Here is a 72,089-nt window from a genome sequence, read left to right as displayed (position 1 = left end):
TTTAAATTAAACCGATTCTTTATTCGGATTTTGGGTAACAAATTGTAAATTGCGATATTACACTAATATGGGAACAACTAGTTTGTTTGTACAATTATGTTCGTCTAGATTTAAAAAAAAATGTTAAACATTTTTTTGTTGAAAAGAATTTCTTGACTAACTGTATACATATTCAAATAATTTTCCCAGGAAGACGTGATTTTGTATAGGCAGGGCATATATTATTCCTTTTCCAGCTTTATTACATGCAAAGGGTGCATAAACTAAACCTGTGTGTAAATTGAAAAAAAAAGCTAAACCCAGAGACCAAAATATTCTTTTCTAAAGTATTGAGCTCAGCTGAATGCGAATCTGCCTCCATCACATTAGGTTTTGAGATATTGTTCCATTAAGTTTGAAAAAATCATAATGAACAGATTATGACCAATTCAAAGAAAATCGATATTTTTTGGAGCACCTCTAATATATGTATGTATGTATGTATGTATGTATGTATGTATGTATGTATGTATGTATGTATGTATGTATGTATGTATGTATGTATGTATGTATGTATGTATGTATGTATGTATGTATGTATGTATGTATGTATGTATGTATGTATGTATGTATGTATGTATGTATGTATGTATGTATGTATGTATGTATGTATGTATGTATGTATGTATGTATGTATGTATGTATATACATTAGACCGACTCAAAAAATTGTGCATAAGTTACCTTTCTGAGAAAGGCTTTCTCAAAATATTCGATTTTATGTTTCTCCCCAACGGTCATCTCACGAAAATAATTTGGGAATCATCATAAAACAATGCAAAGTAAATTTTGAGAGAGATAACAAATACACGAGTATCCTTTTCATACAGAATGATTCCATCTAATATACATGCATATGTATATGTACTTCCATTTTAAGATACATAGTTACATATGTATGCATCGATCATATTGACAAATGACTAACCTTATAAGCTAATATTACCAAAATACATATAATAAAAGTGTTTATACATTTATATATTCCTATCTTTACTTTTGGGTACTACTACCATGATTATTATTATTATTGAATATATTTCTATATAATCGATTAAAGTAGAAATTTCTACTCATTATTGTAGTCCTTGCTAATGAAGGATTTTTCAGTAATTCTCACAAAGATCCACCACTGACATTACTACTATTGTCATCATCGCAGTTATCATTAATAATGGCGACAGTAGGGCTATCGCATTTATGATCTGATGTTGAGGCATCTCCTGCTAGTTTATGACAGCCACAATGTAGGTCGTTTGTAAGTGTTGCTGTTGTACTTGGCGAAAAATGCGTTAGATTTGTATCAATAACACCATTTAAACTAATCGGTGGCGTAGTTGTAGATAAAGGTGTGGCCTCACAAGAAAAACGACTTGTATTGCTATTGCTGCTAGTACTTAACTGATCGTCGAATATGTCGATATTAACAATAGTTGATGTTCCATCATTGCCAAAACAGCTATCTGTAGCATTGTTGGTTATGTTGTGTAATTGTTGTTGCTGCTGTTGTTGACATTTCTGTTGCTTTAGATTCTTAGATGTGGAATTGTATGCATCCGTTGAATCCTGTTGTGATGATGAAGTCGAAGTCACCATGTTTGTGTTTTGAGACTTGTTATTTGTATTTTGGTTTAACTCACTAAATGTTTGATACTTTAACGATTTCGTAGTTGTCATATTACTATTGCCTGCATCTAAGGTTAGTTTACTACGATTCATTCTTATGATCCCATCCACATTGTCAACGTTATGAAATAGCAAATCTGTAAGTAATAAACAAAGTTTTTTGTTATATGTATGTACATAAATTAAAAGTTTTTCATTCAAATGCAAATAAACATGTATGACACCGTGCAACAGCCATTTATACACATAAAAAATGTATTTATACTTTGACGTAAAAAGCACAATTCGGGAGGTCCTGTTCAACAGGCTGCATCCCTGTACCGAAAAACAAGTTTGGTCCAAATTTTACCAAAATATCTTGAAAACTGCGGCCTGTACCTTGCGCAAAAGGTTTACATGGACAGCCAGCCAGTCAGACGGACGTTTTTGTCTTAATCGACTCAGTGATTCTGAGTAGATCGGTATATTTTAAGAAGGTCTCATTTTAGGTGAATAGGTGAAAAGTTACGCTCATTAAGAAAAAAACCCCCTCTAACTCCGATAGAGCTAAAAATTTGCCCATATACAGTGAAGCAGAATGGAAATTTTTTGGAAATAAATTTCTAACCGGCTAGTCTGGCCGGGTTAAAATTTGACAAGGGCGTAGCCAAGGTGTATTCGAATTTAAGTTATGAAAATGGGGCTCAAAGTAAATTTTTAATCGCGTGCCATTTTTTGGTTTCCTATCCGATATCAAAAATGTTAATATTTTTTAGAATGCGCTCAGCTAGGTCTTAACTACTTACTTCTTATAATTTCTGAGTTATAAGCATTTAAAAATTTTGCCATACCTTGGTCCACACTTTTACAAATATAGAACGTAATTTTGAACCGAATGGATTTAAATTTTTTTGTGTTAGACAACTAAATTACCAAAAACATACCAAAATTTCAGGGCAATATCATTTATTTCAATTCAAATTTTTGAATAATAGATTTTTGCCATGTTTTGGGGCGAAAAGTACCTAGACTTTTTTTTATTAACAACAAACTTTCTTTAAAAACATATAAAAAAACGTATAAAAAATATGCCCTATTTTTTAGTATCTCACTTCTACGCCCTTCCGAATTTGACCTATTTTTTTATCAAAATTTAAATTTTGGGCCACATGTTCTAAAATCACAAACTTAGGATCAGAAAACTGAAAGCAGTTTTGGAAGTCTTACAAATGTATTAACATTTTTATAAAAATTTTAGTTTTAGGATCTCAAGGAATGTGTTATATTTAATAAAATCATTATTTATTAACGAGGCTTAATGAAACACTAAATATTGGTCATTTGACATTTTTTAAAAAAGTTTTTTTTGAGCCCATACATCTTAAATTCACATTAAATAGTTCAATAACGTTCTAATTATTCATTCATTTTTAAATGTTTTGATTTTATTCAAAACCATATTTTTTTTCATTAAAATGTGTGAATAAAAAATTGTGTTTGAAAATACAATAATTCAAATTGTTTTTTCCTCGTTTTGATTTTTTATACAAATGTGTTGATTTGAAATATTTGATTTGGATTTTATTCAATATTGAATTTTTTTGAATGAACAAAACTGAGCAAAAATCTATTTTTTCCCCGATTTAATCATACAAATCGGGAAAAAATTGATTTTTGTAGTAGACATAAGATAATGGTGTATATAGATAGGAAATGTTGCATCTATCGCATTCACAAAGTCCATGGCAATTCAAATACTATTAAATATTATGTCCAAAACTATCCATATAAGGTTTTTCAAAGTCATATTGAAGTAAAAACTCCTTTTATTTTGCCTAAAACTCAAACTGGCTGGAATTGTTTTGACAGAAGGGCACTTCGACAGAAATTTTATACAATGAACATTTGTCTTATGAATCGAAGTTACAATCTAGGGCAGTAGTGTAATTATAGGTATACTATAGTAAAAATAAAACTCGGCGGGGGTAATATTGTGGTTTTGGGGTGTTTTCCACGTAATGAGATCGGAAAATTTTATAAATATAAAGTGAATAAATGGAATAAAGGATCGTTTTATGTATGAAAATGTCTCGCAAAATGTAAAATTGTACTATACAGAGATAATGTCTCAAAAATGAAGAGATCAACAGGAAAACGATTATGAACAGCTTATAACTTGCGATATTATTGACTAATGGATTTCTTTAGGGAATTTGTCTCGCTGATTCACATTTATTATAATCATCCATAACTTTTTTCTTTTAATCGCAACAAAATCTTTTTAAGAGCCATTTTGTATATTAAATCGCACAAAAGTCTACCAAGGAGAATTATCAAAAAATACTTATAAAATCGTAAAAAATTACTTTCTATTATGTTAATTTACTCTTAAAATGTCTTCAAGTGAAAGTATTTACTTATTCAATAGTAATTTTTGTTCACAGCTTCTTAAAATTCACAAAAATGTTATACATTCAAAGTTATGTGCATTAGTTTTGTCGCTGCCATTTTAGACTAATTTATATTATTTGATCTAAAACAATGTATTTTAATTTTTTAAATATTATGTTTCATTATATTCTATCTAAAGTAATAATTTTAATTACAAAATAACCTATTTTTTTCAATTTTACCGAGCTTTTCTCTAACAGGTAAAAGTTCGTGCTTTAGTTTTGTCCGATACTGTATATGTAAAAGAAAATTGTACAGTTAACTCATAGCTGCTCCTTTAATTATGCACTAGAAGCTAACTCATCATGAGGTAACTTCTGGTTAACTGAAACTGATGTATAGTGAGTGAGTACTGACATTGAAAAACTGAATAGTATTTTATAAGCAAAATGGTTAGCTTTTAAGTCACCTCCGACTCATTTCTGGTTAACTATAACTTAGTTTTAAATTAACTCAAAATCCTACGGGGTATGTTTATGTATTGGTCGAAACATACACAAATGTCCATACTAAAATTTACTGAATTCGACAAACCCTGCTGTAAGACAAACTAGTTCGACAACGGCGATATCAACAGCCACTAAGAACTACCACTAGTGAATTTTCAACCCACTAGCAATGTTATTTACATGGGAATGTCATTGAGAGTGGTCGATTGACACCTTATGCATAACATGTTTATTTTAATATCACTAGTTCAAATTACAGTATACGCACAATTGGGACGAACGGCGAATTTTTCGGAACGAATATTCGTCGTCAGAAATAGAACACACTTATACAATAATTTGCGTATGACGAAATTCGTCGTACGTAACAAACTATGCGATAGGTTTATTTCTATTTCTTACGCAGACGAACGACGAATTAATTGGGGAAAATTGTTTTAAAACCAATTCCGGTAGCCCGAATTTGCTGAAATTTGGCGGTTGTGAGTACAGCTAATGACAATACAATATTATGTTCGAATATCCGAAATTATATTCGAAAATTCGAAGTTATGTTCGAAAAATTTTTTATGCTCTTAAAATAATCTCTGGGTCATAAAAACTAAAAATAAAATTTTCGAAAATTCGAACTTAAGTTCGAAAAATTTTTAAAGCCATTAAAACCAGTTCTCGTGGCCCGAATTGTCTGAAATTTGGCAGTCTGGAGTACACTTGATGACACTACAATGCTATGTTGGAATATTTAAAATAAAGTTCGAAAATTCGAAGTAATGTTCGAAAAATTTTTGATGCTGTTAAAATAATCTCAAAATTGGGGATATTCACAAAAATATAATTTTAGTTCTTTTCGAGGCCAATTTCTTACATTTTCTAATTTCGAAATAATGTTCGAAAAATTTTTCAAGCTGTTTTCAAGCTTTTAAAGTTCGAAAATTCGAAGTAATGTTCGAAAAATTATTGATGCTGTTAAAATTATCTCAAAATCGTGGAGATTCTCAAAAATATAATTTTTGTTTCATTTTCTTACTTTTTCCAATTTCGAACAAACAAATTTTGAAACGAATTCGCAGTACGAATAATTTGATTGTGTTCCATTCAACGAATTTACGCAACGAATTTTTGTCGACTAGTTCGTCGTGCTATACGAAATTCGTCGTTCGTCCCAATTGTGCGTATACCATTATACAACAAAAAGAAAAAAATGAATTCTGCAACTGAGCTACTTAATTTACCAGTTTTGCTATAACTTTTGAAACATGGCAGTTAATTTTTTATATATTGAACTATGGCAGATAATTTCTTATATCCCGTTTTGAAAACCGAATAACCAGGGCAAGGATTTCTATGCAAATGAATGTTAGTAGTCAGTAACTCAAAATAACTTTTATTTGTTTTCCTTATCCAATCAAAGAATTTGCTACAAAATGGCATAGATTTGTTGTTGCATATTTTAGCATATTTTATTAAAAATGCATAAATTACATATTTTGCTTTAAATTGCATATATTTTGCATTTTTCTAACATTTCTATATCATATTTTGCATCGTTTTTAATTGTGTTTTGTTTTCTTTGTATTACATATTTTTACAAAAAAATTTATATTTATATTCATATTTCGAACTTTTTGAAATAAATATAAAAAAATTCTACTGAGTCTGTCCATATAAAATATCATTCAAAAATGGCTTTAACGTCCATAATTCACTTAATAACATTACCACTCGATAAATTTCAGAATAAATATAATTTATAATAATATTTTACTACATTTTTTGGGTTTTAATTCCATAATTTATTATTATTATTTCAATGTCTCTTATTTTTTAACTTAATTATTATTTACATTTCGAAATTTAACAAAAAAGAAATGTTATCAAATACCACAACTTTAGTTAAATTATTTTATTTTTTTACTTTAGTCATAATCTGAAAAAATTTATTATTTGGTATATCTTTATTTAAACAAACTTTATCTTTATTTAAACAATACTGTATAATTAACACAAACAAATAAATAAAAACACAATACATTTAACTACCAAAATAATTTACTAAAACTTTAATCGACAAATAAAATATATCAATATCTTAATGTAGAAAAAACTAATTTACATTCTTTTTACATTATTTCAACGGTATATATGTATATGTTTGTACATACTTACATATGTGTGTATGTGTTAAGCCATAAAAATAAATCCATAAAGCATAATATAAATAATATGAATTGTGCCAATTTCGAATTACATTTACTTAAATTCTAATGATATTATTCTAATGCTTTTATAATAATAGGTTTATAGAATAAATTTTGTATTAAAATTTATAAACCTCTAAAAAATATTATTATCCCACGAAAATAAGGGTTCTGCTGCGGAATTTCAGATAGCTAATTGAAAGTTAACACATAGCTTCTCCTTAACATTATTAATAAAGGATACGCAATAATATAAACGCGTAGAAAGCATAACAAGAGATATATGTACGTACCTATCCTATACGCAAACAACTGATTTTTATGGCACTTTTCATACAGAATTAACTGACAAAAGGCCTGCGTTGATTTATGTATTTAGATATTTTACTGCGAGCATTAAATATTAACAAAAGTTATAAAAACAAGTAAGAATGTATAGTCGGGCATGGCCGACCATACGATACCCTACACCAGTGAGTATGTGATTATGGATTATTTTATACCCATAATTGGGATCTCAGGACAAAGCTCTGAACAAACTTTTATTTACCTATTTAAAATTCCCCAGTGTGCTAGTTTTCGACTAATTTTAATTTTTTAAGGCCGTAAGTAAACAATATATTTTTTTTTTATATATTTGAACTTTGATAAAATCAAGAATGATAAACTAAAGATTACGTCGTCATGAGAACATAATTAAAACTTTCTGCGCATATAGGAGCACTGACGTCACACAATCTGTGTTCCTATTGGTTAATAATTTTCAGCTATAAATATAACAGTGGGACAATTTATTATTTTTATCTAAAAATTAATGGATAGTGACCATTCTTTTCATACATTTATTTATTAATTGCAATTTCTTTTATAAACAAGTAGGAAAGTATAGTCGGGCATGGCCGACCATATAATACCCTACACCATGAGTATATTTAAAAAATTTTTATTTTTATAAAGAAACTTTTATGTTGAATTTTTACCTTAATTCCAAAGTATTTAAGCAATTTATTGATAAAAAAAAAACAAATTTTTTAAATGAGGCTTTATATAAGAGTATAGGTCAAACATGGGCCGATACTCATTAAATTTGGGAAAAGAATATATTTTTAAATCACAGTTAGTTTTGTTGAGTTTCATTGCGATACAAATGGTTACAAGTCAATTTTAGACGTTTAAGACATTTTTGAAGGGGGGTTTGTATTGTGGCTAGGGTCAAATAAGGGCCGATCATTACGAAAATCTGCAGTGTCATTTATACTTATATAAAACTTATTTGTGCCAATTTTTGGAGAGATAATAGTATATTTGACATAATTATGGCGTAAAAAGCACAAATCGGGGCTTTTTTTGTGTGTTACAAACATCAGCACAAACGTATAATACCCTCCCCACTATAGTAGTGTAGGGTATAAAAATATTTAATAATATTTTAAATACTAACCCCCGTTAACACCAACTCCGGTTATCGTTTAACCGGTAGATATTCTGCCGGTTAAAATAATTTTTATATGAAAACTGTCAATTTAACCTTACGATAAAATATAACCAGACATTGAGACACATATAAAAAAGGGCACAATGTAAAACTTTTCCCACAATTTTTCACTCTTTTTTTGAATATTAATTTTGATTACTTTTGTCCACTGTTTACTCCAAGTTTATGATTTTTCCTCTAAATTTTGTTTTCGTTTTTCTACGTTCTGGGTCTTTTTTGCCGTACTTCACTACACTTATTTATCATTTTATTATTTTTAATGTTATATTTGAATAAATTTAAGACGAAAGGCAAAGTAAATTAAATTACAGGGTTACCAACTATTATAATATACATTAGTTTTTCAAGAAATTGTAATTTCTACACATGAAACATATTTGGAAACCTTCAAAAGGGAACAACTACGTCATCTAACGGTAAATCGTGCGCAAGGCGTAATCTTTAGTTTATTATTCTTGGATAAAATTACAAATGTTAACGTAAAACTGAAGATCGTATATTATATTAGATTCTGATTCAGTTTCCATCTGTAAGATGTTCTGATGGATGCATCTTATTAAAATTATTTTAAAATATTGCATTAAATATGTATGTGTATTAGACCGACTCACAAAAAATGGTGCTTGAGTTACCCCCTCAAAATATTCGCTGTTATGTAATATGATGATAGTCTGGATCGGTTACAAAAAAGTCACTTTTTGGTTATTTTTTTAAATTTTACAGTTTTTTCTTAAACAAAATATACAATATGTGGTATCATTTGAAAGGTTTTTTGAAGCCACGTCCAGTGGTGTGCAAATTGTTTATTTATATTAATGAAAAACCTAACAATTTTTAATTTGTTGGAAAATAACAATTATGAGCAGACGGTTATTTATTGTTTAATACATCATTGGACGCGACTATAAAACTCCTTTCAAACGATACCCCATATTGGAGATATTGTTTCAAAACAAAACTAAAATTAAAAAAAAAAAAATAATTCAAAAATACATTTTTTAAATTTGGTGCAGCTCACGAACGGTCATCGCTAGACTTAAAATATTTTGGGAATCATTTGTTCAATTCACAATCAAGTTGTATATTGTACCTACTAAAGTGTAGTAACAGTGATTGTGAACAGATCTTTGCAGCAAGTCATAAGTTTATGTTTTCAATGAAAAAAAAAACAATCAAAACAAATATACATAACAATGTCAAAAGATAAAAAAATCAAAAAAATATTAAATTAATTAAACATGCGAAATAAACCAAATTAATTTCTTTGAATTTTCAATGCTTTTATATTCTTTATTCCACATTTTAAACTAATAAATAAACAGTTTTTAATAAAATTTTAGTTTTTTTGTTTTGGTAAACAGCTGTTTGTTTTTGATTTCAGTGTTACCACTTTATCGTTTTTTATGCTAAAATCGTTTGAATTTTTTGTTTATATGTCGAAATAAACAATTGGCAACACTAAACTTTCTTACAACATTCGAAAAACATATGAAAAATTGTAGTAGGAGTTGTATAGTGCTTTTGCATAGAAAATACCAACAACATTGTTATGACTATTGTAGCAGCTGCTGACATACAACGCATACAACGCTACAACATCGATTGTGAATTGAACAATTATAAAACAAAGCAAGGTAAATTTTGAGAGGGGTAACAAAGTGAGTTGGTCTAATGTATATACATATACCGATATAGTAAATACATATACTCACTGAAAATTTTAGTTTTTTAGAGGAATACTATTTTAATATTAAAATATTTTTCCCATAGTCACCGATTTCAACAAAATTTTATAAACACATAAAGGAAGGTGCACGAGAGTGAGAACTGACATATTTTCACTTAAATTTTTAAAATTATGGGAAAACTATAGCTTTAAAAGTGCTTAAAAATTTTGTAAAAAGTGCCATAACGTGTTAAAGATAATTAAAATTTTATTTTTGAGTAAAATTCTCCAAAGCAACCATGAAGTTATATAAAAATTTTATTTAAAATTTATTTTACATATTTTTCTAAAAACAATGTTCAGAATCATAATAAAGGAAAAAGTCTATCTTTAATTTTTTTAAATTTGTATATTATGTGGCCTACTAACAAAAAATAGCTCAAAATATTTAAAATCTTTTTTATTTCATATTTTTTTTCATTTTTCAACTCAACAAAATTTATAAAAATTTAAATTTTAAATTAAATTATATAAATTTTCTACATTTTTGTAAAGTTACATTGACATTTTTGCATATATCTAGGAATCCCAATCTAAAATTTTAAGGATGCCTAGAAAACCAATAATATAAAAATTATGATTCTGATTATGATTTTTTCTTTAAATATATGTAAAAAAAATTAAATATAATGTTTATATAATTTGACAAAATAATTGTTTTGTAGAATTTTATGCAAAAATAAAATTTTAATTATCTTTAACACGTAAAAAGTTATGTCACTTTATACCAAATTTTTAGCAGTTTTAAAGCTATAGGTTTGCCCATTTTTAAAATTTAAGTGAAAAATGTCAGTTCTTATTCTCTTCCTTTACGTGTTTACAAAATTTTGTCCAAATCGGTGACTATGGGAATTCAAATTTTAATAAATTTTTTTATTCTTTTAAATATATAGATATCAAAGGATAAAAACGTAGTTTTTTGAGATTTTCAAGATTTTTTTAATATATCTTCCGAAGGAAAGATAAGAATATTTTGGTATTATAAGATAGCTCCTTGAGAGACGCTTTCAATTGCATATTAGACAAAACGACAAACGTAATCGAAATTTTATAATTTTTCGGAAACTTTTCAGATAAATTTAATATAATTCGTTGAAATTAATACATTGTAATACTCATTAAAATTTATATTGCAATGTAAAGCAAATGAAATTGCGTGTATACCAATGTACATACATATTTTATTTGTCCATTACAATACAATTTCAAATTATATTCTAACCTAATTTACCGAGCAGGGTGACGATGACCATACGCCCGTTGCAGTGTAGCAGACAAGAGTCTCTGGTGGGAATCAAACCGACAATCCCCAGACTGGCAGGCTAGCACACTACCAACTAGCCGAGGCACCCTCCGATGTACATATTTTGTACGTTAGATAAATATATATATGTAGCTAATGCAATATCGGTCAGCCGCTGTTAAATAATTATTAATCGATTGATTGATTGAAAGAAATTATTCAGTTTATTCGTTATTTGAAATTTTGTAATTTTTATTTATTCGAGCTCGAATAAATGAATATGCACATATTATATGCATACTATATATTGTTTTTTTAATTAACAATGTAAATTTAAGTATTTTATATTATATATTAGTCTGTTTATTTGTTTGTTTTTGTATTTTTTGTTCAAGTCTCCCTGTCGGATTTTATGAGTTAACTTAAAATCCAGTTCACCTTTTTGCTAACTTGTGTATAACTACCTTCAAAGCTAATAGACCAGGAAAATAAGTGTTTTGGCTTACTAAATAATTGGTTCATAGCTTCTCCTTACCATTGTTAAAAAGTATTAAAAGTCACCCCAAGTGTCGTGTGCGCTAAAGGTCACAAAAATCTATTTTTACACATATCTTACATTTTACAAGTCGTGTGCGTTTCGATGCTATTATAATTTCTATAAAGACTGATAAGTCCAGTTGTATTTAAAAAAAAGAAATCAAAAATAAAAATATACTGTATTCCTTAAAACAACATTAAAAAATTACAATTTATACGTAAAAAAACTAATGATTATAATAACTATTAAAAAGAGCATCATAATACAAAATTATAATAATAAAAAATAATAATGTTAGAAAAAAAAAATGCGTTGTTATCTTTACTGGTGTTAAAAATATTAAGATTTGAAAATGTCATTGCAATGAAAAAACAATGCACTATAGCTCGAAAACAACTAGTGTTATGCGAAAATATTCCTCAACCTAAATGTAGGAAATTCAATTCTCTATAGAAATTATAATAACATTAAAATATTAAACGTACGACGCATAATAAGCGAGATATTATCTAAAAACAAATTTATACCTTTACCTTTGACCTCCAATATCTCGCTTAGCGTACACGATATTTTCGGCGACTTTTAATACCTTATTTATTACGCTAAGGAAAAGATATGTGCCTATTTTCAATTATCTACATATCTAAAATTCCGCAGCAAGCCCCTTATTTTCCTGGGCTATTTCTCTAGTTTCAGACTTTTATCATCTGGTTCTTGTCTAATTTTGAGTGTCGAACGGTGCTATACTAGTTTGCAAATTAATACTTTTTTTGCTCATGGAATAAAACATATATTTTTAAAAAATATATTTTTTGCTTTTCCTATAAAAATCTAAATTTTGAAATAAATTTGCATCGTCCTTCAGGAATGCTGTCAAAATATTTGAAAATAAATAATGATTTTGTGGTGCTTTCGCCTTTTTTATTATATCTTTTTGGCTATTATATCTAAGGGCTATGTTCTTTTTCTTTACGTCAAAATTTTGTGATAATGATGTTCTAATTTTGCATCATCCCTCAGAAGTGCTGGTAAAATATTTGAAAATTAGTATGTAATTTAAAAATTTTACGTCATAGATACTTTCCAATAATTTTTCTGGACTTAGACGGCCTAAATAAAGAAAAATACATATTTATGTATGTTTTATACTTAAGATTAACATCTTCAGCATTAAATAAAATTTTCAGGAATATAAAATATAAGATAATGGTGTGTATAGATAGGAAATGTTGCTGCATATTGATTGTATATATAACAACGTGCAACAGCCATTTTCAATCATGAAAAAATCTATATGTGCAAGAACCTGGACCGTTTGTATTAACACCGTGTATTAAATTTTTAATAATCAGATAAGAAAGGACCTTAATTAATTGTTGCCCTTATAAGATAACGCAAACTTGTTCTCAGCTATCGTCAAAAAAGTTTGATTTTTTCGACGGCCGTTTCAAATCTCCAATTTGAGTTTTTTGGAACTTTGTTAAACAAATTTCAAAATTTTTAGGAGATCTCATGGGGATTTATGGACAATAGATAAGGACATTAAACGGTAAAAAATTAGATAAATATTTCTTGCAGTTTAACTGTACCTACGATTTCGGGAAAATCACATTTTTTTGTAATTTTTTATAGAATACGTATTAATTTTTTACTAATGTACATTTTAATGAAAGTATTTTCAGAGTATTATAGTCCAGATTATATAAAATATATATCTGAAGTTTTATTAAAATCGGACATTCTTAACCCATAAACTGTGGAGCTCAATGGTCAAATTTTGCAATATTTGGGAATTCTTAGTGTATCATATCGAAATAATATTTATTTGTCGGCCATATTTACCAAAAATGACTGGAATTTATCGTATATAGTCCGATATTTAAAATAGAGTGACAAAAGGTAGATTAACCCTTTAAGGCACTTGGGAACAATTTAACACCAAAGTTAAAAAATTCGAAAAAACTCTATTTGAATAATTCTCTATATAATTAGAGGAAAAACGGAAATAAAACAAAAAATTCGTTTAACAAAGTTTCAAAAAAAACTAAAATTGGATATTTGAAACCGTCCTTAAAAAAATCAAACTTTTTTGAGAACAAGTTTGCTAGAAGCGTGGTACCTCCCATATAAAAAAAAAATATTACAACAATACATCTGAGAATTATAGTCTTAACGGAACCACTTTAGTATCATTATGATTGTTTAAGACAAAATGGGCGGACTAAAAATAGGGGAGCTTCATTAATTAAATAAAAAAAAATAGTATATCAAAATTTCCACGGTCAACATTAAAATCCATATGAATAATTTGGGGGATAATTGCCGGACTAGAAATAGGGGCATGGCACCTCCCATATGAATTAAAGACAAAACTCCTTATATCTGGGAACCTGTTGGAGCTATAATTCCCAAATTTTGCACGAAGAACTTTGACATCCATGTTAACATTTGCTTGCTAAATTTGCGGACTAGCAATAGGGGGCGTGGTACCACCCATATAATTTAAATACAAACATTTGCATGTCTGGTTGCAGAATTGCTGCAAATGGACTTTAGTTTCACATACAGTAGTGGAAAATATAATAGAAACGACTTTATATAGTGGTGAAAACTAAATTTTCTCAAAAAGTACCCGTTACAATTTGATGATTTGTATCTTAAATAAAAGGTATTTAGGTCAACTTTTCTATAATAAATGGAGTTTGTAAGTTTTTTTGCTCCATCGTATTTTATTGGTATTTAAAAAATTTCGCATTGGAAAAAATAATAGAAACCATTCACAGTATTACACTGGGGACATAAGCTGAGATTTTTTTAAACTGCGTTTTGTATTTATTTTTAAAAATTTGAATTGTAAATGATATTCCCAATATCAAAATATACTGTTTCCTCGGTTCTTTATGTTAACGTGTGTTTTTTCAACGCCTGGTTGACCATATGAGCTCTGACTGCTGAATTGGAGCCACGACTTTCAAATTTTCTTAAATAAAAAGTTAAAACAGTGAAGGAAATTGCTTAACATTTTTAAATTACTTAAAAAATTATTTCTTGAAAAGATTTCGAGCCGAAGAAGTCTTGAATCCGCTTATAGATAACGATAATCCACCGATTTTTGGATAATCCACCGAAAATATGTTTTTTTTTTCATTACCTTTTCTAAAATCTAATACGTTTATTTTATGGAAAAAAATACAAAGAATATTCTTTCTGATGTTTTAATATGATAAGGTGCATTTTATCTGAACTTACGTTAAAGTAGACTACCTACAATTCAAACTGAATTTTAAAAATTTTTAGGTTTTGTGAACTTTTTGTGTTAAATTTAACTTAATTTAACTTAATTTAGCATTATTTCACAAGTCCAACAATATACTTTGACATTTAAGCCCTTTTTAACCACCAAGAACAGTTCGAATTGCAAAATAGCGAAATATTGCTCGAAATTTGGCCCAAAAATCGGTGGATTGTCCTTATCTATAAGTGGGTTAAAAACTTTTTCTTCTCGAAATCTTCTCAAAAACTAATTTTTAGATAATTTAACCATTAGAAGACATTTCTTTCACCATCTGAAATTCTTATTTAAGAAAACTTGAAAGTCGGGCCTCTGATTCAGCTTTCAGGATCCATATGGTCAATCAAGCTTCGAAAAATCAAATGTTAACATAAAAATTAAAGTAAAAAGTATACTTTTATATTAAGAATTTCATTTATAATTAAAATTTTTAAAAATAAGTACTAAACGTAGTTTAAGAAATCTCAGCTTATGTCCCCAGTGTAATACTGTGAATCGTTTCTATTATTTTTTCCAATGCCAAATTTTTTAAATAGCAATAAAAAACGATGGAGCAAAAAAACTTACAAACTCCATTTATCATAGGAAAGTATACCTGAATACCTTTTATTTAAGATACAAATCATCAAATTCTAACGGGTACCTTTTGAGAAAATTTAGTTTTCACCCCAAAATAAAGTCGTTTCTATTATTTTTCCACCACTGTACATATCAACTGTTCTATGTGTAAAATCTTTCTATTATTTTTTCCACCACTGTACATATCAACTGTTCTATGTGTAAAATCTTTTTTTTAATATTAATTTGGCTGCTGTTCTTTTATTTATGCAGCAGAAGCTAACTTTTAATGAGGTGACTTCTAATTAGCTGAAACTGGTGTAAATGAATAGGATTTTACAAGCCAAATGTTTAGCATTTCAGTTATTTCTGATTCATTTATTGTTAACCATAAGTTGTTTTTAAGTTAAGTGAAAATCCAACTGGATGAAAAGCAAAATAATATTTATGTTACCCCTCTTTATATTAATCTTGCTTTTTTTATGATCATTCTCAAAATATTTTAGGTCTAGCGATGACCGCTCGTAAGCAGGACAAAACTCAAAAAGGGCGTTTTTTCAAACATTTTGTAAATTTTTTAAAACAATCGAAAAACATAAACATTTTATGTTTTTTTTTTTCATAAAAATAAAACTAAATTGCAGCAAGTTCTGTCACCGTTAGACGCAGTTCCAAAACTCCTTTCAAATAACACCATTTATTTTGTTAAAAAAAAAAAAAAACAGTAGAATCTATCGATACACAGCGACTATCGACAGACTCAAAATATTTCAATATATGTAACAGAATTTTTATGAAAAGAAAGGGAGTTTTTAATGCAGTAACTATTAAATAGCCAAAAAGATTTTTTTGTTTGTAAATTTTTCATCACGTATGAGGGATTGTTTGCTGTATATTTTACCATCAAAATCTCATTTTCATGAAAATGAGAGATAGCGAATATTGAATATAGTCCCTCGATATATAGTTTCAAACAAATATAAAACAAAGTAAGGTAAATTTTGAGAAAGTGCAACAAAAACACTATTTTGCTTTACATAGAGGGTGAGTCCATCTATTAATTCAATGTACATTTTATTCGTTCGCCAAGAATGGTTCTTTAAATGATTTCGATGTATCGTAACCGTTTGTAGATTCTATGTAATATCTTAAATATACGATATAGAAGTAATAAATGAATATTAAACAAGAAATACAAAACAAACAAATGGCTAATTCTTATCTCTTGCGTCTTTTAGTTTTCTTTTTTAAGGCCCCCACTGTTGTTTGGGGCGTCGTCACAATGGGAAGAGGTATGATAGATGTAGATATACTACTTGCTACCGAGATCAATGATTCGTCAATGTCGTGAGAGGAACGTCCTCCTAACTCAACACCACTCTCTTCTGCTGATGATGTTGACGAAGATGTTGCTGCTTCAATGGCGGCAATCAAATTAATTTTATGTTCTAATTTTTTTGTCTTTATTTTATGTTGGTTGTGAACTGTTGTAACGGGGATCGAAAAAGCATTATCGTCAGATGTTGTTGCTGGCATGGGACCCTCGCTATCTGTGGTATTCGAGTGCAAAAGTGGCTGTGTCTTCAATGGTTGGTTACTATCACATTTTGCAGTTGATGCTGACAATGTGTCATCAGAAACATTAGTTGTTTGATCAACATGTGACTCTGTCATGGCTATTAGAGGTCGCAATTCTTCATCGTCAATTTCTTGATGTTGTTGTTGCTCCTTTTGCTTTTGCAATTCTTTTACTTGTTGCTGCTTTTTGCGCTTTTGCTTTTTTGTCATTTTCTTCTCCTCCATTATAACAATTTCTTCCGATCCTGAAGAATACGTCGATGAAGAGAACTTCTCATTGGTTGTATTGGTTGTAGTCGTGTTTGTTTCCTGTGAACTTTGTTCCAAGCTCATGTAGGGATCCTCATTCTCATTAAGTGATTTATAGTCAGCAAGCGAAGGTTCCTCAAAAGCTGCAGAAGAATGATTTGACGAAAATGCCGGAGAAAGGTCTGTATTCTCTGCGGATCCAATAGTATGTTCATTTTCATAATGTAAAGATCCACAAAGAGCCAGAATCAGATTCTTTTCCGTAAATCCTCGGGGAGCAGGAGTTATTTTTCGTTGCAGTGTAGGATTTTCTTGCAAAGGACTCTCAAAATTTATTAAACTTATATCCATCAGAGAGCTGCTTTTATTTTCCGACATCAATTGCAGGGGCTCGAGGGCAGGTAAAGGAGGCAATGGATCCAAGGTTTTTAATATTGAAAACTCATCGAATCTTGTTTGTTTTTCTGTATCATTTGGAGTAGGAAGTTCAGGTAACAACTTATCAGAAGCATTAATTTTGCTTACAGTTCCTAACTGGGGAAACTTGGTGTTACCGTCACCCGATTTGCCGAGATTTTTACTTATCATTTCCGCACCACTTAAAGTTTTCCGAGCAGATGTCATCGGAAGGGGTGGGTTTTGTATTTTATTTACTAGTTTGTTTTGTTTTCCACAAACTTCTAAAGTATTTTCGATAAATTCTTTTTCAATTGACTTCTTTTTTAAATATTTGTTGTCCTCTTTAAAAACATCTCTTTTTTCAATACATTTTTCAGGATTTTCTGAATTCTCTTTGTTATATGTCCCCAAATCCGATGGTATTTTTTTATTGACACCAACTCCTTTTTTTAGTTCATCTTTGGACATTGCCTTTCCTTTTTTTTTAGGCGATGTTGGTGCTGGTGCGTTGTTCATGGTTTCAATTGATGACGATTTATTATCCTGTTTTGTATCACATAATTCTTCTTTATGAGTATTAGTCAAATCTTGAATGAGGCTTCTTTTTGGTGTAAGTTCATTGCTAGTTTTTGATGGATTGGAGTTCTTACAGACTGGGACTGTCTTCAAGTTAATTTCATCGTTAGCTTCATTTTTGGCAGAATCCTCACTAATTTTGCTTATTTTTTTTAGTTCTTCTTCAGTTTTAATTTCATTTTCTTTAAAATGTAATATTTCAATATTTCTTTCATTACTATTTTCTTTCTTTTCGGGATCAATTATAATTTCAGATGGATTTTCCCTTTTAACATGGTCAGTTATTATTTTATTAGTTTCTATGGCCTTATCAATTTGTCTATCACATTCCAAAATTTCTGTGGAATCTGTGCTAATTGTACTTTTCAATAAATTATCATCCGACTTAGTCTTACGAGATTTGTCTTTATATTCTGATTTTGTGCGTTGGTGGTCATAATCGGAAATTTCTTCATTTAAACTGATGTCATCTAATATCGCCTTTTTATTATACGAAAGCACCTCAAATTTTATATTTCCTGAAATTGCAATGCCAGTGGAGTTTTCTTCATTAGAAACTCTTTTATTTTTTTCGCTTTTCGTCGCTTCAACACTATTCTTACTGTTTGGATTGTCATTGTTCTTAATATTGATGTGGCTTTTTTTAGTCTCACTCGTACCTTGCAATTCAACAATATCTTTAGATTGAGGGTCGTTATTCAAAGCCATATTTGTAGCAATTTCACCTGGCTTTTCATTTTCTGTTTCCATGCTTTTAACTTTTTCAGTAGCTTTAATTTGTTTTCCATTTTTCTTAATTTCAAATAAAGAATCACTGGGTTGGTGATCGTCGTTCGGTTTAGTTATTAAAGTGTCATTTACTCCCGATTTGATAGTTTTAATAGAACCCTTAGTTTTATTTATTTTTTCTTTCGTGGCAGTGTTCTTTTTGATTAAATTCTGAGATGTTAAGTTTCCATTGTTCTTTAAATTCGCGTCTGACTTATTCGGAAAGTTTTCGATATCCATCACATTTTCTGTAACGTCTATTTGGTCTGCTTTGGTAGAAATATTGGCAGTAAATTTAACATTAGTGATTGCTTCACTAATATATTCGTGACATACACGATCATTGGATACTTTAGCCGTATTCCTAATGTGCTCTTCTTTATTCTGTTCACTGCTATTTAAATTTCTAAATTTTTCTTTTGTTGTGGTAGCTTCAGCCTTTGACAAATCATCTTTTAAATTGGAATCCTCATGCATTTTTTTTAAATTAGATTGCTTTTCCAATTTTGTTTCTGCAAAATCAGAATTTTCTAATTCCTTTTGGGTTTGCATTTTAAAATCTCCTTTCTGTTGTATTTGTGATCTACTAGCTTTATCAGGTTTTTTAGACTCCGCTGGCTGTTTATCTGTTTTCAGTGAAAGCGTAGCTTTTTCTTGTGTTTGTAGCTCCTTCGTTGAGCTTATGATTCCAGATGAGTTTCCTTTTAAAACAGATTGATTTTTTGAGCATGTTTTCTTTATCTCACTTAAATTTTTTTCCGGTAAAAGTGTAGATTTGCTATTTTGGTTATGAATTTTTTCACAAATATTGTCTTCTTCTTCTTTTGTTTTCTTATTCAATGATGACAATTCTTCAAATTTTGGTTGCTCTTTTCCCGATTTCTTTGAAACTATTGCCTTATATTTGGTAACACTTATCTTTTCCTTTTCACGTTTATTAAGTTCATCGTTAACCTCTTTGGCTATAACTGGTACCACAAGTTTATTGCTTATATTTTCAGGAGCCTGATATTGTTCATTATTTTTTCGAGCTTCTTCTTTGTTTTGAAGAATAGCCTTCTCGTCGCAAAATATGGCTACAACAGGACGAAACAGACTTTCATCGCAGTTTTCATGTATAATTGTATCTTCTGCAGCCAGCTGAGAAACAACTTCGTCCAAAATATCGGTTTTAACGTCGGCAGTTAGACAAGATGTAATGGTGGTCACCGTTCCTAGGGGGTTTACAATCTTCTCGATAGAAGCCTTTGACATTTTTAACGTATCTAAGGACTCATAGCTCGAACTGTTATCATACGAATGAATGTTAGGAAGGACACTGGCGAGGGCAGCGGCTGATGCGGAACGAGCATGATCATCCTCAGCAGTTAGTGCGTCAAAAAATGCAACATTATCACTAGAACCGGCAGTTTCACAACCATGACAACCTTTATTGAAGCAAAAAATAGAGGAAAGAAGAGAAAAAATAAACATTGCATAAGAAAGAGCAGTTCATACAAATATTAAAAAAAAGCCAAAGGCATTTTAGTTTAAATGTGAATGATTTCAATTTTAATTTGTTTATTAAAGAAATGTACACGAAATCTAAATTATTTCTATGATAACTGTAAACGATTCTAAATTCTTTTTGTTTTTAATATAAAGAAAGTGCAAAAATCTAAGTTAAAAAAATGTATTAATTAAAAATTTAATAAATAAAAACGGCATTTGAAATTAACAGGGGTTATTTTAAATAAAGTTTTTGAAAGTGTGTTTTTTTGGTAGGTGAGTTTAAAAAAGGAAATAAATAGCGCATGGAATTCTTATGGACAAAAAAATTAATTTCAAATTGAAACATGCTGTTTTATTAATATTTTTATGATTAAACTCTCAATTAATTATTTTATGTATATAAGTAAGCTAAAAAACTCGAAACCGTGAAATTAATTAAAAATATAACATAATTTGTTTAAACTAAACAACACCAAATTCTCATTTAAAGTTATTATAATAAACAATATTATTTATTTGTAGAGGCAAAAGAACAAACAACACTGAGTCCGAAAAAAACTTTTTTAACAAGGAAATTTTATGTGTTTTTAAGCATTTAAACATTAAGAAAAACTTTGGCTTTTTATTAATCGTTCAATGTGAAACATACTCTTTTCTTATTTAATAGTGCTATGTTATTTTTCTCTGTTTCATACTCTCTGCTTGCTTTTCTCTCAATCTTTTATCATAGTTTGAAACAGAAACAATAATCTAATTTACTTAATTTTATAAAATAATAGTCGATATTTAGCAATTGTGACTCAAAACTTTTTCAAATATATAATAAATAAGAAAACGCACAAACATTGTCTTTATATTATCTGAAATAAATGCATCTTATATGTACAAATTTATATACAAATAGTAGGTTAGGTAAAAGAATGTGTATATATTTTTTTTTATTTTTAAAATTTAAATTGAATGACATTAAAAGGAATGAAAATAAACATTTAACATTTAATTAGTGCAATTAAATCCCCAAAAAATCCCCTTATAGAAATAATTAATTCTTTAATAGCCCAGGAAACTGAATCGATAAAATGAGCAAACTGGGGAATTTTAGATAGCTTAATAAAAGTTGGCTCAGGACTTCATTTTTCTCGCCAATAATACCATGTACACTAAGCGAGATATTGAGGGTCAAAGGTTACAAAAATAATATATTTCTGTTGATAATTAAATTTTCTACATTTTAGTTGAAGACTAGTTTTGTATATCATTAGTTGTTTTTCATTATATTTCCACTGATATTTTCAATTAATATAGATTAATAGATGGCTCATAGTGCAATGTCTGTCTATTCATAATTTCAGATAGTGTTCACAGGACATAATTATGAATAAAATTAGAAAAATAACAACATATCTAAAGTAATCAGAGTTTACCTTTACATATTTGGGTATATTTGAATTTTCAAACAAAAGTAAAACCACTATGGGGTATTGGTAACAAATTAAAGTCAGTTTTGAAGTCGAAGTCTGATTTCAATAAAATTTTGTGATTATGTATCTTTAACTACCCAGCAAGAAATAATTGATGTCATACTTCGCAAACAACATCTTAATCACATCTAAAAATACGATTACATATTTTTTGCTTTTATAAACAAAGTATTTCCTTACAAATGAAAACCCAGTTAAAAGTGAGGAAAGAGTTGTAGAAAAGTCACTATAAATAACATATTCGAAGTACATCAAATTCAGATTAAAAACCAATGAAATTGGTAATGACGTAAGCGTGTCATTGAAAGAATGCGGTTTATTTTTGACATCCAAATATTGTATTTTTACTGCTTCTTAAAATAAGAATAGATGTAGTCCAAAGTTGTCAAAAATAAACAACATCCCTCCAAAGACATGCTAATGTATAATTCATAGGTTTATCACCCGAATTTGAAGCACTTCGGGTTACTAGTTGTGTCGAAAATACTACATATATACGCACAATTGGAAAAATAGAAGACACTTGTGTATACGTAACGAATTTGCAATAGGTTTATTTATATTTTTTACGGTCATACATAAACAAAAACGTTGAGCGTTGATTAATTTTATAAAAACAATAATAAATTACAAGTAACTCAACGCTTAATGCTTTTCTTTAAAGCTAGAGGTCCACACTACGCGTCATAGCATTTCGTGCTTTTCATACATTCTTTGCATCCTACGCATCATGTTACATGCTATGCTTCTTAGGCGTCAAACTTTTGCTTTATTTACAAAGAACTTCGCGTTTTTTTAAGTTTTTGTTTATATTTTCACAATTTAACTCGTTTTAGTTTTTAAAATTGATAAATACATATTAAAAATAAAATATATGACATATTCTACGCGTCAAGGCATTGTACGCTTTTGTGCTTGTAACTTCTAGCATACAACAACATTGATTCTATTTTTTTGACAGCCGCGTAGAATGCGAAGAAGCGTAGAACGCGTGGTGTGGACCTCCAGCTTAAGGCTCAAACACATATAATACTTTGCGTCTAACTGCGATTGACAGCTACGCAACGTAAAAAAAATTATGTCCAATCGTTGCATTGCACATTGAAGCAGCTATATGGGGAAGGTTGGCGATAATTCAATGATTAAAAATGAGATTTTCGAAGAAAAATTTATATTGCTGGAAAGCTGACATTTCCCTCCGTGCAACCTCGTCATTAGTTTTTTTTTACATTGTTTTCTACCCTCAGGTGGAAGTTAAAGTCAGAGAAAACGTCTAACAAAAAATAATTAAATTCAGTTTCTTAATAAGTGTATGTTTATCATGAAGAAAAGACGCTAACTTGTTATAAAAAGTCAAAATTTTTAACAAATTACAATAAAGTAATTTGTTGCTAATACATGTGCAAAATTTTATAAACATTTATGTAAAAACGGGATCAAATTTGTAATTATAAAAAAAAAACATAATTTATTATTGTTTTTATAATTAAAAAATTTAAAAGGCAAATATAGTCAAAAATTCTCCAGAATTCTCCTTCAATTCGTTACACAAATTATTCATGAATATATATAGTAACACATTCAATATCAAAATATTGCCACAAATTACCTATCTAAGAACTAGACCGCTTAAACCCATTTCCCCCCCAATGTAAAATTTAAAAGGCAAATATAGTCAAAAATTCTCCAGAATTCTCCTTCAATTCATTACACAAATTATTCATGAATATATATAGTAACACATTCAATATCAAAATATTGCCGCAAATTACCTATTTAAGAACTAGACCGCTTAAACCCATTTCCCCCCAATGTAAAATTTTATTTATATTAATTTTAAAATCCTATATCATGGAATTACAAGAATTTATAAAACTCAACTCATTGTAGCTTGGACACTTATTTATTGCTAGAAATAAAAAATACGCCGAAATTTATGAATCCAAAGTTGCCATAGTGCATTTTTAAGCAATTTTATTTTAACCCATTTTAAACAAGGATCAAAACAAAAATAAATATAATCAAATTGAGCTAAATTAGTTTCAGAAGTAATTAATTCTTCGATTATTCCAAAATAAAACTAAAGATTTTTGAATATATATCATAATCATTGAGAAAATCTTTGCAGAAAAATTATTTGTATAAAGTTATATTACTTTACGGGACATTTTGTTAAACTCATCCTCTTTTTACAAAATTTTATTTTCAGTGTTAAAAGAGGGTAAAGTGTGCATAAAGAAAAAAGTCACAATTATTCCTAAATATAATTATTGATACACAAAAACATATATATTTTTTTAATCTTTTGGTAATTACCACCCAAAATTGTTCGATGGGTTATTATATTTTTACATATTTCTAATATAGGAAAAATTCTCTTTTCATTGATACCAAACACTTATGTCAAAATATTTAAAAATATTTAAACAATTTAAAAATGGTGTTTTTCACTTCACACACACATAATGCAGAATTAAAAACAGCAAAAAAAGCAAACAATAATTTTGACAGTTTTGTTTCTGTTCTCATTCTCTTCTTTTTCGTACGCCAAAGTTAAATATTTTTAAACTTTTGTACTTCGTGCACAAGTTTAATGTATTGAATGGGACCACTTCCATACAAAGTTATGTATGCGTTTGCACCTTTAGGTATATTTGCACCTTTAGGTATGGCCGTTACGCAGGCGTTTTCCACTTGATATTTCTTTTTTCTTTTGTGAAATGATTGCTCTTATGTTTATGGTAGATACACTAAATGAATACTATTTTAATTAATATTAACTTCTTTCAATATGGAGATGAAAAAAATTTTAAAAAATGTATGGCCCTACCATACCATAGCGTAATTAAAAATTGATTTGAAAATTCATACATACATACATATGTATGTAAATGAATAATATTTGTAAATATGATATTGTGTAATTTATTCGAAAATACATACATACAATAAATAATAAAAATCATATATATTAGTGATTTTATCCAACGGGATTAATACGGAAAAAAGCAGTGTAAAATTATGTTGTGTTTCATTAGACGAATTTACACAAAGTTATATTGTACGAATCGGTTGTTCGTCACAATTGTGCTCATACCATTATTCATGGAATAATTAAAGACACATTCACTTTTTGTAATATACACACTTAAGCAAAATAAAATGTCATGTGATGAATATTTTTAAATATTATACAGATGAAGTTAACTTAAAAAAACTGATATTCTTGTAAACTTGTAAATATTTTTATGAAAATAGAACAAGTAAAAGTTCTATATTCGGCTATGCCGAATCTTATATAACCTTCAAAAAGGCTCAGTACGAATTTTATTACAAAAATCAAAAAATACCAATATACTCTCATTTACTCCGGGCTCTACATGCCTAATTTTGTGTTTCTAGGTTCAATATTATAGAAAATTCAAAAAGAACCTTATGAAGAACGAAAAAGTACCAAAAAGTCCCTTTTTATTGCTTCTTATTTACTCCGCGATCTATATGCTTAATTTCATGCCAATAACAACACACTGATTCATTCATAACATGTTGTTCTTGTTCTGCATTGCTTTTATAAACAAGTACAAGAACAAAATTTGCCGTGTGATTTTGTTGTTTACCCAGTAAGTATGTGTTATTTCTATAGAAAAAATTTGTATTATTAATATTATTTTATATATTTTCCCATATTTATTATAATTTTTTCCTTAAAAATATTTAAGATATCTTCCACAAACACATAGAAAAGAAATAGCTTGAACCAATAAAAGATCGTTTTCGAATCATCGAATCTCCAATGACACGCTAATGTTAAAATCATCCATGTTTCACCTAAATCGAACAACTTCGTCATCACTTGCACCTCTGATTAAACAACATGTAACTTTTTGATGGGTATTATTATTTTTTTTTTTTTTGTATGAGCATGCATAATAAGTCTCAATTTTTGATGCAATTTTCAGAAGTTGACTGGGATTTTTGCTTATATCTCCGTTATTTATCGACCGATTTTCTTGACTTTAAATATGATTCCTCCCGAACGTACATAATATGTCTGAAAGATTCGGATCCGGCAGATATCTGGGGTCTTCTGAAAAATGTTTTTAACATAGACAAAGACAAACAGATGGACATTGTTAAATCGGCTCCGCTATCTATAAGGATCCATAATATACATATGTATATTATACATCCTTATAGATTTTTAAGAATTGATGAAACTGAATTAAATTGCCTCGTATTTTGTTAACCTTTTAAAATATGTAAATATTAGGGTGATCGATTATTCGACATTTTCCAAAAACCGGTTTTCGAATAGTTCGAATAGTTGACATTTAAAAAAAACCGGTTGATATTTTTCAAATACAGAAAAAACCGTTTAACCGGTTTTTCATTATAAATAAAAAAAATATATTTTAATTTAAAAAACTTAATGTTTATGTTTAAATTTGATTAATAAAACATGGCCCGAAATGATTTTTAACAGTTTAAAAGATTATAACTTTAGATCTAGTCGTCTGATTTACATTATTTCTTTAATATAAAAAAAAATTAGGAAAAAAGTGGGACACTTCTGTAATCCTAGCTTATTTTAAAAGCCCTGTTTAGGAAATTTGCATAGGCATTCCAACACTTCCATAAAATTTCAGCCTTAAATTAATTATTGTAATTGGAATATAATCTTAAGATTGATAAAATTTTATCAAACAGTTATCAATTTTACAAATAAATTTTTTTAATTAATTAGGAAAATCAAAGAAGTTTAACCAAAGGAGCTGTAGAAAAATCTAGCGTATATTTTTCTCGACTCGAATATTTTTAAAATTTAGACGGGCTGTATTATTATTTACTTAAAAATTTCATTTAAATAATCTTTGAATACAAAGCAAATAAAAGTATTCAAAACCGGTTTTTAAAAAGTGAAAAACCGGGTTATTCGATATTCGAAAAATCAACATTAAGAAAAAACCAACACTGGTAAAGCAGAGAAAAACGGTTTTAAAACCGGTTGAAAAATCGAGTCGATCACCCTAGTAAATATATATTTTTTTCCTTTATTTACTGCAACTAGTTTAATTTTATTACAAACTAACAAGCAATTTTCTTCAGATTGATATATATATGTATTCGAGACATAGAGATGTAAATATAATGACTAAGTTTCCAGTAGGTCACTCGGTTTTATTCGCTTTAATCTTCGTCTTAGTCCAATTGTACTATTAAGTTGGAAAGCCTCTATATTTACATGTATTCTTAGTCTGGAATCATGTTTTGCAGCCACGATATGTATCTCTTCTTTAACAGTTCTCATACCTAGATCGCGATGAAGGTCTGAGTTCCGAATATACCAGGAGCTTTAACAGCGCTCCTTAACACCTTGTTTTGAAATCTTTGGATTTGGTCGATATATTTCTTGTTAGCGCAACCCCAGAGGTTTATACCATATAACCAGATTGGTTTTATTGATTGGTTATATATTAGCAATTTGTTTTCTATTGATAGAACGCTTTCTCTACCAATTAACCATTTAAGTTTTCGCCATTTGATATTTAGTTCCATCGCAATTTTGCGTCTAATGCCATTCCAAGATATTTGGCGCTATTATAGTAGGGAATTGTTATATTTTCTATGTAGATGGGTAGATTATTTGTCTTTTTGTTAGTAAAGCTAATGTGGACTGATTTAGCGAATGTTGCTACAGTTGTATTTCTTGGCACTGGAATATCTCTCCCAATATGCTTCCTTGTGGAACGCCAGTATTTATCTCTTTCAGATTCGAAAACGCTTCTTACTGCTTGACACGAAAGTATCTGCCTTCAAGGTATGACTTTATAATTTGAACATATTTGTTGGGAAAAAGTTCGTTTAGTTTATAAATTAGTCCAGAGTGCCAAACTTTATCAAATGCTTTTGACACATCTAAAAAAATGGCTGAACATATCATTCTATCTTCCATGGATTTTTCAATTACATTTGTTATGCGATGAACTTGGTCGATAGTTGAGTGATTGTTGCGAAATCCAAATTGGTGCGTTGGTATAAAAAGTTTTTGTTCAATTAATGGTTTCAAACGCTTAAGAAATATAGTCTCAAAAAGTTTCGAAAGAATAGGTAACAGTGAAATTGGCCTATAGGAGGTTACTTCAGTCTCTGGTTTTCCCAGTTTTTTTATCATAATTACTTCGGCAACTTTCCATATTACCGTTAACTTGCTCATTTTCATGAAATATATTTGAAAGATAATTTGAGAAGATATCGGCTTTTTCCATATTAGTTTTCGCCCATTCTGAAGAATTAACTCTAATTGGAGAATTCCGTTGCATAGGTCGATTTATGTTTTTTGCTGTTAGTGAATAATCTTCTACTTTAATACGATTTTTAGACATTTTTCTTGTGATAAAAAAATCGATAAGATCAGGTTGTTTATTTGGATCTTTAGGCCAATATGTTGGGTTTTTAGGTGCCATTACTTCACATCCGGTCGTTCTAGTTGCTTTAAGTAATTCTTTCCCTTTGGTAGTTGTAAAGCGGGATCCCCAATAGGTATGTTTTGCATTGAAGTCCCCTCCAATTATGTCTCCAATGCTTTCGTTAAAGGCATACAGTTTAATTGTTTTTTATTGAAATTCTTCAGTTTGGTAAATTTCTTCCTGATTATGGCTTATATTTTTTCTATCAATCACTGCACTGTAAATATTTTGATACATTTTGGTATAATATACCAAAACATATGTATGTCCAAAATTGTAGACCACTTGCTTATTATCTCTCAACTTTATGAACATTTAAAATTTTAAAAACGAAAAAAAATGCTTTAAAATTTACCATAGTTTTTTTCATAAATTTCAAAACTGTACTCTTAGTTCGTAACTTACAGAGCCATCCTTTATAAACACTTTGGACATCTAAAAATCCTTATAATAATTTCATTAGTACTTTTAGGTGCAAATATATACGGTTGTAAACAAATGTAACCAAAATTTTGCGAAAGAAAAATAAAATTTCTTCATTTATAGCGGTCCTAGCAGCATTTATCTGAAAAAACATTTTGCTTTCAGACAACTATAGCGCCAAATGAATTGCGTAAATATTAGTGTCAAATAAAAGCTTTCTTTTTGCATTATGCCAAAAACCCGGTGCGCATTAAAATATTTTAAGGATATACAATTTTACGACCTAAAACTTCAAATTCCTATATTTTTCAAACCGACTGAGATATTAACTTAGTTTATTTTGCAATGCATTGAAAATCATCTCTAATTTTAGAACAATTTTTTTGATATTTTTTATTAGCAAAATTTTGAGTTTGGAAAGAAATTGCAAAAAAATTTAAGTAATTTTTATTTTTAATTATCAGTGTATTTTCTGAAATATGAAATTTGCGATAACTATTTTAATATGCGCTGATAGTCCCTATAAATGTTTACTAATGGGTACTTACTTTATTGGAAAATAGCTTAACCCGTAATTTTAACGATTTTTTAAATTTTATTATTTTAAACCGCTATAACTTTTGCGCGCATCAATCAAAATAATTAAAGTTTTCATATTTATCATGTGTAATTATTATCCAACTCAACTACTGAATATGGTTCTTGTCAGAGGAAAAAAAATGTCGAAAAAAATTTTTATCTAATTCTTAAAATTTTTTGATTTTGCTCATATGCAGTATAGGGTCGGAAAATTATATTATAGAAATTACAAACGGAATGACAAACTTATATGTGTATTCCCTTCTCAAGAAGACGAAAGGTATAAAAATGGAGCATTAAAGCGCTTAAAAATTTTAATTCAGTGGTAGTTTCTCTTCAAGGTTTCAACGACTTCAAAATAAGACAAAGAAAAAGTGTGCATACACTTTTTCTTTTAAGCTTCCGACTTCCTATAATAATTCCTTATTCAAGTTTTTTATTATAGATGAAGAGATATAAAATTTCTCACCATCAAATTATATCTCGTAAAATTTAAGTGTATTTCAAAAGTTGGGACTAAATATGGATTTATATATTTATAAATCAACTATTTTTTATTGTTTACAACAATTTGCTCATACATGTATTCATTTAATGCTGAATTGTATTATAAAATATCGATACTAATATGAACATGGCCTCCGGTAGGTTAGTGGTTAGTGTTCTAATCTGGTAGACCGAAGGTGCTGGGTTCGATTCCCACCTGAGGCACTGGTAAAGGAGCGCGCAACAGGCCCGATAGAGGACTAGGTGCTTTTCTTTCGATTTAATGTATATACATCCTTTCAAACTAACTAACTAATAACTAAAATGAACAAAGGTCTTTAATGATATCATAGATCCATTATGGACCCAGATCTTTCGGTTCCCATAAAACTTCACCTCCATACAGTTAATTTTAATCCAGTAATGAGCGTAAAAATAATTTCAACAAGGTACCTTATAAGAGAGTTCAATTTGAACCGATCATCATAAAAATTGGTAGAAAGATTTCGGTTTCCATCAAATTTGTTTATGTCGAATTTCATCGCCATACAGTTATTTTTAAGCCAGTAATGAGCGTTATAGTCATATCTCAGGGTGCTTTATATGGGGGGTATGGTCAACTACGGACCGATCCTTAAAAAAATTTCGGTTTCTATAAAACTCTTCCGAGTAAAATTTCTCACTACTGAATTTATTTTATATTATTTTCTACAAATACTAGCGTTTCACGCTTGGTAGTAAAGTACCCTTTTGTAGGTTTGATTAGTATGGTAAATATATTAGCGGTTATAATTTTTTTATAAAAGCGTGAGTACCGAATGGTTGTATTAAGCAAAAAAGGTATATGCGTTCTGTCTCCAAATTTGTAAATTCCATGAACAAAAAACTTCATTAGACCATCCCACGACAATTGCATCTCCGCTGCGGGACGACCCGAAATATACACGCGAAAGATTTTCAACTCAACAGCAGTATTAACCAAAAAGTTTGTCCAAAATAAACAACCACGTTTTTTATTTTTGATATTTCTTGTTCCTGAGATATTCCAAAAACATCTATTTTTGACTTCTTTTTTTCACTTTTCTATTTTTTATAAATTTATATTTTTTATTTTTCAATTTATGTTATATGAGGTAAGTCTATCAGCTATTTATTTTGTTGGTAAATCTACCACGCTTATATACTAGAACTTTATTCTTGGTAGATTTAGTACAGCGATGTATATTTAAAATAAATACATTTTGTTGTTGCGTTGATGTAAATAGTATTATTTATAAAACTAACCAAACCTACAAGGGTACTTAACTACCAAGAGTGAAAACCGCTAATATAGCTACAATAATAACCAAACCTACAAGAGTACTACCAAGAGTAGAAATCGCTATTATCAATATGTAATACTATTTACAACATCGCAACAACAAAATAGATTTATTTTAAATATATGCATGTACATCACTGTACTAGATCTATTATGATTCATGAACCTCCTTATTCAAAAAAAATATTTTATAAAAGGTTTAAAGGCTCGGTTTTAGGCGAAAGCTTGAAAAATATGTTATTGACCATGATCTTCGATTGGTGCCATATCATCCATAATCGACACATAAGATCTAAAGACAGACTATTCCAGACTTGAGCGCCCTACTTAAATACGAATATGAAAAAAATTTGATAACGTATGTAAATCTGTAACGCGTCACCTGAAACGCAAACGGCCCTAACTAACCAAAAATCGATTTTATTGTTGATTCTAATATATTGCATCAAAACAAATGTTCACAAACAAAATTGGACTCCTCGATCCAAAATTTGCGATATTATTAACAAAAGGCCATATCTAAAAAAGCATTTAAATATTAAAGGTAAAAGTCTAATTTATCTTTTTTGCTATACGCCATTGTCAACTACCATAACAAATGATAGGTTTCACTATTAAACAATTTGTTTATTAAATAACAATAAATTGCGTTGATAGAAACAAACTTCCCAATTTAAATAGTTTTTTGCTTCTCCTATAAAAATTTTAAAATGTTAGATAAGGCCGTTTGCCCTTCAGGTGACGAACGATATGTCAATCTGAAAATTACGTGATGAATGAAGAACATTGAAAATATTGCACAAATCGAGTGGAAACCCATATTTTAAAATTTTTAAAAAACGAAGTAAAGTACGTAAAGTTACATTCACGAAAAGTACATCCCAGAAAGTCGATAGCAAAATTAGTAACATGATCACGTGACTTTATACTGTAGGCAAAAATCAATATACCATAAAAAATTGTTCAAGTTTATAGGGGATGTAATATACAATATTTGCAAAAATATCTAAAAGTCATACACTTTTAATTGTTTATATTTTTATTTTTTAGTTGTTTATATTTCTATGTAGAGTTCAAATATTTTTTTACTTAGCAAAAAGTATATTTCCAAAAGAATCAAAAAGTCATAACCCTAACGAAGCAGATTCTCGACTTTTATAGGCACTAAGCCTTGAACTTAATATTTTAATAAGTTGTCTTACTATTTTCATTAGTTCCTACTGCTTCTGACTTAAAGCTGTATATTAGAGTGCCCCGATAAATAGCCATTTTAAGAATTTCATGTAGGAATTCTTCTCAATCGTCGATACGTATTAATGCACTAAATACGAGAAAAATATTTGTTTTTGAATGGTCCTCAGTTCCCTACCAGCGATTGCAAATTCTGACCTCAGTATATGTTTTGAAAAACAAAATATCTTCGTTTTTTTCGCAATACGTCTCCGTACTTTTCAGCTGATTAAGGGAAAAATAATCTTAACATTTTTGTAGAGTATTTTAGTCCAAAAATAATTTTTAGTGGGTTGGGGAAGCATATTATTTTCGCTTTTTATTGAAATAGGTGTCAAAATTGTCGTAATTTTTAGCTTGTACAGAAAAATATTAAAAAAAATAGTTTGGCATTTGGTTTAGTCCATTTCAGAATTTTTTGGGATTTTTTTTAAATCTTAATACACTAAAAGTAGTTTTGCGGGTCAGAAATACACTAACAAAAATTTTAATTATTTTTCCCGCGATAAGTTCAAAATTACGGAATTTTTGACACCCATTTTGAAATGGTTGCAGGTACTGAGAACAAGATTTTCAATTGCAGGTAGGGTAGTGAGGACCTACTCCAAAAAATTGTTTTTTATTTTTCTCGTATTTATACAAGTGATCAATTATTCTTATACATTAATATAGTATGTACATTAGGGGTATGACAATTTTTGCAAATATCAAAAATACCATAGCAAGGCTTTGTAGGGCGTGAACAGATGTTAAGGAATATGATATTATTTTTTTTCGCGATCGTGAAAAAGTTCCCGTACCAAAGGAGATGAAGTTTTGTATAATTAATTTTTTTAAATGAGAAAAATAATTTTTTTTCTAACATTATTGCATTTTTATTACATTATCTTAAAGAGAATATTGCTCTTTAAAACCCTGTTATGAAATTTCTAATAAATCACTATAATATTGCATATTATACATATATAATAGTATACATTTATATGAGAATTATTAAAATAGTTTTAGTAAAAATAACGAACAAAAGCATTTCAAAAATTTCTTCCGGTTCGGGAAGTTTTTTCACAAAATTGATCTTAAAAATAGCCTTTTTACTATCAGGACAGTATTGGCTATAAGGTAGTGCTGTGGTATTATAATGTACATATATTAATTATACACAGTTAAGTAAAAATAATAAGCAATTAAATTTGACGAACAAAGCAATAACACAAAAAGATGAGCTAAATATAGAACTCATATACAATATAAATAAGAACTAATTATGATCTTACTTAAAACTTACCACTGTCTTTAGAGGAAGCGGTTGCAGAAGGAGATTCGCGCATTGCATCGGCCAAGTCTTCTTTTAAACGAGAATCACCATGAGCTACGGAAAAGTCAGAATCTAAATGATCGTGACGAAAACGATCCATCAGTTTGGGGCTTTGTTCAATGCTGCCTGGAGATTTTTTAAAAAATTTTTATTATCAAATAAAATGTATGTAATTAAAAGCGTAACAAATAAAGTTTCTTACTGTATGATCCAGATTCTATAAGAACCGGTACAGCACTAGAGCGACTTGTTGCAGTTAAGGGCATATTCAAAGGGCTTGAATGATCAATTTTTTCGGAAGTTGAATTAGTGCTAGATTTTGATGTACCTATTTCTACTGCTTCAATTTCGACATGACTTAAATTTGACCTAAAACATTTATCAATGAAAAAAACTTACTTTTATTTTTATTTATTAAATAAACAAATTACCCGCTTGGTGTGTTATAAGTCTTAAATACAAATTGGGGTCCCATCCAGAGACGTCTATGAGGTCCAGCGTGTGTTATAATTTCAACCTGCGCTAGCCAAGATTCGCTCCGATCATCTGAGTCATCGTATTGGCGAGCGCTATCGGTTAACATGCAAGAATTGCGATTTTTAATTAACCAATTATCTGCTGATAGTGGGGGCATTATCTCCTGAGACCCTTCTTTACGCCTACCCAAGTTCCATTGTGCTTTTGCTTCTACTTCTAATTCAATGGGAGTATCGTCACATATTTTATCTTTGGCAACATCTAAATAAAAATTATTTTATAGGATTATATCACCATATATATGTATACACATTAAAAAATATTCGTACTTGAAGCAAGTTTTGTATCCAAATCGTATTGTATAAGAGCTCCGTGTCCGGCCATTATAAACAAGGAATCTACAGCTTTGCGCTGTATACGGTGTGGAGCTTCCCGAGTAACATTTGGGGGGTCCAAAAGCCACGATCGTGATTTTGCAAAAATAGCACAAACACTTAGTGGCTTTCCGCTATCATCTGATAATGAGGATAATCTTTGACGCTGTGATCCTGATCCCGAGCTTCCTGTAACAGATTTAACTCCTGCTAAAGTTGACGACCCCGGTGGAGATCCCAGAGCAAATGGTTGTCTCAACTGAGCTAACGGCATAACTACCGTTGGGCGGGGAAACGGCGGTAAAGTTGAATTGTGATAAGGCTGCAGAGATTGGGTGAATGTTGTACTTTCCGAATGTGAAATTGGGGAATTCGAGCGTCCTTCAGCCGATAGGCCGGCTGAACGATGAAAACGAGATAATTTATTAACCACATGCAGAGAAGTGTGAGTTCTTACACCCATAGCACCTCCATATGGCGTAATGGGAAACACATGGGTTGTGCCTCGAAGTGTTGAAACAGCAACCCAGCGCGAATCCAGTGTTAACGTTATGTTTTGCACTTTGGCACTTGTATCGCCACGATGTAATATATATAGATGATGTACGGCTGCAAGACTGGAACCGACAGGATTCGGTTGAATACGAAACACGTGAAAGTCATGCCCTCTTCGATCAGCTGTTACTAAAAGCATTCCTGAATTATCGAACTCCATTGCAACCAATGCTTCCGAGTGCGCTATAAAATGAGCTATAATTGAATCGGTCCCCGCTGTTTGATTGTTAGATGTTGACAAACCCGAAGTGGGACTGCAATCACGCAGAGGATTCTGAAAGTTATAAGATAATTGTATTACAAATTAATGACATTCTCACATTCGGTATGCATTTTTCAAAACATCGCATACTACTTTCAAAAATAAATAACAGTGTTATAATACAACCCTGCCAAACAAGCCATAATAGATTTCGAAAAGCAATTTGCGTTTATTTTATTTGTTAAGCTCTGGAAAACGTCAATATTTTAAGACTTGTTGAAGCCCTATGGTATAAAAAAATGTCTTATATGTAAAAGACATCATTTTCCTATAAAGATTTTTAATATAACTAATTCTCTATTAGTTTTTGCAAACAAATGTATTTGAATATAAAGAAAATAGTGAACCTATTCAACTGAGCGGTCTACAGTCTAACAGTCATTTTCACACATGGACAAATCTATGTGTGCAGGAAACTGTGGACCATTAGCATTAACTCTGTGACTTTAAAGTTCAAAGGACATATGATTTCAAAATATGGAATTCCAAATTTATATAAAAAATTTGGTATTAATATCAAATGAAGATGAAGATGGCAACCTCTGCTTCAAAATGTTTCGTAAATGAGAACTTTTTTAAATTTAATTTCTTTTTCGATTTTTTTGTCTAAGGGAGTCAAATAAAGGATATAGATAGAATGTACAGATATAATGCCATACCAATATTGGCATTATACAGTACTACCTACCCAGGAAATTTAGGCAAAAAAATGAGCAATCTGGGGAATTACAGATAGCTAAATAAAAATTGGCACATAGCTTCCCCTTAGCATAATTAGTATGGAATAAAAATTCCCCGAAAATATCTTGTGTGGTTTTGCGAGATATTGGGGGTCAAAGGTTACAAAAATTTGTTTTTGTCGAATAACTTGTTCAATAGCTGTCTATCCATAATTTCAGATAGTATTACAGGTCATATTTATGATCAGAATTAGAAGTAAATTGGGGGTCACAATTCACATATTAAGAGTAATATTCCCACCAAATTTTATTAAGATAAGACTTTATCTTTAAATATTTTGTAACAATTTTTGAATTTTCAATACAAATTAAAGTTGGTTGTCTACATTAGAGCTAGCTGAAGTCGTATTCTGATTTCAATGAAATTTAGTGGAAATATTTTCCTGATGTCGTAGATTGTGGACCAAATTTTTTCAAAATATATTCATAAAGTAACCTATGACCCCATCGGAAATTTCGGATAGACGGACATTACACTAAGGGCCAGAGAGTGATGCTGTGATAAGGGGTGCAACAGAAATTAATTATGTACTTTTAACTAATATGAGAAAGAAAAAATTCGACAGTATCTGTATTGGTGTTATTAAGATTTGAAAATGTCTTTGCAATGAAAAAACAATGCACTATAGCTCGAAAACAACTAATATGCGAAAATATTCCTCGACCAAAATGTAGGAAAATCAATACTCTATAGAAATTATAACATCATCACGCGTATGACGCATAATAAGCGACATATCTCACTTAGCGTGCATGATATTTTCGGTTACTTTTAATCCCTTACTTATGCTATGGAGATGCTATGTGTCAATTTTCATTTAGCTATCTAAAATTCCGCAGCAAAACCCTTATTTTTCTGGGCTATACATATAAATATTTAAAATATTCGTTTGAAATTGTAATCCTTTAAACTCTGAAGTCCTTTTATAAGGATATAAAAGCTGATTATAAAATATCAACTTTTCTATGTGTGAAAGCTTTTTTCAAAATTGTTATGCAGGGTGTAATATCATCAAACGCATTTTTGTGACCTTTGAGTGCTAATAACTCGTTTAGCGCACAATATAATTATGGTGACTTTTAATACCTTATTATAATGCTAAGGAGAAGCTATGTACCAATTTATTGGAATATCTTTAATATTCACGATATCAATACGATTAAGTATTATTTAATAAAAATTTATTTTCAATAAGAAACAAGTCTAACAAAAATGTTTAACGAATGAAAAAAATATTTGATAAGAAAAATTATTATATAAAATTATATTTATTATTATTATATAAAATCAGTTATAATTGTATAATAACAAATTAAATAAAAAAAAAAAAAAAAAAAAAAAAAAAAATATTTTTCAATGCAAACTAAAAATATTTATGTTGTTATACAAAAGTGTTTTTAGAATAACAAACATTATCAACACAATTTTCATTTAGCTACCTATAATTCCGCAGCAAAACCCTAATATTTTTTATATTATTTCTATTTATGTAAAAACAGCAAATATTCTAAGGATAAGAAAAATATGTTAAAAAGGTTTACTACAGTTTACTTAATTTCAAATTAATTACACTTTTTTCAATAAAAACGCGCCTGAGCATAATATTATGCTACGTTTAAGTAATATTTGTTAAAACTATATAATAGTGTGTTTAGTGGAAAAGTTAATATTGTTTTCATACCTTTATATCTATAATGGTAACTATACCAGATTGTTTCGTTTCAAGACCACAACCGGAATCAAAGGACGTATTCTTAGAATTGCTTGTACTGCCAGTAGTGCCCGTCAATCCAGCAGCGACTTGTTCTCCTAACTCTCGTAAGCCTTTTACTAATGATTTTGAGGCATTCAGTACAGTGGCTGTATAACTTGCTACGCCATCTCCATCACAGCCACCTCCACTACGCTTTGAATGCAAAAGTTTATTTTCCGCATATGCTAACCATCGTGGACCTAAGGCTGCAGGATTAGGATTTATACTAAAAGAGTAAACGTAGAGTTATAATATAATTAATTTGCAAATTATTTGCATAGCTTAGAACTGGATTTTTTGTTAAACCAACGAACCATTAAAGTGAAAAGATACATATTTATATGAAGTTGTGCTTCATATTTATCATTTTACACAATTTTTCATTCTTCATTCTAGCCATTTCATTGGCTAGAATGAAGAATGTCTATGTAAAAAATTTAGGTGCAAATTCTTTTTTTTTAATAATTTTAATTGAAAGATTTGGTTGTAATTATTTATATCTTTAAAAAAAAAAAAAAAAAAAAATAAATTCGGCTGTGACGAATCTTATATACCTTTCACCATAATAAGTTATTAAAAAAAGTTGATACTTAAAAAGATAAAAAATAAATAAATAATGAAATATATTACCCTACTTATTTGTTAATGGGAATGTAACGGAACATGTAACGATTTGTTTTGTAAAATGCTGCCCATGCATGTATGTATGTATCTATGTATGTATGTATGTATGTATGTATGTATGTATGTATGTATGTATGTATGTATGTATGTATGTATGTATGTATGTATGTATGTATGTATGTATGTATGTATGTATGTATGTATGTATGTATGTATGTATGTATGTATGTATGTATGTATGTATGTATGTATGTATGTATGTATGTATGTATGTATGTATGTATGTATGTATGTATGTATGTATGTATGTATGTATGTATGTATGTATGTATGTATGTATGTATGTATGTATGTATGTATGTATGTATGTATGTATGTATGTATGTATGTATGTATGTATGTATGTATGTATGTATGTATGTATGTATGTATGTATGTATGTATGTATGTATGTATGTATGTATGTATGTATGTATGTATGTATGTATGTATGTATGTATGTATGTATGTATGTATGTATGTATGTATGCATGTATGTATGTATATATATATGTACGTATGTTTTTATGTATTAAGACAAAAGCAAGCAAAACAACTTACAGTTACTCACAAATATCAACGGAAATATTGATTCTTGTTTTACTTAAAAGGGATATTATTTTCTCAAAAAAAAAATAAAAAGTAACACAATTTTGGTTATTCGATTAAAGGAGAAGTTAAATATGTAGGTGCAAAATTTACATAACAAAAGTAAGTATACATATCATTTCAATATGTTTTTGATTTAATGGCATTAACAAAATTCAAAATATTTTTCACACAATAACTTGGAAATTATCCACTTTTTATTCGGGAAACTTTAAATTTGGCTCAATTGACTCCAAAAAATAACACAAGTTTACAAATTAATATTTTTTGTTTGATCATGGAATGAAACATATATTTTTGGAAAGGGCTATGTCCGGTGGTTAATTAACAATTTTTATTTTTTTCCTATACGTCGAAATTTTGAGATAAAGTGGTTTTTGTTAAGCATCCTTCTTCAGTAGTGATGGAAAAATATTTGAAAATGAGAATTGATTTTTGGGTGCTTGCACCTGTTTTGGGAATCTAACCATCAACTCAGAAAAAAATCAATAATATAAAAATTACGTCTAAAATTATTGGCATTTTGTTCCGGAATTACAAAATTACGCATCTGAATTTATCCCTCATAGTTCATTTCTTACATTCCCACTTATACTTTTTCCGAAAAACTCTTGGAAGTGTGAGTGATAAAAATGGCGTCTATTCACCAAGATTTAAGATTATTGCAACGTAATTTTTAATATTTTTGTGACAGGAATCCATTGTTAGAGAGTTGTGAGGAAGACCAGTAAAATTATTTGTATAAAAAATAAATGCATCCCTAAATAGTTAATTTTTTCCTCCTAATTTAACTCTTTTTTAGCATTTTCTTTCTTTATGAAAAATTCAAAAATTTGACGTCCTAGATTTTTTTAAATATTTTTTCTGGACTTAGACGGCCAAAATAAAGAAATACATATAGGTTTTATATTATGAGCAAAATCGTTGTAAACTAGTGTAATTTTTAGAACTGTTTCTCCCCATTCTATTCGAATTTTTTCCACTTTAGACCCCTAGTTTTGGATCTGGTCATAAGGTCGGTCTTCTGAATGATGCATTAGAAGTTGAATTTTTAACTTTGAGAAAGAGTTATTATTTTGCAATTAATAGTACATTTAATTCCGATTTGTTAAAACTTACATTATATTATTGAAAATGTGGATTATTGTGTATAATTTCTTCAATTTAATCAGGTTTTCCAAATCCTTCGATTTCCAAAATATAAAATTATGCTATCAATCATATCTTGATATACTCGAGACAATAACCTTGAACAATAACGGATCGAACATTTTATTTGTTCTAGTAACAAATTATAACGCATTTCTGTTCAAATTTATTTAATTCGTATTTATACCACTAATTGAGCCTGATTTAATATGAAAAACTTATTATTTTGGACAAGAACCAATTTCTGAACCGGTATGTAGAGTAAGTTATTGACATTGTCACCATCTGAAGAATATTGGTAGTATTGCAGTGTGCAATGGACGAATGGAATCAAAAAACTTGTTTTAATTAATGGATACTAGAACAAATATTATTAATTTCGCATTTTAAGAAATACATTTTAGGAAATCGCTGTTAAATACATATCTAATATGAAAGCTATATATTGTTTAAAATTTATTGCAGTTATTATAAAGATATAATTTCTTTAAAAGTTAAAATATCATCAGCTAATGCTTTATAAGATCAAACAAGGGAGATTATTGAACATCCGATCCAAAACTCCGCGGGTTTATATAACAAAAAGGCCAGAAGAGGGAAAAATTGTACCCAAAAAGAGGATTATTTTCATGTTATTTTATTAGAAGGTAATAATAATTTTATAAATTTTGTTAATATCATTATATTAAAGACATAATGAAATAATCTGTATACTTACTTTTGTTATTTAAATTTTGCACCTATTTAACTTCTCCTTTAATGAGAACTCGAATAACCAAAATATCCAGAAAAAAGTTGTAAATAATAATTAACATAATTGATTTTAATAAATAATTGTGTTACTTTTCTGTTTTTTCTGACCGTATTTCTGCATACTTATTTTTGTGATTATTTGTGTACATTTTGTTGAACAATGATATTTTACAATGTAATATTGTTATTTTGGCATTGTGGATTTATCTTACTGAATGAATGGATAATAAAAAAATAATAAATAAAATAATGAACTATTTACAAATATTAACTTGTTTATTAAAACTATTTTTAATTGTTCGGAACCTACCCTGGACTGGGATAGCATGTTGTAATCGATAAGCGATCCTCCAAAGTACGGGCATCAAAAACGGCAATACGTTCATGAAAAGTAATAACTACCGACGAACGATTAGCCAATATATCAATAACTGGATTTTTAAACTTAATAGTTTTCACCTGCGCGGCAGTTTTAAGAGATATAAAATTAACTGCACAGAACTGTGGTTGAGATCCCGACGTTGAGCTTCCATCTACTAAAGCAATTAAAGGCCTTTTCTCTCCAAATGCATCAATGGGTTCATCAGCACGACCATTTTCTTCTACAGCTACTGTTGAAACCGGAGTTGGAAGAACTCTTAGAGCCGACACTATGCCATGTCGCCAAGAAAGTACTTCAACGGCTTCACCATTCGCTGGTATTGCCCAAACTTGAACACCCAAACCATACCCCAGTATTAATAGAAGTGGAGGCGCAACATTACCTTCTAATTCCCAATCATCTCCAAAACGTGGGTCGCTTATATCAGCAGCTGTTTCAAATCTTGCCCAAGTTATAGTATCTTTCGGATCTATTGGAGGCTGCTGGGCTAAAGTGACTTCATTAATAAAGCCAATAGCTGAATCCAAAATTGATCGATCACTAACAACCTGTGGTGGTACTATAGCAGGAACCGCCATCATACCACGACTGGCATTACCAGAAGAACGCCTAGGTGAATCTGCTGACATGTCTTTATCCTTGTTTACCTCTCTATTGATTTTTTCAAAACCCTCGTTCGGAGCTAATACTCCAAGAGAGTGAAAAAATCAGTTAAATATTTACACTTTGAAAATCAAAATTTCAAATAATTCGTTTAAATTTGATTATTTTACTTAACAAATATATGAAATGATTAAATTTTGATGTTTCAAAGTCGCAAATTAATTATTTAGTTTAACGTTTCTTTCTTAATACGATGTACTGTTTACTGAGTACAGTAGTATTAACGTCTTTGAAAAAATTGTACAGTCGTCGGTTTCTGAAAAGAAAAAATAGTTGTTATTAACTAAGAATGCTTATAAAAAACTCGGTACGATTTCTAGAAAACCGTTTAACCGAAACTTATAAATTAAATACTAAGGTTTTCTTATAAATGTATATAAAATTAAAAATGCAAAATAAATATAATTCTTGCACCTTTGTATAAATTGTTAGTTGTTCATTTTTTGCCTAATTTTCCTGGGGTATACCTGTTTTCTAACATTGTATACAAATTTGCAATAAATCCAATTTTTAGGTAAAATTTAAAGATTCGATCGAAAATCGAAATCTTAACTGTTCAGACCGGAGTATTTGATACTTATTTGGATTCTGCTTACACGAGAAAACATTATTTTACATAAAATTTTGTTGTATTTTAAACATTAAAGCCTTATTCATAACAATTTATCAATGACCATATACATACGTATATTTTCATATCGAAATGCTGCCGACATATGATCATGTCATATATGGAATCATATATAAAAATTTGTCCATATATGGATATGAATGGAAATATATGGAGATTATGCCCAATTTCCCCAAATTGGATATGAACATATATGAAAATATATGCTTCATTCATATGAATCTATATATAATCATTCTTAGATGGGTAAGCAAAATTACTTGATTTCAAATTAACAAAATTTATTGGAAATAACTAATTTCGTGTATATTTCGATCGAAATCTCCAAGTTAATTAATTTCGTTTGGTCTAAATGGGTCATTATACAGAAAAATATTAAGTAAAATATTTTTTTTTTTTTTTTTGTTATTTTTGTAGTATTGTATCTTAAGTAAATTAATTAAATGTAAGTTTCCATTTTCAATAAACTTTTAACAGTTTTTTTTTTGCTTAAAAAAATATAGCATGAGTACTTTTATATTTTATTTTATTTTATACTATAATGTAGATAGATCTATAATAAATATTAATGTAAACGTAATTTGAAAAAGAATCAATAAATCGTAAATGCAGAAATAAAAGTGTTTTAATTGTTTAAAAGAATAAGTGCACACATGTATTTAGTTTTTATATAAATACATACATATGTACATATGGAAATAAATATGTATGTATGTGTGTTATTATACTTTTAACTTATTGATAGATGACTTAAAAGTAAATTTGCTATAAAAGGAAATAATCTTGGAAATATAAAAACATTCCAATTGCACTTGCGCCCTTATGCATATTCGTTATTTCAAGTATTTTACAAATTGGGCTTAAATTTATTTTATACACTGTGAATCACTTCAATATTGTCAACTTTTTAACGAAAATACCTTGTAAACTAAATATTGGAATATTATAAAATTGTGGACTTTTAAAGACCATATTCTTACTATTAATTAGGTGGAACAAGTGATCGGATTGTTTTATTTCTTCTATAGAAATTTAGTTTATTTCTCTTTACATACAATAAAATAAGTATTTTTGTTTTAAAGAAACTAGACGGAATCTGGTAATTCACATCGATTAATCTTATAAGGTCGTAAATATTAAACAGTAGTATTTTAAATTTTTAAAAAAGGAGACAGGAGAAAGCTCTTAAAACTTCCGGAAAAGGAGAAAGAATAATTTTAAAATTCAGTGAACTAAATGCCACCTAAATATCAGGAATAACTAAAAAGTGAACAGCCAATTGTATACAGTTACTTTAGAAAGAATTAAAGCTATATATATCTTATTATGGCACTATCGAATTCGTAAAAGAAAATATTAACGAGTCTCGTTTCCACAATTTGAAAAGTCTTTTCTACCCATACTGTGGACCTACCGAAAATTGTAATACAGTGATTTCGTGAACAAGCTGTATACATTTTAAATTGTTCTCCATATTATCCGGGTTTTAATATGATGGAAAATTTCTAGCGGAGGCTTGTTAGAAAAGTATACGATGAAGGAAAACAATTTTATGTAAAGGTGTCTGTAAAGGTTGGAATAGCATTGTCAGGAACTTTTAATGGTTTCCTTAAGAAAAGAAAAATATATTGAATGAACTGGTTTGAAAATAAATTAATAAATTTTATCGGGAAAAGAAAAATGTAAGGAACTTATAACCTAACTTCTAACTTCGCAAGTTTTGGGAAAAATAAATTCCGAAAATTGAGGAAAGAATAATCAAATGTTATGCAAAAATAAAAAAATGTTTTTCTTTAAAATAGAAAAGAATTTTGAAATCCTGATTTCAAAATTCACCCCCCCCCCCCTCATTTCCTTGAGCAAGGTGCAGTTAAATAAATGGTAGAGCAGGAAAATCGTTACATCACTTTTTTCGCCTAATTAATAGTAAGAATATGGCCTTTAAAAGTCCAAAATTTTGTAATCTTCAATATCTATCTTCGGTGCATTTTTTTATATAATCCTTTGTAATAACTCATAAAACATTACGATTTCACAAAGCAAGCAGATCTGTACAATTCAGTAACTTTTTAACTACAAATTTTTTTCGTTAAATAGTATAAATTCGTAAGTTAACAATAATTGTCGTTATGTGGTATTCTGAATTTTATTTCACCGTTTTTTTTTTTCGTTAAACAAAATCATTAGTTAACGAAAAGTATCGGCAATGTAAGACAAATAAAAAGTTCACGTTAATAATTTTATATTTTAAAAATATTTCAATACAAAACTTTTGACATTCTCATATTTTTCCGACCTTTGTTTCCTTCGTTTCCTTTTAACCCTAAGAGAATACCAAATTATAGTTAAATATTATCAATCCCTTCTTCTCCAACAACTTCAAAAATTTTCTGCTGGGTTACTTTTTAATCATTCATTCAATTATATCACCTGCATTACGCAAACGGCCCTATCTAACATTTTTAATGTTTTACAGGAGAAGCCAAAATCTATATAAATTAAAAAGTTTGTTTCTATCAACGCGATTTATTTGTAGTAAGTTGATAATGGCGTATATAAAAATGGATAAATTGGAATTTTTACCTTCAATATTTAAATGTTATTGTAGATAGGGCCTTTTGTTTTTTGTAAAAAAAATCGATTATTTTGGTCGGAGGTGGCAAATTTTTGGTGTGGAAATTTGTTTTGATGCAATACATTAGAATCAACAATAAAATCGATATTGAATTTTTGGTTAGTTAGGGCCGTTTGCGTTTCAGGTGACGATATGTAGTCCATTTGTTTGATACAACTATATCTTAATAATAATCACCCTTATTATGTAAGTCGAAGTCACGTCGATTTTCTCTCGAATTTTCAAAATGGTATTACATATGTCGATTTTCTTCAGAAATATAAGCAGGAAATAAAGCGATAATTGTCTTAATGCCACGAGTACTATTACTAGAACAACAGACACTAGTACAAATTGGGTTAGAGTTTATATGGAAAAATACTAGTACTAGGAGTAGTTGAATGGCGCCACTGAGTTTTGTTTGACATGTGCTGGAAAAAATTAATTTTTTAAATTATTAAAATATAATTTTGAAACATTTTGCATAAAAACGATATTTTTAAACATATCCCTTCAAATGAGAGAATAAATAGTGCATGCAAATTTAGGTCCGGTTGCAAGCAAATCTCTATGTAAGTACGTCTATTAAATTTAAAAACTGCAATAAGTTTAATATTTGTTTTATCGTACGGCAAATGTTTTTATAACGATATCAACTTGGTGATACGAATAGAACCAGAATTTCTTCAAACTTTCATATTGAATTGTTAGGTAAATGTGTTTTTAAATGTTAGGTAAATTTTTAAATATTTTTTTTTTTTGTTGCTATCTTTAGAAATAAATCCGTATAAAAAACTAGTTGTGTAGTAATTTTCACTTGGAATTGTGCAGTAGGATTGCAAAAGAGCAAAACCACCAATTATGGCGACTTGGGAACTAGTACTGGTGATTTTGGTACTACATAGTTCCATTTCCTGCAGGGTAAGTTAAAAATCTATTATTAAAAATGGTACTATGTATGTCGTATTTTAATGGAAAATTCGACAGAAAGTGTCGATGTGTATTGTACTGGTGACAAAAACTTTCAAAGCTATTGGCATCAGTTCCCGTAGCTCAAATTTGCTGAAATTTGGATGTTATGAGTACACCAGAGGAACATATAATATAATGTTCGAATATTCGAAATTAAGTTCGAAAATTCGAAATAATTTTCAATGTGCTAATATAATATATAAAGGTCAAAAAACTAATAAAAATACTGAATATCGAGGCGATTTTTACTATGTATTTTCTCTTTTTTTCATAAAAGAAATATTCCGCAATACTTAAAATTTTCAATAAAGTAAATTATATAAAAGTTTTCAAAATAATCTACTACAAAAAAATACTCATGTCGAATTTGATACATAATACCAATAAAATTTAAATTCGACTACGACGATTGTCGATTTTCGACTACGACATACATAATAAGGGTGAATGTTATTGTTATTTGAAACTTTCTAATTTCTACATATTCATATGGTTTAATCATTTAATTTTTAGGGCCTGTGGGGACTTCTATAAATAGTAAGTCTGTCAACAATTACTATGCAAAATAAATTCGGGGAAGGTCCTATTTCCTAATTAATTTTCTAAGATGAAAAGTAGTAATATTCCTTAAAATTATGTAAAATATGTAGTTCTATATACAAACTATTTTCATAAGATATATTGTTGAAATTATAATTTAAAATCTCGACCACGTAGAACGAACCAAATATCACAATTCTTTGAAATAGTATTTATACTTAAATACTAGGCCCTATCTCTCAAACTGTTAGTTTTAAAATAACTCGCGTATACCTAGTTTTGCACGTAACGAAAAGGAATATGATTGCTTTTTTAATATTTTTATACCCTTCACCTTCGTAAGAAGGGTACATATTCATTCTAAGATACCATTTCTCAAAAATTTTGTCGTAACGTCAATATTTGGTCTTTTTTTAAGTTTTTATGATTTTTTCACATTTCTGGCAAATAAACCATACTCAAATTTATTATCATATGAAAATTCTTTGAGAGACGATTTCAATGACATAATACAACTCCTAAATTATTACAAATTTCGTAATTTTTCGGAAAATATTTTAAGTTTTTGAAATTTTGACATAGAATTATATAATGTAATTAATTGAAATTATTACATTATAAACCTCATACAATTTCTCCGAAATGTTTTTTTTTTCAAAATTTCGATTACTTTTACTGTTACACAAAAATTTCTTAAATGTCATTGAAAGCGTCTCTCAAGGACTTTTCTTATGATACCAATCTTTCCTTTGGAAGAAATATGAAAAAAAAAACAGAAAAACCTCAATAAAGGACCTTTATATCCTCTGATCCAGCTCACCAAATATTGACCCCAGGACAAACATTTTGAGAAACGCTATATTGTAATCAATTAAACTTTAATTTTAGTTGGGAACATCGACACCTTATTTTTCCTCCATACAAACGGGGCCACCGTAGTATATGCAGTGGTGGAAAAAATAATAGATACGACTTTATTTTGTGTTAAAAACAAAATTTTCTCAAAAACTTCTCGTTAGAATTTGATGATTAGTATCTCAAATAAAAGGTATTTACCTCTTTCATATGGTATATCTATTTTATAGATTTTTGTTCTCCATCGTATTTTATTGGTATTAAAAAAATTTGGCTTTGGAAAAAATAATAGAAACGATTCATAGTATTGCAAAGGAGCATAAGCTAAGATACCATAAAAGGCGTGTTTGTATTTAATCTTAAAAATTTTAATTATAAATGAAGTTCTTAATACAAAAATATAAGTTTTACTTTGTTTTCTATGATAACGATCGTATTTTCAAAAAATAAAATTAGTTTTTAAGAAGATTTCCAGCAGATAAAGTTTTAGATCCACTTATAGATAATGGCAATCCACCGATTGGGTCAAATCTTGAGCAAAATTTAAATTTTTTGCAACTCAAAGCGGTCCAAGAGGTTAAAATGTGACTTAAATATCAAATTATCTTGACAAATTGGTAAAATAATATTAAATTAAGTTAAATTTAACACAAAAAGTTCAAAAAAATTTTAAATGCACCTTGATTTTAAGGTAGGTTAATGTTTGGGAATTAAAAGTAAGTTTAGTTTAAATATTAAAACGTCAAAAACAATATTTCTTCGTATTTTATAACAAGTATAAGACTTTAGAAAAGGTAAAAAATTAAAAAAAAAAACATATTTTGTTTTCTTCATTTTAAAACATTATTTTTTATTTGTTGGCTTAGATCGTATTGTCTCTATACTAGTATTAATTTCTGTACATTTATCTATCTAAAAAATCAAGACCAATTATAAACATTTTTTAATTTTTGCAACTTCTTGTGTCTTGTATCTTAGCTTTAAATAATTTTTCCTGTTTGTCAAAATATTGTGATATTTAAGTCACTTTTATACCTACTGGAACGGGTTAAATTGCAAAAAATTTAAATATTGCTCGAAATTCGGGCCTAAAATAGCTGGATTGCCTATTATCCATTAGTGGATCTAAAACTTTTTCGAAAAAATCTTCACAAAAACTAATTTTACATAAAATTCAACAATGAAAAGTAATTTTTTCCATTATCTGTTTATTTTATTTAAGAAATTTTGAATGTGGAACCCCTGAATCAACTACCATACGGTAAATTAAACAGTAAAAACAAAGCAAAAAGTATGCAATAGTTTTTGTTTATAGTCATCACTGTTATATAGTCACATTAGTTATATTGTCAATTTTATTAGATTTAAAAGTGTCTGTCGATCAATTTCATATAAAAAGATTACTTAATAGTCCATTTTTGATATACATAATTACTTTTCACATATATGCCTATTCGTGGCTATTAAAAGTCATGATATATGTATGAAAAAACTTCACGATATTGTAACACACGAATTTTTTTCCTAAAAATTGGTTTTCAAACCAAGTTTTTCTTGAAAAATATTAAAGAAATTTGAAACGCAGTTGATATTTTTGCTTAGAATATAACAATAGAAGATACAACTGTAACCAACATCCTCAAGCTAAAACAAACTAAAATTACTAATTTTTTTAAATAATATAAACAATATTTTTTTTAATGTAATGAAATTATAGCTTTGTTCCTTTACTTGTCAAGTTTGCAGGTTTTTACCAGAAATTGTAAAAGAGAACAAATTTGAGCAATTAAAATTATTTTCTCTTTGCCAGAACTTGCAGGTTTTAGCCAGAAAATTTTTTCCTGGCAAATAGAAAAAAAAATTGTCAAATAAATTATTTGTTTAAAAAAATACATTAGAAACAAAAAATGTTGGATATTTTTGATTTATTTTCATAAATAAGTATGTGTGATTGTAGTTTTTCAATTTTATTTTAATTTCAATTGAAATTTATATGAATAAACTTCAATACAATATTTATAAGCACTGGCATACGTTCAATATACATATTCGATCAATTTGGATCACGACCCGATTTAATGGATTGATGAATACCTCGGGTATGCTACAGGTTCAATATTTTTTACGTCAGTATTCGCAATACTTCATCGTGTACGGGTTACCGGACTATTAAACGAATGCCGCGAAAACACAAATTTAGAAAAAAGAAATTTTCTTTTATATGTATTTTTTAACAACTTTTAAAACAATATTTCATTTTGATTTATTTATTTTATTTATTTTTCCAAATTTTACAAATGTATCGTGATTGATATCACAAATCATTTCTATTATTTTTTCCAATGCCAATTTTTTTGAATATCAATAAAATACGATGAAGCAAGAAAATCTATAATATATATTCTAGCGGATAGTTTTTGAGAAAATTAGTTTTTACCACAAAATAAAGTCGTTTCTATTATTTTTTCCACCACTGTATATGTAAGTTTGTCATTCCGTTTGAAATATCTATAATATAATTTTCCGACCCTATAAAGTATATATATTCTGGATCCTGCCATGTCCGGCTGTCCGTATGTATGTTGAAATCAGTTTTCAGAAGACCCCAGATATCTGCGAGGTCAGAATCTTCAATAATTCTATACGGACATACGGTCGAATAGAACGCTATTTAAAATCAGCAAATTCGGTCCATAAATAAAAGGAAGATATAAGCAAAAAACTGAGACTACCTCTGAAAATTTCCTCAAAAATTGAGTTTTTTCATTCATGCACGGACAAAAGTAATAAACAAACAAAAACAAAACACATAACAATACGGTTAATTTTGTTATTGTATTACTTGTTTATAAAAAAGCAAAGCAAGAACAACAATTATGAAAGAAGCAGTGTGTTGTTATTGGCTAGAAACATGGAATTATGTTTGTAGAGCCCGGATTAAAAGGGGACTTTTTGGTACTTTGTCGTTCTACAAATGGTACTTTTTGAATTTTCTATAATATTGAACCTAGAAGCATGAAATTTAGCATGTAGGGCCCGGATTAGGTGAGAACCTATAAAAGGGGACTATTTGGTACTCTATCGTTCTACAAAAGGAACTTTTTGAATTTTTATAATATTGAACCTAGAAACATGTAATTTTGCATGAAGAACCCAGATTAAGTAGAACACATAGAAGGGGACTTTTTGGTACTATTTAGTTCTTCAAAAGCTACTTTTTGAATTTTCTATAAAATTGAACCTAGAAACATCGGCCCGGATTAGGTGAGAACCTATAAAAGGGGACTTTTACTGATTGAACGAAAATCTATAAAAGGGGACTTTCTGATTTTTGTAATAATTGTAGTTACTAACTACTTTTCTAACACCTCATGTTGAAGGGCTCAGCCGAATATAGAACTCTTACTTGTTTAAGCTCAATTTTTTAAAGCGCATTTTACATAAATTTTGTATTATTTTATGTTTAAAACTCTCCCACTCGCGCTGAACCCGCTGTCAAAGCTCCTACAAATTGGTTGGGGTTATTCGCCATTTTCCCAACCGACACTTCACTATTCAGCACAAATTTTCTTTCGGATTGCGGTCATTGCTTTTAGCTAAATTCTACGACGATACAAATTCTACGCGATTTTTACATGTCTATATGTCGCCTTTTCATTGAAAAATACTTCTACCACAGAATTGGTACCTACCAAATCGGGATGAGTCTACAAAATAGTTTTCTTTGTTCAATATTTATTTCTATTGGTCCAAGGTGACACTGTGTAAACCATTCCCATGGCATAATCCTGTTTTAATGTTTCCTTGCTATGGTGCTTTTGGTTTCAGTTCCCAGGCCGACGACAGCCATTTTGAAAGATTCGACGCATTTTGCAGACTCATCATCCCATCTTTGTGGTTATAGCTTTCCAAATTTTTGGACTCATCACCCTAGTTTCTCCCGGGGCATGTGTCCTTGATATATCCCATCTTGGTGTATTGCAATTCCGGGGTATAGAGGTGCTACTAACCTAGTCTGTCGGGACTATAAACTGGTGATGATCAAATGTATCCTCAGCCTTTCCTTGGAATGATTTGACATGGGGTCGAACCAAAACACCAGATAATCTGGTACTACGGGTGGACAGTTGCCCGCAGGACTTTATCCTGGCTGGTCAGTTGGATTCCTGAACCCGTTGAGTATCTCTTATTCTTCGCGTAGTAGGGCGCCAGTATAGATTGGGATTGACATTCGGTAGTTGCCTGTCATTTCGTAGATCGCTCTTTATGTTCTGAAAATGGAACTGATGTAAGTTGGTGAACGATCGGGAAAGACTCCTCTGCCCGACAGGAAACTAATACTGATTTAGTAGACCTTTTACTTCAGGGAAGTTCTCGGTGCCGTTGCCATCTCATCAGGATGTCTATTGTTACATACTAGCGACTTATGGTTGAGGCCCACCATTCAACTTGTCTGGGCAATTATTGGGTTCGATTGACTTTGAAATTCTTACGTCCTTTGTCACGTTATCTCTACATAAAGAGGTATCCTGTTTTATTGGCTTTTATTGGTGGACTCCAAATACGACTCTAGGTGATGTTGCCGAAGCAACAGAGCCTTGTGATGTGGCTGTGCGACTGAGGGCCAAGAAATCTGCCTGAGCGGATCGTTAAAGGATGGGGACCTCATGGTCCATCTTGATGTTAAAGCTAGATTATGGATTTATCGGATGTGTTTGTTGGGGTTTCGATATCCCTGATTCGATCGGCACTTCTTCGCATGTATGGGTAGTGTTGTTGCTACTTGTCATTCCGCAACGTGATCACTTGGCAAGAGGTATATAGCTCGAGTACTTCAGTAAAGTGCTTGCACATTGACCGGCAAAGCCATGTGCAAAAATTTGACACCTGAATGTTCTTCATTGAAGTCACTCGGGTGTGCGTGGTAGACTTTCTCAAGTCTACTCAATGGATGAAAAATACCACCGTGAAATAAGGCCGTCAAGACAGGTGTTCACGTTAAAGACTTAGAAATTTTTTATCATCTTGGTCATGTAGATAAGAGCTTCAATCCTGCTCAATAATAAAGAATATTTCAGCTGGATCGCGACACAAAGAAAGCACTAAAAATCGTGAAACATTTTCTATTTTTATATTAGGATCGCGACCCAAAGCACACGTTAAAAATCTTCTTTGTGGCTTAATCCACAAAATTCCTCATGGATTGAAGAAACGGTTGGGACAATGCTCTTCAAATTGCTTTGAGTAATTTGGAGCTTTGGCAACAGATTCTGCGTGAGTGAGAGAGTAAAGATAAATGTATAGTAGTGTCCAGTGTTGCCACTTTGGTTATTATTAACCAAAATTGGTTATTTTTATTTTGCATGTGTACATACGAATTATTTTTTCATTTTGGTTATTTTTTGCAAAGAATTGAACTAAATGCTGTTTGCTTTTATTCGAAAAATAAAATTAAAATATCTCTAGTTTTAAATCAACTATGTAAATATATATATCGTCCTGTTTTGAATTTTGGTAATATGTGGAATTTTTTTTTACTATTCGAAATTTTTTTATTACTGCAATTTGTACATCTACTGGTTATACTTATGTACACAAAGGTATTTTTCGATATCTTAATTGGTTAGGATTTAGCAAAAGTACCTATGAGCTTTCCACATATTAAATGAGTTGATTTAAATCATAACAACACCGTAATATTATTTTATTTACACTAGTCAATCTAACACCGTGAATAACGAATCCTCTCTCTCCTTTTGGTGCATCCATGAACTTAAAATCACTTTGTAGGTCGATTCAAACTCGTCCGTCCTTCCGTTAATATTTCTATTAGAACTTTTTATGTAAAGAACTCGCGATACTTATATGAAAAAACGAAGAAGGCTGTATTTCGCATTTCGATTTTAATGAAATTTGGTGGGAATAGTCTACGTACTTAGTAGATTATGTCCTAAAAATTAAATTTAAAATTTAAAGATACTGTGCTAATATTTATGATATTTTTAAGTAACACAGCTAAGGAAAATGAAATTGTATTGGCTACAAAAGTTGCAATAACATCTAAACTCGTACGACAAACAATAATCGCGATATATGCAAAGATTTGATACTCATGATATTTGACTTCTACTATCTCACCATGACTTTTAGTTCTTTATTTACATTTTCTAGATGATGTTGTATACTAGTTTTTATTTTATTGTCTTAAATTCTAAATTTTGGTCAATTTGTCGGATAATTTGGATAGATTACGTTTACAAATATTGCTGAAGTTATGAATGTAATGCTAATATCCGCTACATGGTATTATATTTAAACCCACATTTCGAACGAAATCTCCAAATCTGTACATAAAATGGGAAGAATTTTATAATTTAAAATTGTTTTCCAAAAAGTCATATGTGGAGTATTTTTGAATTGCGCTAAAACGCGTTAAAAACTCAATTATTTTTTAAAATAAATATTAATTACACTTATTAACGAATCCGCGAAGAGACATATATTTATTGTTGAAAGCACGATAGAGTCGAAAGGAAACAAGATTGGAAAATGAAATATTTTGCCAAAATATTTTTAATTGACCCAGTTTGATTGGTATTGAAAATGCGAAATATCGGTCAACGATTTCACCTAGCCCCCATATTATTCCCTATTCAGAAAATTACTATATTGCTTAAAAAACATCTATAGCGATGAAATTCAATATAAAAAAGTTTTATTGGAGTATCGGTATATAATTGACTCTATCCCACATAAAAAGTCTCCTCAGAAAATGACTTTAAAGCTCATAATGTACTGCAATATAGCAACAAAATTCAACATAATCAAGTTTTAAAGGAACTAAAATATCTCTGTCAGATTTTATGAGAATTGGTCCATAATTGACCATACGTCTCATATAAGATCCCTTACAGAAAATTACTTTAACGCTCATAACTGTCTTCATAATACCAGTTTAGCGACGAAATTTAACATAGTTACAAGTTCCACTTCAGAAAATGAATTTGTTATTTTAATGTCCAAATGTAAACATGAAACAAATAAAAATAATTTTGTTTACTTTTTTCTTAATTTGGTTATTTTTTATTCGAATTTTGGTTAGAAAAAAATTTTGTTGTGGCAACACTGATAGTGTCATAAAACGTACAAAAAGTTATTCATTTAATATTAATATAAAATTTCATAACCAGCAAAAAAGTGTGGAAAAAGCTGTAGTATTTTCATCCCAACTAGTAATTCGAAGTGCTTCAAAACCTATGAATTTTACATTAGCGTGGCATTGGAGGGATGTTAATTTTTGACAACTTTGAACACATTCTTTCAATAACACGCTTGTGTAAATGTCATTGGTATTTCACCAAAATTTGATGTACTTCGAATATGTTATTTGTAGTGACTTTTCCACAACTCTTTCCTCACTTTTAACTGGGTTTTCATTGTTTTCATTTGCTTTTTTAGTTTTATTTTTATGCCATAAGAAGCATACAAATTACAAACATGCACCGGATGATATACGTCTGAAACTATATCATATATGACCAAACTAAGAGGCTCGATTGTAAAAATAAATCTTAAATAAATAAAAAAAAAAAAATAAACTAAAAATTTAATGGAGAAAAACTGCGTTTTTAGTTTTTCATTTCGTAATCCTGTGTCCTTTTTAAAGGACTTCAAAGTTTTAAAAAGTACATTTTTCAAAAAATATTTTAAAATACTTCTACTAATCAAACAATGCCAAATTTGATATCAAGCGAGCAAGAAGAGTTGTAAAACATTTTGTTTTACTTTTTATCCTGACAGTATAAAATAAAAATAATAGAAACAAGAAAGTATAGTTCGGCGTGGCCGACTATACCCTATATTAAATGTGTTTTATTTTTCATAATAAAGCATTTATCTTGAATATTATCTTGATTTCGATTTATTTAATCAAATTAATTGACCAAAAACTAATTTTCTGAAGGAGTTTTCACATGGGGGATAGGAGCAAATATGGACCGATCGCGATAAAATGTGCTGGATAGATTTATATTTATATAATATTTATCAAAGTACCAAATATTCTTTCATTTATCACTCACGTTTATGTAAATGAAAAAAATATTTTTGTTGTGTTATTATCTACACATGTAGGAAAAGACAAAACATTTTGCTTTATTCATTCTTGTATGTATTGTTCTGTTTTTTTTATTTTCATACACAAAATTGAGAAAAGAATACAGAAATATTTTCGTAAACTTTACTCAAATGAATGAGCATATTTTATTTTGCACTCTAGCATTCGAAAATTAAAAGCAAAGAATATTTTTCATTTAAAATTTACACGAATTTGTATTGTTAATAAAACAGGAACGTTTTTTCAATTTTTGTTTTTAGTTTTACAAATTATGTTTGCAATTTCTGAAACAAAGCGACGACAACCTACTTTGTTTAATACTGTCAAGCAACTAAATGGAATATTTGTATTTATTTGCCCTTGTTAAGTTTTTTGTTTATTGTGAAAAAACCTGTTTTTATTTTTTTCATTTTCAAACAAATCACACATGCATACAAATATTAATGAGTGTGATGAGAAGACTTGACATATTTGAGTATTTGGCATTTTTTATTTTTCACTATTCACTTTACAAATATGTGCTAAAATAAAAAATACAATTGTTTTCATTTATGTGTCCTTAAAATAAAACAAAAATTAGCTTCTCATTTCCGAATGTGAAAATAAAAAACATAAATTGCTAATTTCATTCATGTCTATTTATTACGAATGTATCAATTTAAGTGTTCGTACATGAATATTTCTGAACTCTGATATTTATCTGTTAAATTCCTTTGCAATATTAGTGTTAATAAGTGGATTGTGAATATTAAAGTCACTTTCTGAAGGGACTTTTTATGGGGGCTAGGGTTAAATAATGCCCGATCATTTAAAAATTTGGCAAGGTCATCAAGGCTTGTATAAAACTTTGTTGTGCCACCTTTTATCGAGCTAAATTTATATTTTATATAATTATGGACCCATAAGCTATTTTCGGGAGGTTCAGTTGTATGGGGGCTAGGTGAAATAATGGACCGATTTTCAATAGGCTTCGTCCTTGGGTCAAAAGAAACATATACAGTGGTCGACAAAACAATGGAAACTTTTTTAAATATTTCAGAAATGGTCCAAATTCAAAAATTATTATTAATATATTAGTTGTGTTTTGTTGCTAACGTTCAAAGGCAATTTCATATAAATTTAAAATTTATAAACGTTAGGAGTTAACGTGTACAATTATACAAGTTAATTTTAACGTCGATAAAAGTGCTACCAATTCAAAAATAAAAATACAAATATTAATGTGTTTATGTCAAACAATAAAAAAATATTTTAAAATAAAATTTAAATCAAAAAAAATATCAAATAAAAAAACCTTTTTTAAGAAAATGTAAATAATTTCAAGATTTAGCAGATTTCTTCTGTGGAGTGATGCCAAGTCAGGTAATGTTCGTTTTGTTGCTAACTTTAAGCGTTAACACTCATTGATAGCAACAAAACACAACTATTATTAATAATTATTATTAATTTTTATTTGTATTCATTTATTAACCAAAATTAACCAAATTCAGTAAAAAGAAACCCAAATAACGATTATTTATTATTATGGTACTGACAAAATATTGGAAACTTTTACAGAAAAGAAGATTATTACAAAAAAATATGCAAAATAACCGTGTAAAAAGCGTCGTGATTTACAGTTATTTCAAGGTATTTTTCATTTTGATAATTTTGTAAAATTTTTTTTTGTAATTTTTTAGCAAAATTAATTTTTTATATCATCAATTAAAATGGCTAGAGCTAAGATTTAAAAATCAAGATAATTAACGATTTTAATACTTCTTTTAAAATTTTACCTAATATTTGTTGATCTGTTATAAATATTTAATGAATAAATCAACACTTTCAAAAATATTAAAAAATTTCATGAGAAAGATACAGTGAAAGTTCAACATATGGGTTGAAGACCTCATAAAACAGGATATTACAGGATAATTTGATGACAATAGAATTCCAAAAATTCCAAAAAATTACTCCTCAGGAGTAATTATTATTATAAAGTTCGAAATTAGTACTCCTATGGTTAGCCACACGGAAAATGAGACTGGTCTTGACTGTAGTCACCCTGCGAGAAAATCTTTTACTTTTAGAAAGAATCGTTCTACTCGTCTACTCTTTGAAGATAACATAAACTGGTCGAATTATTTTCATACATTTTTATTAATTTAAGTAAATAAGGATATACAAAATAAATACTAAAAAATTATTTTTTTTAAATAAATTTTTTGGGTTTTGAGTCCATTTGTGAATATATAGAAAAAGTTTCCATTGTTTTGTCACACACTGTATGCCAAATGTTATCAAATTATCTTGAAAATTGCGAACTGTACTTTGATAAGAACGTTTACATGGACACACGGTCGGACGGACGGACATCGTTTAATCGACTAAATCGAAGAGATTATGAGTCAATCGGTAAGGTGGGTATAGTACTAATATTTTAGTGCGTTACAAACATCAGCACAAACGCATAATACCCTTCCCACTATAGTGGTGTCGGGTATAAATATTTTCCAAATCTTCCCGTTTGACATCAAATTTTACATTGTTTGATAGGCAGAAGTATTTTAAAATATTTTTTTTGAAAAATTAACTTTTTAAAACTTTGAAGTCCTTTAAAAGGGACATAGGTTCACAAAATGATAATTACATAATGATATTACGTAAAAAGATGGAACAATCGCCTCAAAATTATGGACCAAATGGGACAAAAATATATTCCCTCGTTTGATAGTAACTCCTTAAAACAATTTTAACCAAAAAACCATTTGATTAAAATTTTTATGTTTCGTATAATAAGATGAAATGGAAATAAAGGAAAAATTCGAATACAGTTAATCTCAAAAATAAGTATACAGAAATACTGACAATTGGTTTTATTTAAAAAAGGATATTATTTTTTCAAAAATCAAAAAAGTAACATATTTATTTATTAAAAACAATTATGATAATTATTATTCACTACTTTTTTCCGGGTTATTTTGGTTACTTGAGTTCTCATTTAAGGTGTAGTTAAATAGGTACAAAATTTACGTCACAAAAGTAAGTATACAGATAATTTCAATATGTATTTGGCTTAATGATATTTACAAAATTCATGAAAATTTTACCTGTTTGAATGTAATTATTTTATAATAAAATATTCTGTACACTATAACATGGAAAAAATTCACTTTTTGTTCCGAAAAATTGAAATTTTTGGTAATTGATCTGAATATTATTTATAGGAGCATTTTTTCCTATTTAAGAACATCTGACTATTTAAACCCCCGGAGTTTTGGATCGGGTATTCAATAATATCCCTCGTTTGTTCATTATGATGCATTGGAAGACGATATTTTAACTTTTAAATTAATTGTTTCTTCACAATAATTACAATCCATTGCGGAACATTGCCGTTTTTAACATAGTATAGCGTACATATTCGATATTTAACGGCGATTTCCTAAAATCTATGTCTTAAAATGCGATATTAATAATATTTGCACTAGTATCCATTAATTAAAACAAGTTTTTTGGTTCCAATCATCCATTACACACTCCTAAATACTACCAATAATCGTCAAATGGTGACCATGTCAATAACTTACACTACATATCGGTTCTGAAATTGATTATTGTCCAAAATAGTAAGATTTTTATATTAAATCAGGCTCAATTGGTGGTATGAATACGAATTGAACAATTTTAAACACGGATACATCTTAATTTGTTGCTAGAACATATAAAATGTCCGATCCATAAAACATGGTTATTGTATCGAGTATATCAAGATATGATTGGTAGCATTATTGTATGCTTTGGAAATCGGAGTATTTGGAAAACCTGTTTAAATTAAAGAAAATATATAGAATTATCCAAATTTTAAAGTTTATGTTGTAAGTCTTAAGAAATCGGAGTTAAATTTCGGGTTTTTAAGAACGTACTGTGTTCAAAATGGCCAAATCCATGCATATAACATTAATTTCGAAATAACAACTCTTTTCAAAAGTTAAAAATTCTATTTCCAATGCATCATTTGGAGGGTTCAATGACCACCAGATCCACAATCCGGGGTCTAAAATGGAAAAAAAATCGTAGAAATGAGAAAAAACTGTTCTACTAATTAATTCCGGAGCCAATCGGCCCAAATTTCAAGATTTCGGAACTAAAAGTAGATTTTTCCAAGTTATTGTGTAAAAAATATTTTATTAAAAAGTAATTATATTAATACAAGTAAAATTTTCATAAATTTTGTTAATATCATTAAACCAAATATATACTGAAATAATCTGTATACTTACTTTTGTGACGTAAATTTTGCACCTTTTTAACTTTAGCTTAAATGAGAACTCAAAGAACCAAAATATGAAGAAAAAAAGTAGTGAATAATAATTATCATAATTGTTTTTAATGAATAAATGTGTTACTTTCTTGTTTTTTGAAAAAATAATATTTTTTTAATAAAACCAATCGTCAGTATTTCTGTATACTTATTTTTGTGATTAACTGTACTTTTGTGAGGTAATTTTAGGGACTTTATTAAAAAAGTTTATTTAAGAAAACGTGTTTTTTTTTAATTTTAAAGAGTGTCATAATATTAAATCTTAGGATTCTCCAGACAATATAACAAATTAAATTTTTCATTTTTAAAATTTAACTCAAAATATTTTGAGAGCTGGCTTTAGAGTTGGCTATTTAATACCAATTAATAATCAGATTAGTTAATCTAAAAATAAATTTTATCTAATTTGATATTTTGAGTTCAACTTTGCAGTGCATCCATACACAACAACAACAACAAAAAACGTCACTGTGGCTATCAAAACAATGCATGTTTTATGAAAATACTAAAATTTAACACCAGTAAGTTTTAGACACCAATGAACAAACTGAGACCCATCAGAGCAAAATCGATATTTTTGGACTCCTCTAATGTACATGTACGTATATATAGTAAATTCAGATAGTCAAACTTGTTCAACAAAGAAACTGTATATATAGTATATGAATATGTGTGAGTATATGTATGTATGTACATATATGCACAATGATGATTAGAGAAAAACAAAACAATAATCATATGTTCCAACGACGATGTTTATTTATTTATTTATTTTTGCCTTTGTTGTCATTTCTGCTTCAAACAGTATTTGTAGCTGTAAGATATAGGTATTTGTTTTTCTTTTAAATTTTTTCTTCTTTCTATACCTATATTTTTTTGCTGCAATTGTTGTTCTTGGCCAAAGTCAAACGTGATGAAATAAGGGCGAAATTTTCCAATTATATTAGATTTGAAAAGAAATGTAAATTTATTTGTTGCAATAAAGTATCTCCCTTTATTAAGATTGACGCCCGAATTGATAACTACAAGAACAAAAAATCCTTGAGTGGTTGATTAACTTTTGTGATATCTTTTTTAATGATTTGTGTAAAATATTATTAAGTATTATCGACACTATCTTCTGATTAAATGTCATCAAAATAATTTGCGTTTTATTTTTATTCCATCCAGTTCTATGAAATATTTTTAAAAACTTTAAAATTTATATTTTCAAAGAGATTTTATTCACCAAATTTTATTTATTAAAAACGTCTCGACAATAACGTCGTTTCACTTCGTTGCGCGAACAAAGAAACTAAAAATTACGAAATCTATATTTTTCTGTTGCGTATTCATTGTTCTATGTGTTAGTCTCTTAATTCCATTATTATTTCTCTTTCTTCATTGTTTCTAGTTCTTGGAATCTATTCTCTTTTTGCTCTCTAAATATTGAATTATTTTCTAAAATTATTTTCGATTTAACTCCGTATATCTTTCTACGTATTTATCGCCTAAACAACTGACTTCCACAACATTTAAAACACAACTGGGTTAAATGAAATAAAATCAATCAAAAAAAGGTAAACAAACTTCCAATGAAAAGAAGAATACAACAGCTGATTGGAATACGAATGAGAATATACATATGTATGTATATAAAATACGAAAATTTGTGTGTGTAAAAACAACCAATCAGTGTTGACAGTTTCGGCGATTTTTTGGAAAAGGAATTGCGATTTCAAAAATGCTAAAAATATTAATGATAATTTGGATTGAAATAATTTGAGGGGCTTTTATACCCACCATCGATAAAGATGGGGGTATATTTATTTTGTCATTCCGTTTGTAACACATCAAAATATTGATCATAGACTCACAAGAGTATATACATACATATCTACAAGAGTATATATGTACATCAGTCAGTCTGTCTGTTAAAAGCACGTTAGAGTCCGAACGGAAAGTGCAAGAGTTGAAATTTTCAACAAATATTTCTTATAGGTAAGGTTTGTTTGGTATTGAAAAAGGGCAATATCGGTCCACGTTTTCGCATATCCCCCATACAAGTAACCTCCGAAAAACACATAAATAAGTTTCATTTGAGCCAAATTCTCTCTACCAAATGTTATGAAGATCGGTCCATAAATGACCATAAATTTGGTGATAATCGTCCAAAACTAAATCAAAGAAATTGCGACAACTAATTGGAGACCGCCATATTTTTTTTTAGTTAAATCTAATTTTGACAAAAAAATCAATTGTATTTTGGCAAATAATATTTTAAATTTAATGTATAAGAAATTCTACGACATTATTTTTAGGACTAATAATAAAAATAACCCAAAGAAATACTCCTGCCCAGGATATATCCATTTTTATACTTCATAAAGCTTGTAAATCGTAAAAGGATATAGGAGAACAGCCCTATTGTTCAAAAAAGAAAAAATAGCATTTATAGTATATTAACAAATATGACACTGATACTAGCTCTCCACGTCAAAAATTTTCTAGAAAAACATCAGACCACCCCAAACCGGATGATAAGACGAATCTCCAAAGCTGATCTAAAGAAATCATCCACGGGAATCTAGCGATAAATTTGAGAAAAAAATGGATATAGCGATATCTAAGCCAACTATTTCGCGATGTTTGGTGGAATCGGGGCTTCTTGGAAAAGAATCGGGCAACGCAATTTCTTTGAGCGATTTTCACCAAATTCAAAATTGAAAAGGAAATAAGAAATGTTCCACAACAAAATATACAAGTATTATTAAAAAAAATTAGTACTTTTTTTTTATAAAAAAATATTTCATAAGTTAAAATATTTGTATTGAGACTAAGAAGTAGTAAGTGAGCAGATACGCCATGAGTTTTCCAAATTAAATTACTAAGGTTTTAAAAAAGTATTATGAAATAATCCTTGTCTTTTTGTATTATATATCACGAATTAGTTTTTTTTTTTTTTTTTTTTTGTTCTCCAGAAAACTAGACTTTATTGATTTAGAACTATAAAATATAGTTTGTATAAATTTATAAATAATACTAATACTGATTATTACTACTTGATAAAAACTAACGGTAGGACTTTATTATGCAGATAACTCGTTTCTGTTATTCACCCCTATTCTGCATTTCGATTACGTTTACGCGTTCAGCAACGATCGAAAAAATGTATTCCAACAAAGAACTGAATCGTAAAAAAAAAAAGCAATTCCATTTCTTTTCAATGCTTTACGATTGTATGTATAATATAATGTATTCTGCATTAAGATCGTAGCTACGATTTTGTAAGTTGTTGTTTGCAGAATACCAAAGTTGCCAAACGGAGAAAATATTCGAATTGAAATACCGAATAAGGGTGATTATAATTGTACTTGAGTTAAAAGATATCGATAAAGCATAAGATCATTCGCCAGTTTATCTTTCCTTGTACATGTAATAACGAGAAACAAATTATCGGCATTATAAAATCATATCTTTCGTTATTGGCAAGTTGTAATAATGGGCCTAAGTAAGTAGGAAACTTAAATATAAATATCTTCAGACAAATCCTTTTATTCAAAAATAGAAATTGCTGCCTTTGTTTTTACACCGCTCATATTAATAAAACTAAATTATGAATTATACTGAATTAAACTGTACTGAATTTTAAGAACATTCAAAATAAAATGAAAACTTGATAAAACTATATATTTTTTTTTCTCAGAAATATATTATAATTCTTTATTTTTATGTTCTTTTTGCAAGTAAATTAGATTTCAATATTGTAATATTTTTAAGTTAAATTTTATAAGATTGTTTTCTCTATCTTCAAAAAATGTTCTTCTAGATGCAATACTCTTGTAATGATAACTTTGTTATTACAATAAAAATAAATATTGCAAATTTTACGAAGATTATTTGTGTTTTTTTATCAACTTCTTTTGGGCCATAGAATTTCTTAGAATTTCTTTATTTTTATTTTTTATAAAACATTTTTTGGAAACATTGAATAAATAGCTATCTGAACTCCTTCTAACAATTTTTGCTAGGATCAATAGGCGAAAAGTTACTCTCATTTCAATAAAACCCTGTATGACTAAAATGTCCAACTTTGTCCCCCTCTAAGTCCGGCAGTTCTTGACCGATAGAGCTAAGTGTAGGCCGATAGAGCTAAGTGAAGGCCTACTATTCCATAGTACTAACCTTGGTGCAAATTTCATCCAAATCGGTAGACATCTATTTTAAAAGTTGGGTCACTTGACACGAAATTCTCCATATGTATGTATTATAACTAGTTTTTAGACAGGGATCATGATACAACCATATTAGAAATGTGGCAATGCTTTCTTTAAATATTTACAAATAAAATTAACTTCAAAAATCTCCATTCTCGTCAAAAATATCAAATCGAAACTACCTTCTAATATTTTTCTACCATGATAAATTTTGCTTAAAATTCATTTAAACATTGAAAAAATGTTAAACCCAAAAATATTTTTCAATAAATCAAAGTTTTTTGTTGATTAAATTACAGCACACTTGATTTTTTTCATATTTTAATTTTCTGTTATCATATACAATGTTTATCACAAGTATATTAAGATGTAATGCAAAAAAAAAATATTAAAAAATTTAAACTTCTTATCCGGATTTTATATACAAGTAAATCAAATTGTATGTAACACAAAGTAAAGCACACAACATTGGTTACAATTCCGAGTACTCTAAAAATTTTCTGTGGGGATTCTAAAAAAATGATTTGTTAAAAAAACCCAAAATGTCCGCTACACTTAGGCAACTCAATACCAACTGGGACCATTGCGCAAATCGAGCTCGCACTGTAATAAGTTTGTATTCTAATAGAGGTACATAATATTTTTTGAAGAAAAGTATGAACTGGCGCTTTGTATTTAAAGATATATGATAAAAATAAAATTTACTTTCAGGAATTTTTATATGAAATCCGAAAAAAATACTATGTATAAGTATGTATATTTTTTTATTTTATAACTACTTTTCTATATATTACATATGTTGTATATACATTCATGTATGTATGTATATTGCAAACAGCAGTAAGGTGGCAGTACCAATATGAATTTTTTTTTTTTTGAACTTACCTCTTTCCAAAAATAAAAAAAATTCAAAACATATACGTATCGGTACATATATGTATATTATTTTAATTTATACATTAAAATTTTTCACTTTTTCTTCCCCAATTGGATTTATGTTGACAAAAAAACATGAAACTTTTATGTGCGTCGTAAAATAAAGGGTGAATGCAAATAATGAAAGCAACTACAACTAAAAACACACCTATTCGTTCTCTTTGTATTCAAACAACTCCAACAAAAAATTATGTTTTTTTAAGAATCAAGTAATAATTATAGTAATCACAGTTTTTATTTTTTATGTTTAAGAATAAAAATATTTTTTCTAATTTATAGGCTTTTGCTGTCTATTTACTGCTGTTTTATTTGTATTGGTTTGTTCATCTACTTCTATTTGTTTTATTCTTCCATTCAGAGCCCTGTGCCGACAAATATTAACAGCGGCGGCGACTGACACTAAATACGTCGGCGGCGGCTTAAAATCGACTGTAAGCCGGCTAAGTTTTCAACTAAGTTTAGTTTTTAAATTTTCAAAGATTTTAAATAAAAACGGAATCCGAGAGATCAGAAAGTGGGATTTTGGAAGCAAATATATTGTTTATAACAACAAAACAGAGCAAGCACAAAAGTTGTGAGAGAAATTATGCAAGGATGGATAAAAAATTCTTAAAAATTAAAAACAAATCCTTTCTCCAAGTTTTACGAGGATCGGCCTATATTTGACCCTATCCTCCATATAAAACATCTTGCAGAAAATCATTTTCTTAAAAATTTTGCATTAAGAAAATGATCAAAACGAATGAAATAGGTCCAGTTAGGGAAAATGAGAACCAGAACAACCTCAATTAAAGGGATCACAATGAGATTGAAAAGTGAGTGTATGAAAACTTCTAACTCTAAAGGCAGACTACTTCTATTTTAGTGGTAATTTCTTTATGATTAAAATAATTAAGAAGTAAGAGTTACATATATTCGGCAAATCATATGTCGTAAAAAAGCAAATTTGGAAGTGGTCATATACATATATATATGGACTTTGATCATTAGATTATTAAGAACGTCAGCGTGATTTTCGGAATAGGGACTTTAAATGTGGGATTGGGTCAATTATGGACCAAGTTTTCCATAATTTAAAGTATTTTTTTAATTCTACCATAATTCTATCATAATGATAACTATTACATCGACATTTGAAAGCCATTTATGTGCGTTTAAGTCATTTTCTGAAGAAGATCTCATATGGGTTTCGGGTGAATTATGCTTCGATCGTCTTAAATTTGGTAGACATATTTTCGTTCCAACAAAAATTGTTTTATTATGGTATTATTAAGTACATAAAAAACGATAAAATCAATTATTGAAGGGGGCAGGCCTTTTTTCAAAATGGACGTAAGCGCCATTTTGATATTAGTTTTTTTATTGAAATCGATAATTTAGGTCCATTAGCATCATCTCTGAAAATTTCGTAGCTATAGATCCAACAGATTCAACTTTACAAGAAAAAGAAAAAAGACGAAAAAAGAAATTAACGTACTAAATTTGTTTGTGAATGAAATGCCACATATTTGGGCTGCACAAGTCAACAATAATGCGACAATTTGTTAAAAAATATCATGTGCGCCATTATAAGCACTTTAATACATATATTAGGATACATCCATCAACAAGGGCGGCTTTAATGACAGACCAAAAATTCGATTTAATATTTATATAATGCATACTAAGATGATCTTTGCTATTTATTAAAATTGTGATGATCCCAAGGAACCAACCAATTGATACCTTCAGATAAAGTTTTTTTTTTGATAAATGATTCATACCCAATAAGCACTCAAAAATTATAATTTCAAGTGTTTGAAATTTAACTGGATTTCAACTTGAATTCCAATACTGTTTTCAAGTAAAAGAATAACCAAAAAATTTTCTTCAAACTTTATTTTCTTGCAGGGTACAGATAGCGATCGAATTCAATTCGCTCGCGAGCGAGTTTAATTCGAGCGATTTAAATAATTTATTTTCCGGTGAATAAATCTATTCGACTCGCGAGTTTAATTTTTAAAATCGCGATAAGAGTTGAAAATTTAAAGAGCGTAAAATAGAACTCGCTCGCGATTCGAGTCAAAACGAGTTAATCGCGAGTTTTATAATTTTGTAAATGGAATAAATTGAAATTTATAAGGCATAATCAATTTATATATAAATATGACATAACCAAATAAGTTTCCCATTAAAATTATGTACGCAAATACATATATATGTACGTACATTATTTGCTGCAAAGTAGTAGACACTTCGTACATACATACATACATACATACATACATACATACATACATACATACATACATACATACATACATACATACATACATACATACATACATACATACATACATACATACATACATACATACATACATACATACATACATACATACATACATACATACATACATACATACATACATACATACATACATACATACATACATACATACATACATACATACATACATACATACATACATACATACATACATACATACATACATACATACATACATACATACATACATACATACATACATACATACATACATACATACATACATACATACATACATACATACATACATACATACATACATACATACATACATACATACATACATACATACATACATACATACATACATACATACATACATATATACATACATACATACATGATTCACAATCAATAATCTAACTGCCTGTTTCACAATATCGAAACAACATTTTCTTTCTTATAAATATATTGAAAACAAAAACAAAATTTTAAATTTGTTGTTTTCAATATATTTGTAAGAAAGAAAATGTTCTTTCGCATTTAGAGAAACCGGCAGTAATAAATAAAAAAAATTTTAAAGATCACTTGCATGTCCATCAATATACATATGTACATACATAACTACAGATAAAAAACATACACATTTAAATAAAAAGGTAGACAATATATTTCTTATACTTTCCCACTTTTGCTTTGTCAGACCGTCATAAAACCTACGGCTACACAATCACACATACATAATTATTTCCCATATTATTGGTTCTTTTTTACTACCACAACAGAACCTGTTTCTTGCACACACATTTTGCTGATTTTCGGCTCGAATTTAACTCGAATTCAACTCGTTTTCCACTCGCTCGTAAGCGAGTTGAAAAAACAAAAACATATAAATATCGCTTACGAAGCGAATGCAAAACACATAAAACTCTAATTAAAATTGTGCTCGCGTGTTGAAAAATAAAACTCGCGATTTTGAATTTTAAAACGAGCGATATAAATAAAATAGCGATCGCGAGCGATATTTTTACCTACCCTGTTTTCTTGTCAAACAAAAAAAAATTTAAAATATTTTTAAAATATTTTTGCGGGTAGAAAACAATATGTTGTTAGTAGTGGTTGCAGTTCGGGATTGCTTCCTGTGTATAGTGGAGTTCCGCAGGGATCTGTACTTGGGCCTTTGCTTTTTATTATGTTTGTTGATGATTTATATGATAAAGTATCCAGTAGTATATGCCAGCCTTTTTCGTTTGCTGATGACGTGCAGCTTCTTTTTAAAGGTGATTCGATGTTTCCTGAAGTTTTACAAGCCTCAATTGATCATACTGTTGATTTGTTATGTAACTGGATGTCTGATAATTGTCTTTCTGTTAATCCTTTCAAAACTAAAGCGATGCTATTTGGTGATAGTGGTAATAATAACTTCACTATTGTTTTAAATAATAATTTTATTGAATTTGTTGACAAAATTAAATGTCTTGGTATATTTATTGACACGAAATTGACTTTTGATAGTCATGTTAATTCCGTAATTTCTAAGGTTAATTTTATGCTTCGTAAATTGTATAGCTTAGATCTGCTTTTACCGTTTTATATTAAGGAACGTGTTATTCATGGATTAATAATGCCAATATTCTTATATGGGTTGGAAGTTTACTCTGGAACGTTAGGCTATATAATTAAGAGAGTTCGATTGGCATTCAATCGAGTTATGAGATATCTTTATTCTCTTAAGTTAAGCCAGCATGTCTCATGTTATGTTTCAAAATTTTTAGGTTTTACTTTTGAAGATTTTATAAAATTTAGATGCTTATTACATTTCTATAAAGTTTATAAGTTAAAAAATCCACAATATTTGGTTGAATTATTTGAATTTGGTAGATCTATTAGAAATAAACAGTTAAAAATTCCTATGTTAACGTCAATTTTAGAACGTTCGTTTTTAGTTAGAATATCTAGGGATTTTAACAAGTTGCCCATTTCATTAAGAGAATTCAATCTTTCCGTTTGCACTTATAAAAAAAAGCTTAAACAGTCTTTTGTGTAAATAATTGTTCCTGGTAGTAACTTTTTTTTTTTTTTTGTATTCACGTTTTTTTTTGTATTTTTGTATTTTATACATATTTTATACGTATATGTTCTTCATTAATCCCAAATATGAATTAAATATGTTTTTCATTTGTGATTTAATTTTATCACTTTTAACATTTATGTTATGTATATTTTTATGTAAAAAAGGCACTTAAAACAAATAACTTGAAACACTTTTCTTATATTTGGCAAACATTTACAATTAATTAAAAGTTTTTTTTATTAACTAATGAAATTTTTGAAAATGGCGGAACGTTAGATTGCTAGGGAAAAAAAAAAGGAGGGAATTTTCTTCTTCTTCTCTTTTTTGACATTTTCTTTTAATATTTGTATATGTATGCTTAATGTTGTGAAAAGTCAGAGTTGGAGATTGTGAATTGTGTCTTTGTTTGTTTTCTTATTGTTTTCTTATTTTTTAATCTAGTGTTATTAAAATAATGAAGAAAACTATATAAGTCTTAAATTAGTTTTTTTTGTTGTTAGTTTTTGAAAAAAAAGGAAATGAGCATTTATAGGTAATTTATTGTAATTTTTTTTTTTTTTTTAATGTTGAAATGATTTGTTAATAAGGAGTAATTTGTTAATGATATTTAACTGAGTGATTTAAATTTTTTTGTTGGTAATTGTTTTCAAATACTTAAAACTCTATAATTATTGATATATATGCGTTGAATAACTTGTTTAAATGATACCTTGTCCATATGCTTGTTGATTTCTATTTGTATTAACTTTAAATTTAGTATTTTTTTTTTTTTTGCTTTAAAAAAGACTGCTTGTTAGATTTTATTTATATACACCATTAAATATAAAATTTACATATACTTCATTCAGCTCATCTCATTATATGCTAAAATGTCCTATATTATTATTATAATTATTTTTTTTACATTTTTTTAACTTTAATTTATATTCTTTATTTATTTACTTTTATTATTATTGTTATTTTATTAAAATTGAATGTTGTCTAATTAAGTAGTGTTATTGGATCCGATTATGGCCTTTGGCTAGGATTCTGTATAAGAATGAATAAACTAAACTAAACTAAACTAAAAGAATAAAATATTTTGTATTTCATCACACATATAGATTAAACCCGTTAATTTTCGATTCTAAATTTAAACAAAAGGTATTTAAGTGATTTAAAAATGTTTGTTTTGCTATTAAACTATTAAATTTAAATGAAAAAAAAATTATATTGACCATTTTTATATAGAGAATATTTCTGGTGTTTATGGCTTTATGGAAATTTTAAAACTATCATAAGTTTTTCTACTACTACACTCAATCGACTTAGGTTTTTGACAACAGACTTAGGTCCTTGACAGCAGAGTTTCCGCTCTATATACTTTATGCTGCAAAGTGTCTAACTATAGTTTATAAAAATCACCTATTAATGTATTTGATATGTAATAAGAATCATATTTCTTTCATTTTTTACTTATGTATGTTTATTTGCTTAATTTTTTTAATAAAAGGTCTGTTTCATATAAACTATATGTTCCACCAGACATACATAGATAAAATAAATTCATATAATATTTTGAATCTATTATATACATACAGTGCCGGCAAAAAATAGAAACAAGAAAATTGTTCTGTGAAAATCTATTTTCTACCAAACTATATGGTAGAATTTGATGATCAATATTTCAAATGAAAGCTATTTATGTACACTTTCTTCTGTTATTCAGTTTATAGTTTTTTGGACTCAGGCAATTTTTATTAAAATTTAACTGAAATAGGCGTTGGAAAAAATCAGAGACAGAAATAATTATTATCCATGAAATTTATGCTTAAAAAAATCAGTATGAAAGAATCGTCCTAGAAATGTTTTGAATGTAGCAAAATATTTCCCAGACCTTTTTCTTTTATGTTTCAGAGATCATTTTGATTTTATGGTTTAAAAATTATTTGTGTTTTTTATTATTGATTTTTATTTGAAAAAGTTCTCATTAATTTTTACAGAAAATATAAAAAATACAAATGAAAAGCAATTTGTATTTTCTGAGAAATTAAATACAAATCAAATAAAATTTTTAAATTTTATTTTTTTAAATAAAAATAATAACAATTACTGTCTCTGGAATAAATAATAGAAACAAGTTATTATAATGCCTTGGGGCATAACGTGATATTTCAAAAATATTTTTTTTTAATTTATTTTAGGAGGTTTCAATAAGAAATGTATTTCCGAAAAAATAAATAGGATTTTTCTTCGATCTATCATGT

At 28.6% G+C, this 72,089-nt stretch overlaps 1 protein-coding gene across 5 annotated transcripts; it reads right to left on the bottom strand.

Moving 5' to 3' along the window:
• Positions 1-16,619: 16,619 nt before the first annotated feature.
• On the bottom strand, positions 16,620-65,859 carry LOC119603707. 5 transcript variants are annotated; one of them, XM_037955839.1, is made up of 9 exons: positions 61,597-61,905; positions 61,235-61,390; positions 41,603-42,593; positions 38,047-38,344; positions 34,763-35,636; positions 34,388-34,694; positions 34,159-34,325; positions 33,927-34,082; positions 16,620-20,590 (listed from the first exon to the last, which is right to left on the bottom strand). In XM_037955839.1, exons 3-9 carry the CDS (start codon positions 42,301-42,303, stop codon positions 16,812-16,814), a joined length of 6,282 nt encoding a protein of 2,093 aa, XP_037811767.1. In that variant the 5' UTR covers positions 42,304-42,593; positions 61,235-61,390; positions 61,597-61,905; the 3' UTR covers positions 16,620-16,811. The 5 variants fall into 5 exon arrangements, with proteins under 5 accessions (XP_037811767.1, XP_037811765.1, XP_037811768.1 ...); XM_037955837.1 differs by lacking the exons at positions 61,235-61,390; positions 61,597-61,905 and adding an exon at positions 65,450-65,859; XM_037955840.1 differs by lacking the exons at positions 61,235-61,390; positions 61,597-61,905 and adding an exon at positions 65,649-65,859.
• Between the last annotated feature and the right edge of the window lie 6,230 nt (positions 65,860-72,089).

This window comes from Lucilia sericata, unplaced genomic scaffold, assembly GCF_015586225.1.
Source record: "Lucilia sericata isolate MDLA Ls3-8-SP2 unplaced genomic scaffold, ASM1558622v1 Contig000328F_arrow, whole genome shotgun sequence".
NCBI lineage: Eukaryota > Metazoa > Arthropoda > Insecta > Diptera > Calliphoridae > Lucilia > Lucilia sericata.
Note: the sequence above shows the minus strand (reverse complement) of the source record. Positions and strands in the feature narration are given on the sequence as shown.

What these genes read in the sequence shown, in the direction of transcription:
- LOC119603707 (XM_037955837.1), bottom strand. Translation starts at nt 42,303, where the DNA reads ATGTCAGCAGATTCACCTAGGCGTTCTTCTGGTAATGCCAGTCGTGGT. An exon ending in ACATGCTATCCCAGTCCAGG is followed by an intron (nt 38,345 to 41,602) that starts GTAGGTTCCGAA and finishes TTACTCTTTTAG; the next exon opens with TATAAATCCTAATCCTGCAG. An exon ending in TATAGAATCTGGATCATACA is followed by an intron (nt 34,083 to 34,158) that starts GTAAGAAACTTT and finishes AAAAATCTCCAG; the next exon opens with GCAGCATTGAACAAAGCCCC.